This window comes from Corylus avellana, chromosome ca3 (assembly GCF_901000735.1).
Source record: "Corylus avellana chromosome ca3, CavTom2PMs-1.0".
In the NCBI taxonomy this organism is placed as follows: domain Eukaryota; kingdom Viridiplantae; phylum Streptophyta; class Magnoliopsida; order Fagales; family Betulaceae; genus Corylus; species Corylus avellana.
The window spans coordinates 26,638,833-26,710,921 of record NC_081543.1 but is presented as its reverse complement, the minus strand read 5'-3'; the positions used below and the strand labels follow the sequence as shown (position 1 = coordinate 26,710,921).

Sequence of the window (72,089 nt, the reverse complement as noted above, 5' to 3'; positions counted from 1 at the left end):
ATCTTTTTCCAGTTCTACACGTGCGAAGCACCGCACAAATACCACTCGCTCTTAGCAAAGCTTTTCGTTCTTTTCTCTCTTCAATCAGAGACATTTTGCTCACTGAGTTGGGGCATCCGAGTTGACTCAGAGAATCTTCAACCAAAGGTAAAGCTTCCACTTAGGTTGCTTGATTTTGTTCCTTTGATGAATAAAGTCCGATTTTTTTTTTCAATCCGATATGAGTTCGTGCAAATCCCAAAAGCAAAAGATTAGGTATTTTGGTGTAATTTCGAATTACATTAGGTGTATGTGTTTCTATTGGTTTTTTTTTTTTTTTTGGAATTTTTGGGTTTTTCTCTGCTTGGTTGCTGAGAAAATGCAGGAAATTTGAAGAGAAAAGGGGGCTTTTTGGAATTGTAAGTTTTGGATTGTGTGGAATCTTAATCGGTTGAGCTTAGCTCCTCCATATACCTAAGTTGGTTATGCTCGTGCATGTGCGCGTGTCTCGTCGTCTCTGTCAAGTTGTGTGTGTGCTCTGGAAGTACAAAATTTTAACTTACTGAAATTTTTAGCTTTAATATATACATACATGCATACCCATATGCGTATATAAGTACAAACGTACATAAATAGTATGTATATGATAGTCATAGTTCAAATTCAGTGATATTAAGGGGTGTCTGATATCTTCTTGTTTTTGTGTACTAATAGATGCCATACTCAAGGGAAGGAAGGTGAGTTTCATTTCAATGGTTTTGTTTTGTTTTTTTGTTTTTGAGTTTCCTTTTTAAGTACAATTTTCAATTTTGTTCATATGGGTCTGGTTATGAGTTAATAGCTCTTTTTTGGTGTTTGAACTCCTAGGTCTGTTTCGCCAAGGGACTCTGTTTCACCTGGCAGACGTCATCGGCCAAGGTCAAGATCATTGTCGAGGTCGAGGAGAAGTCGGTCAAGGTATGCAATTTGTTCTCAGTTAACTAAGTTTAAGCTTTAGGGGTATATTGAAGTAGAAGCGTGTTTACCCAGATGGTGTATGTGTGTTATGCTGTGATAAAAAATGTGTTGCTTTGGAGACGCTTGCTTTATGAAATGTGTTAGTTTATATGATAAGTCAAGTGCTCTTGCTACAGGAGTCGTGACTCTGATGGTGCAGCCAATCCGGGGAATAACTTGTACGTAACAGGATTGTCCACAAGGGTTTCTACCACTGATCTTGAGAAGTTTTTTAGCAAAGAAGGGAAGGTGTGGTTCTTGTTATATAAGTTATTTTATTCAGTGTTGCGGGCATAACTTGTCTTTGTATAACATGGTTTAATTACTAGTAACATACAGTGAGTTCCAAATATTGATTAAAATTTATCTGCATCCAATTTGATTGCTGTGGCTACAGTTTGGGGTTTCTGCCACTGTGTGGTTGAACGTAGATGTTTATATTTGAAACAACCCATTAAAATGCTTTAAAAATAAAAATTAAAAAAAAAAAAAAAAAAAAAAACTTTGAAACTGAGGTGGTGTGGCTTTTGGAAAAGAGAAATGCTACACATCTCAAATTTGTTTCCCAAAATTTGGTTCTCAAATGATGTATCACTATCTCATGAGTTGGTGATACACTTCCCAAAATAATAAATCTCATGAGATGGTGACACATCATTTGAGAACCAACATTTGGGATGTGTAGTACTCTTCTTTGGAAAAATAACACCTCCTGTTAGTAGCCTTGTTTTGCCAAATGCCTAGGTATTCATAAGTCCATTAAATGCTTTTAGAATTGGTTTTGCTGAACATGTAGAAAATGGATATTGATTATTTGATCTGCTATAAATGTGGATGGAATTAAACTGGAAGAGGAGATTAACATGTAGAGGTTATAACAGTGTTCTAAATGCAAGTAGCGGTGGTTGCAGCTAATCAGCCATCATTGGATATATACATGAGCAGGGGTGGAACTAGGATTTGAGGTATGGGGGGACAGAATTTTTTTTTTTTTTTTGGGTTGGGGAAATGGACGGACTTGTATAAATACAAAAGCTTATAGATACACATAATCTCTTTATATGTATGTTTGTATAAAATAAATGCATAGAAGTGTTACATCTAATCTCATGGCATCACAAATACATAATAATATAAAAAACTAGCAAAATAGCGTAGAATAAAAAAAATTAAAAAAAAAAAAAACTAGCAAAATAAATTAGACACGATTTATAGGGTCTAAGAAAAAAAGTACCTTTGAGTGTTAACTATTTTTCGTAACAATCCCCACAAGCCCCAAATAACAAGAAGAGAAATGCTAAAAGTCGAGTCAAACAATGGTGCAATCATAAATGATTAAACCATTTAATTTGTGATGTCAAAACAAATATTATAAACCTAAATGATGTCAAAATAACTATTCAAAAAATTGATTGTTGGTTTTTTTTTTTTTTTTTTTTGTGATTGTTGGTTAGAAGCTACTCAAAGATCCCAAACCATTTAACTTTTTTTATTCACATATTCAATCAAAGTCCTAAATCCAATTGAGTTTTTAATTAGAAGCCAACTAGAATATAGAGGGAAACTAAATGAATTGGGTATTTTAGGTTTTTTGTATTGAAGGAGGGGGCAAAGTTTTTTTAAAAATAAAATAAAAAGAAAAAAGAAATAAAGGGAAAACAAATATTATTATTTTGGGGGAGCAAAACTATAAAAAATAATTAAAATGGACACATATATTATTTTGGGGGAGCAAAACTAAGAAAAAAAATTAAAAGGGGATACAAATATTATTTTGGGGGGACAAAATATCATTTTGGAGGGACAAATTTATAAAATGAGTAAATTTTTAAGGCAATTTAAGAAAATTTGGAAAGATTTTGGGGGGACATTCGTCCCCCCAACACAAGCTGTAGGTCCGCCCCTGTACATGAATCAACCTACTTTTTTTTCTTCCTAAAGTAAGAGACCTAATATTCTAGCTTGGAACTATGTCATTTCTTATACCCCTTTATCTCACAAAGTTAGAGTCCTGCCTTGGTTTCAAATTGAACCATAAAGTTTCAATTGCATCAATGTCAACGCACCAGATTTAAAATCATTGCAATTCAGACCTTTTAGTGAGCTGTTTTGACAAAAAAACAATGGAAACTCACATGAACTGCACTTAGGACATATCTAGATACTAAAATCCTTCATGCGTATGGCACATGGTATTTGGACATTACAGAAGCTCAGAAAACTACTTATTCATATTTAGAAACCCTAAAAAGTAAGGAGAGATTAATGAACTTATCATCATTTAGTGAGTTTTCTCTTTTTGCACTAAAATACCCCATGGTGTTCATGTGAAGGGTCTGTTTGTGACATAGGTTTTAAGTGCAGTTTAAAGTAAGATACTGTTTCCTTTTCATGTGATGGGTCTCAATGTTTCATATAGGTCGCTCGTACACTTTACTAGAGTTACGATTACTTTTAGGTAATAGAAACTCGCTAAGAGCCCAGATTGTGATGATTTTGAAACCATAGGATGGGCATTGATGCCATTGGAATTTTACAATTTCATTTGAAACCAGTGTCAAACTCTAGGTTTATTATGTAATAATCACTAATAATGGAGATTAAAACCTTGAGCACATATGTCTTTATCTCCAAGTAAAGAAGAAATCAATTATATTTAGGATTACTTTTCCAGAGACAAGTTGCAAAAGATTACATCGTCATCTTGGTGTCAGGTTTTGGAGTGCCAGCTGGTTACAGATCCTCGCACCAGAGAATCCCGTGGATTTGGCTTTGTCACTATGGAAAGACCTGAGGATGCAGAGCGTTGTATCAAGTATTTAAATCGTTCGGTCTTTGAAGGTCGATTGATTACTGTGGAAAAGGTATCAGTTTCTACCAAAGGATCTAAATCGTTAGTGTTGTGAGTATGAATCATTTGTACATAGTTTTCCTTAGTATGCTCCTTTTCTTCAGAATTGTTGCCTGATAAGTTGTGGCAGCAGGTCTGGTCTGTGTAGCTCCATCGAATTCACAATCTAAGCTCTTAACAGTTGAACCTATCCCTTCACGACATGAGTTCTGCATCGACATTCAAAAATGATCGAATGAAATTCGACTATTTTGGAGAGGGTTGTATGCCCGTTATTCCTTTCTTCATCAGTAACAGTAGCTGACCTGGTTGTTTATATTTCTTTTTCCTTAATGTTCTGAGATACACTAAAGACATGATGAACGACTTAGAGTGCACCAAATTGTTAATCTTATCCTGCTTAGTCCTTTGGAGGTGGATGTCCGATCTTACTATAAAGGTAATAAAAAAAATTCTGTCAGCCTTCAGTACGTAGCTGACTCATGCCATGGTGGCAAGGGTAGCAGGGTGACCCTCAGAAATGAGCGTGAGAATATTCCTTGCAGCTTTCCAATGTTTGTGCGGATCATTATCATTATCATTATTTTAAGGGAAAAATTCTTGTTATCTTCTTGAAATGTCATATAATTTCATACAACAACGTCGCAAAAGCATTGTAATCTTTTTCAGTAAATTGTTGACTTGTTTATCTGCCATGATGTTATCTTGCTATTTGTGTACTAATGCAGGCAAAAAGGAAGCGTGGCAGGACACCAACACCGGGAAAGTATTATGGTTTAAGAGATACTAGACGAGGTAAATTCTGGAATAACTCTTGTGGTTTACTTATGGAAAACTTGTTATTCTTTTATGTTGCACTATAATTCTTTATGAAATGAGCTTGCGTCCTCTACCCTATTAAGTGAGAAAACTTGTATCAGAAACAAATGCACATTAAAGACCTTCAATTCTTTCTTTGTGACGTCCATTAGATCTTTACCCGTTACCCTTGACCTAGAACAAGCTATAGGATTTACTTGTCAGCTTTTGGTGCTTTGCCCTCTATTCTGAATAGAAATGATGCATACCACACCACTATCCTAAATACCAAAGTGGCATTGCCAATTCACCATTTGAATTTTTTTTTTTTTTTTTTTTTTTTCTTTTCTTTTAACAAGGGCAAATCTAAGGGTGAACTAGCAGTGTCATATCAGCATAGTGGGATAATTGTATGGTATATAACATTACTCTTAGGCTGAAACCCTAATTTTTGGTGGAGCATAAAATTGAGTGTGATGAAGCCCATCTATGTTAAAACCAAGCAGTGGCCAGTCACACTAGGACTTTTTTGGCTACCTCTGATTTTTCTTTCTTAGGTCTGCCAATCAAATGAATTTCGGAAACTTTCAGTTACCATGATTATTGAAAGTTGAGGGTAGTTTATTATGATCCAGTCCGCCTAGATCAGTTGGTTTTTGCAGAGGATGAACTATTCAAACCTGGCCCAGTTCCCACAGCGTTCAGTTGTGCTTTCAGTTATATACTTTATTCTGATTAAGTCTTTAAGATTAGATTTAATAGCGATGTCACTTGTCCCCACCTTCACTTGATTATGTAAATCTTCTTCTGCGTTGTTATTCCTTTTTTAAGTTGGGATGTCAGTACCGGGCCCCATATATCAAGCAAGTTAGTTCGAATCTTGTCTTGCCCCCCTTTTCCCCTCTCTTTTTCAGGAAAGAAGTTGGACTTAAAAGAGAAAACAAGATATCCCAATGATGTTACCTGTAATTTATGGATTAATCTTGTCTGTTATTCTAATTTATTGGGGTAAAAAATATGCAGGATCTGGTCGTAGACGGTCTCGAAGCTACTCACCTCGCCGTTGGCAAGACAGGGATCCTTATTCAAGGGACCGGCGAGGAAGATCACGCTCTCCATACAGTAGGAGGACGGATGATTATGACTCACATAGGAGGCGCAAGGAGCGCTCCTTGTCTGCCAGTGGTAGTGGCTATGCTAGATAGACCATATAAATACAATAGCAAGTATCTATCGTCTCTGAAGTTACTTGTTGATTGACCTGATGTGGGCTTTTCTTGTATGGGATTATAACTGTCGTTTTTTTCTTGGATGTTTGTATTGTCACGGTCTACTGTAACAATTTACTCTTTGACTTTCAAGCTCCCTGGTTTTATACCAGGCTTAGAAAGAGTTCCATCTGGCTGTCAATTGGCAATATCTTGGTCCAGCAACGATGTGATTTAGTTCAGTTTCGTTTGATTGCCGGTGGGATCGCTCTTTTTCTGTTGTGGGATTGAGACTTTATGGTTGAATACATGGATGATATCCAGAATGAGGTTGCTATCTTTCTAAAAAGGGTACTATTTTAGCCAAGGCTTTTCAAATGCAATATTTTTTATATTTTTTATATTTTTTATATAGTAGTCTTTCTTTAGAGTGAGTTACAGTTTTACCACTGTAGTTCAATGTTAGGGAAAGTTTTTGGTGGATTTTATCTAAATTTTAGATAAAAAATGGAGAATATAGAAGACAATGCAGTGCCCTAGGTAGCAATGACTTTCTTTGCCCAAAACTAGCCACGGGTATGGAAGTCTAGGATACACTTTGTAGCCCATATCCTACATGACTATGGCTGTTTTAAAAGTTTGAAATTTGAAATCATCCTTGTTACTACTATTTTAGGTTGCCCTTTGAATTTGTTTCCCAAAACAGTATATTTTAGGCGGCAATAAGATTTTGTTTTGTTTTGTTATACTTGATAATATTTTGTCATATAAAATTTTAAATAACATGATAACGTATACTTTATGTGTCAATGTATTATTTAATGTCTTATTTAAAATAAAAAGGATCTTAAATATGGTCACAATCATGACGGTGATGACAACAACAACAAAATAAATAATAAATCTAAGTAGAAGATGGCCTTTGGCCTTTGGAGCTTAAACTTGGTTGTGAATCATTATTTGTTTTGACTAGGGTTATTTATTTCAAGCTTAAAAGACCTAAAAATTGACAATATAAATAAATAAATAAATAAATAATAAGTTGACCACCCCAAAAGGCGGTGGACCACCTCAAGAGGCAGTCCGACCACCATTTTACTGTTTTTAATTGATTTTATTTTTTTAATTAACAGCCTCGATTTTTGAAATTATAAAGAACTTCAATCCAAGGAAATTAATTGCATGAAATCTCATAAATAAAAGAAATTAGGGGCAGAAAATACAAAAGTGGGGACAGCCAGAGAAAGTCGTTTGTGTAAAACCAGAGCACGTGAGAGGAGGGAGGGAGAGAGGGGCCCACCCTTTGAAATCCCTAAAAATCTGAAAGGAAAAGGGGGTGGGGGGAGGGGAGGGAGTGCGCTCCAGCTGCAAGGGCGGACTTGAAATCCAAATTCAAACTTACGCAATATTCCTTCCCTTTTCATACGTATAATAACACTGCGAAGAAACAGCAACACTTGCTAGGATAAGATCCGACAGCTGTGCCTCTGACACGTGTACGTCACTCTCTGCTTCCTTCTTTGTAACCGGTCACTTGCAGGTCGTCGGCTTGGCTTTCGCTAACCTTACCTTAGGCGGCTGCTCTCTTGGCTCCTAATAGGCTGAAGCTGAAGTTCAGAGGGCAGGGACAGGCCGGATAAAAAATGTTTCTATAGGATGAAATTGCAACCTTGGATCAATCAACCCCTACCATTTTTCTTTTTTCATTTTTTTTTTTTTTTAATCTCCTTGTGAAATTCATGAGAAGTTAGTGTTTAATAGGTTATGATGGGAATGTGTATTTGATGTTTTTCTAATGATTGTTGCAAACCTTAGTCTACATCTATTATTTGTTATAGTCAATGAAAAATTAAGTGATACGGTGTTCATACCGTATGTGCACTGACGTGAACAGAGTTAGAAAGACTTTTTTTAAGTTCTATCTTTGTCAGAGTTGGAACTAAAAGAACTGTTTGACATACTTTCAGTCGGAATATGACTTACGACATGAGTTTTCGACTTCGAATCCAATTTTAGCCAGAAATTCAAAATGCTATTTGACATCCGGCTTGCTTTTGTATGAAGTCATTCCACATGGGTTGAGAGCGGGTCGATGTCAGGCTTTTGGCCACCTTGAATCTTAGATATAGTCTTCGAATAGGAATTACACTTATAAAAGTTAATGAATTCGTGTGACCTAAGCACATACTACATCTTGTGAATGGAGTCATTGGTGATGATATGTTTCATGAATAAATTGTGGAATTGAGACATGCAAACCCCCATGGGCCTAACTCGAGTCTCCTCATTAGAAATCAACTTGATATTGATGGATTGGATCTTTTAACAAATCGGATTGATCCCAATGGGCAATGAGAATGAGACTTTTGAAAGTTAGGGGCTTAAAAGGAGGTGGTGTTTGACAATAGTTTGGATGGTAACTTTTCATTGGGCAAGTGGTTGAAGCCTGAAGGAATAGAGATGTAATATGATTATGATGTGTGTTTGGGATAAGACTTGTTGATCAATAGATAAAACATTCCAATTTTATTGCATGGAGTGATGAGGTTGAATATTATCGAGGTGAAATCAGATTTTATTTTATTTTATTTTATTTTTATTTTATTTTTATTTATTTTTTGTAATTGAGAAACTAAAATATAAATGAAGGGTCAAACCTTTTTTATGAATAAAATTTTTAGGGACAAACATTTTTTTTTTTAATAGACTAAATTTTCAGGGTCAAACCTTCTTTCTTTCTTTTTTTTTTTTCTTTTTATGAATAAAATTTTCATTTCAACACAAACAAAACACCCAAACACATGGTCTCCTACACACAAAAAGAAAAAAAATCACAAGCTAAAAAAAAAATACTACCACCCATCAAAGAAAAAAAGAGCTTTGTCACCGATTTTGAATCAAGATACTCAAATGAATGCTCAAATTTTCACAAATCTTAACATTTTCAACAGTATGCTTGAATTTTCCTTTATCATTTCCCATAATTCTTATACTAATCTCCCAACAAATAAAGTGTAATATTTGCTCCTCGAAATTCACCCTATTGCAAAATTTAATGCTATTCAATAAGGTGAATTATATATATATATATATATATATATATATATATATATATATATATATATATATAATTTTTATATTTTCAAAATTAAATTATCATCAAACCACTCAAACACAAAACGCTACTTTTTTTTTTTTTTTTTTTTTTGAATTGGTACTTAATTCTTATAAACTCAGACATTGCTAGATTTAGCAAGAACAATATCTAGGATACACGGAGGACATTCAAGTTTTCATTGTTCCTCATCCCTAATATTGAGAGCTAGTTTGGCTTATATATGAGCAGCCTCATTCCCTGACCTCCTAACATGTTGTACTTCCCAATGACCACAAAGATTGCGAAGGTGTTTTGCATCATCAACAAGATGGTCATACCTCCCCCAACAAGTTGTGTCCTTACTTAATGCATGAACTATCTCTAGTGAATCCCCTTCAACCAATAAGCGCTGTGCACCCAAAGAATCACAAAATCCCGCCATTCTCCACGCCCCATAAGCTTCTACAAAAGCTGGAACAAGAAGAAAAGGTTTCGAAGAGCACATAGCAGCAATCACCTGCCCCTCATGGTCACGAGCAATGATACCCATACCAGTCCTCAGCTTTTTGTCAAGGGAAGCATCCCAGTTCATCTTGATCATTTCCCTGCCAGGTTTTCTCCAGACACTCTCCATCCTAGCCCATGGTTGAATCAACTGCTCCCTTCGACTCTGATCTGCGTTATTGTAAACCTCTAATTGATCCTTGGCTAGTCGCACAACCATTAATGGAGACAAGAAAACACCTTCAAAAACCAGTTTATTACGACATAACCAAATATGCATAAATTATGAATATGATAGCTATCAACTGCATGTCCTCCTCCTCAAACCTGTCTTGCAACTTAAGAAAAATGCTCATAAAATTATCAACATCACTCGTGCATTTGTGAATTCTAGCAGTACTTCCAATCCAGAGATCTCTTGCAGCCGTATAGCTCCACAACACATGCCCTGTTGGAAATAATTTTGGATGGTGCACAAATTCTCATTGATATAAAATAATTATAATATGAATATTAACAATAAAATAAATAAAATACAATAGATGAAAATAGAGTATGGAAAGATCTCACAATGCTATAGAATCACGCAAGAGCGTTGTCCTTAAAGGTTGATTCGTGCCTCCCGGAGTGAATAACTCGGTGCGATCGGATCATTTGACACGCAACCTCCCAGGATTAGACTATAGCGTCTACCTTCGTTAAGGACGCACTTCCAATAACGAAGAGTAATAGAACAACCCAAATCTTTTCTTGTAGAACAACAAATACATAATTGAAAACATAGAAATAATATATATATATATATATATATATATATATATATATATATATATATATATCTCAAATGCTCTTTTGTGTATGTTATATTGACAAGAAGGTTGGCTTAATATATAGAAATGAAGCTCACGTTTTCCTTCTTAAAGAGAATCTTTTAATATCCAAAGCCTTGAATGACTTCATGACCAAACGGTAAAAAATGCTTGGAAACCATAAAAAATCATTAGACCTTGTTAATGTCAAAGGTCAAAACTGTTGAACAATTAAAACCATGGAATTGTTAATGGCCAACGGCTAGAAACAATAAAAGTGAAAATCAATAGAAACAATAAAAGTGAATCAACGTATGGAGAAACTCAATGCCCTTAATGACCAAACGGTCACAAAAAATTATTTCTCAAAGAAGCCACTAGCAAATATCAAACAAAGAATAAAAGGGCTTATGGAAAAAGAAAACAAGAAAACAATTTGTTTGTAACAGACATATATTACAACAATCCCCCACATGTTACAAACAATAAAATAAAGGAGATTGAAAGCATGCATCGATGTGGTACCCGAAGGTTTTAACCGCACCTAGGATAAATAAGTAGGAACTTAATGAATCATGGTAGAGTTAAACTCTTTTAACCAAATCCACAAGTTAAACAAACTTATCATCCACATAACTTTCTCCAAAAACAAAAAATTAAATCAAATCAAATAAACAAAAGTCAAATCAAATCAAATCAAGAAAATTGGGTTGTTCTATAGCGGGTTGGCGCCTTATACAGGCCATGCGCCTCTGGGCTTCATGAGTGCTCTAGAGACTTGCCAAAGTCTCATAGGAGGCGGCACCACCTCCACACTCACATAGGTGGCGTCCATCAAGAATGTGTGCAGAGAACATCCCATCCCAAGAAGTAGGGACTATGGACCCATTAAGAGTTTTAAACTCATCCTTACTCACTCTGCATCTTTTGTTATTACACCATAAAATGGCTTTCATGAGCGCTCTAGAGACCTACCCAAGTCTCATAGGAGATAGCAACTCCACACTCATATAGGTGGTATCCATCAAGAGTGTGTGCAGGGAACACCCCATCCCAACAGGTAGGGACTATGGATCCATTAAGAGCTTTAAGCTCATCCTTAATCACTCTGCATCTTGTACTGTCTTACACCATAGGGATGGACTCATAACTAATCTTTTCAACAAGATAGTTAATAAACATAAATTGACAGTACCATATCTCATTTCACTTGTGACTTCGTTTCCCATTAAACCTCATTCATGGGATCTCCAATCGCAGAGGTTGGGTATCAATCACAGTGTCATGATTTGGGTATCAGTCCTATCCCCCTCGATGCTTCTCTCACTAGCCTTCTTGCTAGTGGCTTGGTCAAAGAATCTGTAGAATTCTTTTATGACCTCACAAAGTCCATGGACATATACCGGTCTCAATAAGCTGCCTCACAATATTGTGCACTTTCTTATTATAAATTATTTGCTCGAGCTTTGGCAGCCTGAAAATCACAATAAACACATAGGTGGAACTGTGTTAGCTTATAAAGACAAATAAATTAACCAATAGGTTCTTAGCCATTCATCTTCAGTTTCTGCCTTCTCCAAGGCAATTAACTCTGACTCCATAGTAAACCTTGCTATGCAATTCTTTTTTAAGGACTTCCAAGAGATAACTCTTTTAGCCAAAGTAAACACATAGCCACTAGTAGGCTTTGCTTATCTGAATCAAAAATCCAGTTAGCATCACAATATCCTTTCAAAATAACAAGATAATCACAACATGACAAACCAAAATTAATTGTGCCTTTAAAGTATCTCAACAATTTAGAGATAGCATCTCAATGCTCAATACCATGATTATGAGTATATCTACTCAATCTACTAACAATATATGTAATATATATCAAGGCATATACAGTTTGTCAAAACATCAAGCTATTAATGATTTGTGCATATTTTTCTTGCAAAACACAATCACCGTGATTCTTAACCAAATATATTTTTGAATCATATGGTGTAAACATAGGCGGATAATCAAAGTGCTCATATCTTTTAAGCATCTTTCGAGCATAATATATCTGAGATAAAATAATGTAATAATTATCTCTAATAACCTTAATGTCCAACATGACATTCGCTTTACCTATGTCTTACCTATCAAAATTAGATGCAAGAAATCTTTTAACTTCATGCACAACATCAATGTTAGTTCACAAAATAAGTAAGTCATAAATATAAACAAATAATGACACGTTCATTATTGTAAAACTTGCTATGCATTTACTTGCATTATTAATCAAATATAAATTAAACAATATCACCTTGTCAAACTTTTCATGCCATTGTTTAGGAGCTTGTTTTAATCCATACCGGGGATTACTAGTCCCTTGGGCAGCTCCATATAAATCTCTTCATTGTTTAGAAAAATAACTTTGACATCCATTTGATGTCCAACAAGTTTATAAATATAAGCAATGGCAAATAACATTCTAATACATGCAATTTTAGTAACCGGAAAATAAGTATCAAATAATCAACATATGCATTTACTTGTAGCTTTTAGCTACCAAGTCTACCATATGCTTATCTATTGTATCATCCGGTTTAAGCTTATTCTTAACCACCTATTTATAACCAATTGATTTGGTCTTAGAAGGTAACTCAACGAGTTCCCAAACATGGTTAGACATAATTTATTCCAATTTATTATTTATAGCTTCTAACCAAAAAATGCATCAACTAGAGATTTAATTGTTTCATCATAACATGTCAGATCATCATCAATAATATAAACAATAAAATCATTACCGAGATTCCTTCCGTTCTAGCTCCTTTGCTTCTTCTCAATTCTTATACATCATCAACAATTTATTAGAAGCAACAGAAAATTTATGAAATAATTTTTCCTTATTTTTCAAAGGAAACACATGCTCAAGAAAAATAGCATTTTTAGATTCAATAATAGTATTTTAATCTAAAACATCACTTTTGATAATAAGGAATCTATAGCATGAACTATTACATCCAAAACCAATAAAATCACAATCATAGGTTTTTAAAACCAAGTTTCTACATTTTAAGTTTGAGTAACATAACATTTGCCAAACACCCCCACACTTCGAGGTACTCCAAACAATGCTTATAAATGTGACAAACAAAATAATGGCTTCCCCCCACACTTTGGTGAATAGCCCAAAAATGACAATCATAGCATTCATCATTTATTCCAATATTCTAATTTCTTTTCATTCCCTTAATGTAGCCAAGATTTACATGTATTAATCTATCATGCTAAATATTAATGGAATAAACCAAATAGTCATAATAAAATAGATTTTCATTAATAGCACACAAATGCTTTAAGAAATGACTTCCATGAGCTCATTTTTCTCTAAGTGTGATATGTCATTTACTCTTATTTCTTTTCTATCAATTGACAGTTTTTTAAAGCTATTTAAAAAATAGTAATCACCACTTGTGATTTTTAGACATGAGTCTTATAAATAGAAGTTGCATATTACAAGCTCTATCAAGATATTAAAAGAAAATCTTTTTAACTAAAGCTCCAATAAATATGCAAAGTATCATGCCCAACCAAATAATAATCAACTATTATTGGCTCATTGTCATAAATATGTTATTGGTATCATTCTTATGACATGATAAATTTCTCAAATACCAAATGAACCTTAATAAGAACATCAATAATCACATATATTTTATTTTGAATCATCATATCAGAGAAATTTGAAAGCTAAATGATATATATGAGGAATTACCAAATAACTTATAGTGTTTTTGCTAATATAGCATGTCATAGCTAACATAAATGCTAGATACTATTTCTTTTTTGAAATAGATGAATCAATAGAAGCCACCGCTTATCATATACAAATTCATGTAATTATAAAATTTTGCACCAGCTTTAATTCAATCAAGGAGGACCATCATAACTTCAAAAAAAAAAATTTTATTTAATAAATGAAATTGTATATTATGTCTTGAAAAAAATAAATCAAGATCTATGAATCATAATTTAAGAACTCACAGCGGAGCCAACTATTTTACCAATATCCTTCAAAATAGATTGTCGCCACTACACACCAATTAGGTGTCGTGAGAACCGATCAACTCAATACAAGCACCATATCTCATTTTCCTATCATATGCTTTCCTGCAAGAATCTTTAGCAATGTAGTATTCTCTGCACACAATTAGCAACGTTTATGTATTTTCTCCATCACAAAAATGAATAATCACTCACAGTTATTATTATTAATTTACATTGATGTTTTCTAGCCAAGCTTAGCACAACATAACAAAAAATGCTAAGTTTTAAAAAATCCATAAAAGGCTTAACTCTTTTTATTGTAAGAATAGTAACCCAACAACAAAAGATTATTTGACAATCAATGAATTGAGTTCAAATAATTGAAAACTCTTACAATCAAAATATTTTCATTTTCAACAACTACACAAGAAATTAAATTCTTTTTTTTTTGATAAATGAATACAAAATCTTTCCACTCAAATATTTGATTTCATCTTTCTCATATGCGAATTGCATACTACAAACTCTTATAGTATTTGCCTTCTTATAAGTTTAAATACTATTGTTATGATACTAATCAAAATATTTGTGCAACCATCATGATCAACCTTTAAGATTGTTGGAAATAATTTTGGATGGTGCACAAATTCTCATTGATATAAAATAATTATAATATGAATATTAACAATAAAATAAATAAAATACAATAGATGAAAATAGAGTATGGAAAGATCTCACAATGCTATAGAATCACGCAAGAGCGTTGTCCTTAAAGGTTGATTCGTGCCTCCCGGAGTGAATAACTCGATGCGATCGGATCATTTGACACGCAACCTCCCAGGATTAGACTATAGCGTCTACCTTCGTTAAGGACGCACTTCCAATAACGAAGAGTAATAGAACAACCCAAATCTTTTCTTGTAGAACAACAAATACATAATTGAAAACATAGAAATAATATATATATATATATATATATATATATATATATCAAATGCTCTTTTGTGTATGTTATATTGACAAGAAGGTTGGCTTAATATATAGAAATGAAGCTCACGTTTTCCTTCTTAAAGAGAATCTTTTAATATCCAAAGCCTTGAATGACTTCTGACCAAACGGTAAAAAATGCTTGGAAACCATAAAAAATCATTAGACCTTGTTAATGTCAAAGGTCAAAACTGTTGAACAATTAAAACCATGGAATTGTTAATGGCCAACGGCTAGAAACAATAAAAGTGAAAATCAATAGAAACAATAAAAGTGAAAATCAACGTATGGAGAAACTCAATGCCCTTAATCACCAAACGGTCACAAAAAATTATTTCTCAAAGAAGCCACTAGCAAATATCAAACAAAGAATAAAAGGGCTTATGGAAAAAGAAAACAAGAAAACAATTTGTTTGTAACACACATATATTACAACATGCCCCACCGTTTTCACCTCCAGACCACAAATAGGGCAAAGAGCATCTTCAATAACCCCATGCCTCTGCTGATTACCATGAGTAGGCAGAATGTCGTTACAGGCTTTCCACAAAAAGGCTTTCACTACTCCAAGACTCTTTATTTTCCGGATCTTCCTCCGGTCCTTTGCTACAAGCTCCATGTTAGAACAACTGCCTTTATCCCCCTCTTCAGTAATTTTTGCTAGGTGATAAGCACTTTTCACTGAGAACTCACCATTCATATACCTACCCACACCAACCAGTCACACTACTTGTTAGGGATAGACACACCCTTGACTCAATGGTTGTGCAAACTCCACAGAATAATAATGGAATGATAAATGCAATAGATCAACACACAGTATTTACGTGGTTCGGCAGTGGGCCTACATCTACGGAACTAACTCCGATCAATCCACTATAAACAACTTGTTACAGTGGTGTTTACTCAAGTTATGCAAAACTTGAGTTAATACAGGAGTAAAATAATACAGAGAGAAACAACCTCTGTTGAAACTAATATACACTCTCAGTGGTATATTAAAAACACTCTTTCTTAACTCTCTCTCTGGAGTATAACTGAAGCTCTCCTCTCTTGGCTTCTCTTCTTGTGTGTTGTTGTTGATCTTCCTCAATCATCAATCATCATTTGAGGCATAAGGCACCTTGGCTATTTATAGCCAAAGTTAGAACCATCTAGATGATAATCTTAGCCCCCAAGTTAGAACCTTCTAGATGAATGAACTTGGCCTCCAAGGTAGAACCATCTAGATGATGAAGACAAATTGAGAACCTTCTAGATGAATAGAGAATCATCTAGATACATCTTGAAGAAAACCTTCTAGATGGATGAAGAACCATCTAGATAAATCTTTGAAGAGAACCTTCTAGATGGATGGAGAACCATCTAAAATAATCTTTGTAAAGAATCTTCTAGATGGATGGAGAACCATCTAGATAAATCTTTGTAGGACTTGCTCCATTTTGTTTAATCAAAATCTTATCTTAAGTAGGGAAAAACCTTGTCGGCAACCAACACTACTGACGTGGACAAATAGCCATTGCACAAATGAGATCCGCCTCTTCTTTACCGAAAATTTCATAGACTAAGGTTTTATTCCACCACTTTGTATCAACATCTATTAGATTACTAACTTGATCTTCAGCTTGAAGCACTCTAATAGGAGACTGGATAGAGTATGTCAAGGGCAAAGGAATCCACCTATATATCCTTCAAGATTTTAATATCCTTACCATCCTCAACCCTCCAAATTAACCCATCTTGAAGAAGCTTCTTTGTAGCCCACACACTCCTCCAGGCATATGACGGCCTCCTACCCAGATTTGATGTAAGGAAAGTCTCATTCTAGAAATACTTCTCTTTGAAGATCTTTGCCACCAGAGAATCAGGATTTTGAATTAAACGCCATCCATGCTTTGCCAATAACGCCAAATTAAAGCATTATAAATCCCTGAAACTCATACCACCTTTCTCCTTTTCCCTCCCCATCTTTTCCCAACTCATCCACGCCATTTTTGCCTAATTTGAGTATTCCCAGCAGCTTCCTCGTCATTTTTTCTACATTTAAATATTCAAACTACTTTTTGCTTCCCTATGTTAAAATACACACCACTAGCTTCCTTTAATCATTCCCTATATCATTAAAAAATATATATATTTTTTAATTATATTGTATATATGAGAGGAGAGAGAATCGTAAGAGGAGAGAGGAAAGAGTAGAGACGAGAGAGAAACTTTTTTTTTTTTTTTTTTAAATAATCATAATGATTGCAATAGTGGAACCCTATACTTTGGGTTCCACTGTAGCGATCCTCATGGTTAAGGTTCGTTTAGGGAGTTTGTTGTGGGATTTTTTTTTCGATTTTTTGGTCATATTCCTTACACATAAGGAACAGACTCCCTTATAGAGAATCTGCTGGGAATGCTTTAACCCAATCAAAATTTAGACATCATGGAATTAATGTCCTTACTTAGTATTTTAGGCAAAAGAAATACACTCATAGTGTAAGTTGGAATAGCCTGAACCACCGCCTTTAGCATAACCTCTTTCCTAGCTTGAGATAAAAATCTCTCCTTTCATCCATTTATTTTTTCCCAAATTCTCTCTTTTATGCTAGTGAACACACTCACCTTTGACTTACCAATCAGAACAGGTAACCCTAAATACTTCTCATATCTTATAGTTGAAGTATTTAGGACTTACCAACACACAACAACAACAAAATTCACATTTATGTCATATACTTTTTCAAATCATAGACAAAAAAAAAACCTTCTAAAATATATTAACAAACAAAAATCCATAATTTTCTTAAAATTTTAAATCACATGGTTCAACAATGAGTACAGTTTCTAGATGATAAATTTGTTTATTTTAATTTTAATTTTAATTTATTTTTTAAGATTATAAGCTCATTCATGTGGATTAATAATTTCCCGTACCCATCACATGGATGGCAGCACACATTTTAGTGTTTATTTTTTAGGTTTTTAAATACATAACGAAAATATTGAAATTAATAATTTGTCTAAAATAGTGTTCCCTACAAGATCAACTTACCAGTTCCCATGGGGCCCACGAGATCTGCCCACCTGCAGCCGCTCCCCCACAAACGACAAACCACAAAAAACACAGCTCAAGCTCACCCCAGCCAGCCGAGCCAAAACAAACCTAACAAAACAAAACCCCCAACAAAAAAAAAAAAAAAAATTGTAAAATCCATTTCTATACTTGCCCCCATTTAGAAGGACAAAAATTTACTATAAAATTGGTTTATAGTTAATTCATACACATCAATCTAATAAAGTGACATGTGTCTCTTAGCATGTGAGAAACACATGTTATTACATATATATATTTTTTTTAATGGGAAATGGTAGTGATCTCTTAGTGTTTTTCGGGTCCTAGGTAGATATTATTTTCTAAAAACTAAGTGAAATAAATAAGGGACATTTTAAATAATAATAATAATAATAATAATAATATCCATGTAGGACCAGGAAAACATCAGGAGAATATCGAAATAGGATCCTCTCCAGTTCAAATGAACTGGATAATATCCAGTTACTTATAGTGGATATGTATTTTTATCTTTTCACTTTTTGAAGAGACAAAAATATCCATCCACTATAACTAACTGGATATTATTCAGTTCAAATGAAATGAAAATGATCATAATTCGAGAACATTAAGATATAGCACCTAGTATGTATAAAATTGATGTCATTTAGAATTACTAAACAAAAACAAAGGTCTCTATACCGAACTTTCATCCAAAGTTTGTATAAAATCATCAAATACCATATCAACACCAATCATATATATTCATACTATAATACGTGTTACTCACAATAAATTTCGGAGGAGGTGGCTTTGGCCTTGGAGGTGGTTCAGCCACCCCCCTTGAAGCATATCTGGGTCATGGTCATTGGGGGTGGTCAACCAGTCCAAAATGGCCAAAAAAAACAAAAACAAAAACAACAATTTGAGGTGGTGGTCAAGACACTCCAATTGGCCAAATGAGGGGTGGCTCCTCTAGCTAGCCTAGGGCAATTCAACCACTTCCTATTTTACTATTTTGGGTAGTTCAACTAGCTTTTTCGATACATATATTAATATAGGTAACATGTGTTATAATATGATTGGTATTGAGGTAACTTATGACAATTTTCATAAAAAAGATTGGACGGAGGTTTAGTGCAATAACCTATTCTTTTTTTCTTACTAAAGTGAGTTCTAAGCAAATTTTTATGCCATAAAAAAACATAATGTATAATTATAAGGATTGATTTTACATTAATTTTTTTTATATAAATTATAATATATTAGATAAAAATTAAAAAAAAATAAAAAAATAAAAAACAAACAAAAGAAGGTAATTGTCTTGTAATGAGATAGGGTGCAATACTTAAAGAAATTGCATGTGCTATATAGCATTGGCCATTGGGGTTGCATTTTGGCAGTTCATTAAAAAGGAATGATTCATATTAAAGTTATTACACCTTATACAATACCCTATACATTGTGCCATATATATTTTAGTGGTTTCATAACAAAGCAATAAATATACAACATAACAAGTGACATGCTAGTAATAATCAAAAGTATCTTTACTTAGAAACACAAAAAGTTGGAATAAGATCCTCTCAATTTCATTTGAAATAAAGAATATTCATTTAGTACAAAATAAGGGGTAATGATTTGAACACAAAAGTGTTCGCCATTCAAACTTCTAGGCAAAAAGTGCGATTTTTCAAATTACATGCAATGTATTACGTTTTTCTTTTTTTAAAATGTATGATTTTAAAGTTAATTTATTATTTTATTAAACGCTAAATTACATATTTTGAAACTGCAAAAAACAAACAAGCTCTAGAACAATAAAATTAACCAAAGCTCAAAATACTATCAAATATGTTCCAAAAATTGATAAGCCATTTTAATTAAAAAAATTTATCTTATTAGCGAGATAATAATAATTGTAAAATTAATAAAAATGATGTATTAAATTCATAATAATTTTAATTAGAAATGATGCAAGAAATTACTATAACCGGTTGCGCCGGTTACAAAGGTATGACCGTACGGCACATGGCAGTACGTTTCCCCATGGCAGTTGGTAAGCATTTAATGTGCTGCTTCTTCTCTCCTCAAAAGCTGTGCATTTTTTTTCACTACCCGCATTCAAACCGGAGCGCGCATACAAAAAAAAAAAAACCTTCCGATATTCTTCCTCCATCCCCGAAATCCGATTTCTCGCCACCGAAAACCTCTGGTCCTGTGGCTTCAGCGGCTCTAATCGGTTGCATTTCGGATCAACTGCTAATTCCAAGCGAAGCTCCTACTGCGCTGTCGGAGTAATTCACGGTTTTCTTTTGATTTCGATGGTATTGTGAACTCAGTGAGTGGTAATTGTCAATCTGATTTTTTCGATTGTTCAATGTTGAATTTTTGTGTGATTTCCTGTGCTTATTGGTTTCGATTAGTTGTGGATTTCAGGTATTGATGTTCTTTTGCATTGAGAGTGTGTTTGGTTTTACTTTTCAATTTTTTTTTTTTTTTTTTTGGGATTGATTTAGTAGAATAATTAGTGTTTTTTTGAACAATTTTTTTTAGAGTGATTGGGTAAAGTACTTTGAAGGAATGAGAGCAAAAAAATTTGTGCATTAATTCTTTTCGTTTTCCGAAGCTCACTATGAATGAACAATTTTGGAACCTAAAAAAATGAAAAATTTTGATTTCTTTGGTTTTCCTTCACTTTCTCAGGAATCAAACGGTGTCTAAGAGTGTCTTGAGCTTTGATTAATTAAATTGGAATCTTTGATTTTATTTTTGCAGGTGTGGTGGTGGTGGTGGTGGTGGTGGTGATGTCACTCTGAATTTAAAAGAAGCATAAGAAAATAGTGAGATGAATGAACTGTGGGTTCATTCATTGATTGTGATCAATCTGAGTCCGTGAAAGGATATATTGGATACTTTCTTCGTGGCTTATCCGCATTTAACACGTCCCTCAAGAATACGTGTCAGACTTTATGAACTCAGTTTCTCAGGTCCCCTTCTCTCTCTCTCTCATAATATTTCTCGAATTTTAATGACATGCACTTTAATTTTTCGGTTTTGTTTATGCTTCAGGGATGGCTATTGGAGCTGGGAAATTTTTGGTTTTGTTCTGCAAATTAGTTTGAGAAGTTAGATTTTTGTACTAGTAGCAAAACCCAGAGAGAAGGAAGATCTTAATTTGAAAGCAGTGGGGTTTTTTTTGTTGCAATCCGACCTGTTTTGGGTCCTTGCAATTTTGGGTATTGGGTAGTGGGATTGAAGTTTTATGTGTAGCTTTTTTGTCTGGTAATTGGGTTCGTCTGGGTTCTGCTTTTTGATAAAGAAAAAAGAGTGGTCTATTGCGTCAAGATGCTGGAGCCAGAGCTTTGTTCTTCTCGGGTTCTTTCACCTTTTCGAGAGGAAAGTGGGGATGAGGAACTTTCCGTGCTTCCCAGGCACACCAAAGTCATTGTTACTGGAAACAACAGAACGAAGTCTGTATTGGTGGGCTTGCAAGGCGTGGTCAAGAAGGCTGTCGGCCTCGGAGGTTGGCATTGGCTGGTATTTGCCTTATTCCTTTTGTTTCAATTCATTGTTTAATCACTCATCACATGAATCTTCTTGGCTTATTCTCTCTGTATAATTTGTTTATTGCAATTAAATTATCTCTTAGTGTCCAAGAATCACACGGCATGGATGAGAATTTTATTCTGGTCACTTAATCGTTAATGTGTTTGTGATTCAATGTGTGTCATTTTAATATGGGAATTAGTTGCCTAATATAGCCCCCCTTATACTTTAATATGATTGGTTGTTTTTAATTGCCGTATTAAGGTAGGGCTTCACATGCCGAACATATTTAAAGGGGTTTTAAATTTTAATTTATAAATATACGAGAAAATAACCAATTTTTGAAAAAAGATTTGTCTTTTCTTTAGCCGCAATGGTTGGAAAAAGTTCTTCCCTGACGGAGTCCACCATGCCTGACAAAGTAAGTTACTTTTCATAGTTTATAGGTATAAATTATAAAGTTTGGATATTGTAACAAAGAGTTTCACTTTTACCAAAAGAAAAGAAAATATTCGAAAGGTTTACTCATGCGTATGGGCGTGTTATATCTTGAGGGTTGGTGCTTGTTAATAATTGAGAAGAAAAAAAATTAGAAGAATTTAATTTGTAGTATTTTTATTTGATGGGCATCTATCTTTATGACTATAATTGATTTTTGGTTTGCTCTTATTTGTTGATTTGCTCCCTATTTATACTCTTTATTGTTTTATTGGGTTTTTATTCTCTTCTGTACTCCGTGAACAAAGTAATTTCAAGGTTGCATATTTTAACTGGCAATCTTTTGACATTCAAGGTTCTGAAAAATGGGGTTGAAGTAAAGTTGCAAAGGAATGCATTGAGTGTGCTGGAACATCCTACAGGGCATGAAGAAGATGATGATCATGATTATGATATTTCTAGCAGTAGCTCTGACGTTGGTGAAAAGGATAATGATTTCTGTAAGTTACGCCATGTCTGATTTGCTGATGCTCTGTTATAGTTCCTGCATATCATTCTTACTAGGAAAGACAGCTTTATTGAAGTTGTTTTGACCCAAAGGGGTAACTCAATTGGTTGGGGACTACGCCTCATCCAGCAGAGGTTTTGATATCTCCTTCCCCTCCCCTTTGGGGTCAGAAATTACTTATAAAAAAAATAGGGAAGGCAAAGAAAGAATTGTTGCATATCATATTCAATTTAGGGTTGGGTTGAAATCTCCCTTTTAATATCGTTATTGTTCCCTTGAGCAGCTACCAGTATTGAGTTCCACAAACTTAGCAAGCCAAGAGTTCGGACAAAGCCATGGGTTCCGTCTGCATCGACAAAGTCAACAAATCGTGGCATTTACAGAGAAGTTCAATCCATCCATGCACCTCAATCGGTAATAATTTTTCAAAATTAAGAGATTCATGAAGCTTGGTTCCGTGTTGGTGTGTGGCTGGCATCTAAGTTTCAAATCTGAAATGCGGATAAAAACAATATTATGCTGATTGTTTAACTCGCTTGAATTCATCCTTAGTGATCTTAGATGCAGAATTACTTGATAATACTTTGTCCTCTCTCAGGCAGTAGAGCAAAATATATCTTCTGATGTTGCAATTCTTTATAGCACTTAGCAGGGGTGTGTACGTGTGTGTGGGTATAAGGAGTTCGATATTTATTATTATATATTTTCTGCATATGACATGCAGAACATGTGCACACAATTCATGAATCAGCAGATAATATAAATATTTTTGCTATACTAATGTCTTTCTTAATCTCTTGTGCGCTAAATCAGAGGTTGAACTTAGCCAAATTAGGTTCAGACTCATTGTGGAGATATTGCAGACACTTCAACCTTGTAAGTCATGCCTCCTTATGGACTCAGATGTGTTTTCCTGCAGATTTTGTTAATTTTTACTTAATTTAGAATTTATACTGTAGATGAGCAGCAATTTTAATCCATCAAGGGAACATTTGCTTAACGCGGTGCAGCGGCACTTTACGTTGCAGGTCTCTCTCTCTTTCTCCCTTATAAATGAAACGCATGCACGCATATGCATAAACCTGATGTCATTTTCCGATGCAGCTTGAAGTGGACGAGGCACAAGTGATCAATGAATTTGTCCAGGCTGCCAAGAGACGGAGGTCAGCCGACAAACCTATAGGACGGCGACTCTGAAACTTCAGTGTTTGTATGATAATATACATATTAAGTTTTTAACCCTAACCTTTAGATCAGATCTAATTAGTAAACTGATATGGGAGTGGTGGTTGGCCAACCATATTCAATCTCTCCTGGATTCTAACCCTGTAATATTGGTATTATTATATCCTTAATCTCTCATATTAGATGTCTCATTATCAGATGTTATATTTGAAGAGCCAGTGATTGACATGAGACATGATGGTATTGGTGAAAGGCATAGAGTTGAAATCAGGGTGGTCTAATGTCAATTATTTGATTATTTAAAGTTCGGAATAGGATCCTCTATTCCAAGAGGATCATGTAGAGGACTAGATTGGATGGGACTAAACCATTCTTGACAAAAGCCAACAAGTAAGTTCTAGGGAATAGAGATCTCCAATTTTATGTCCAAATTGTTAGTAAATTAGACAGCAAATATGAGAAAGCTAACATGGGGCCTATCTATCCAATCTAATTCTGGGTTGCCCGGTCACCTGCATAGATAAGTGGGCTTTATAAAGATTTTCATATATTTGTTTAAATTGTTAGCGAAATTGTTGGGAATCTGAATCCGGTTTTAGCAGTAGATTTGCTAATCTTAAAACTTTTTGGTGATAGTTTGGTAACCCACCTATCTATGCAGAAGCTAAAAACAAACTTATGGGTCCGATGCAAATCAATTCATGAATTGACACAAGTAAACTGTGGTTCATTCTTATCCAAGAAAGACTAGGGCTCATTGAATGTGGGGTTTTGGGGGGATATTATTTTTAGGTAACCACCCCCCTCAATTATATATATGATAATGTTGGTAGATGGGTCAGGCTGAGGCTGGCATTTGGTGTGATTGGGATATGTGCATCGATTGTGAAGTGGACGTGTGGAGGTGATCTGAGTGGTTTAAGGTAATTCCCCACCCCAATATCCATACCTTTTCTTTCTGCATTGCTTGCTCCTATGGGTGTCTCCAATTTCAGGGAAAAGGGCATGAACAGGCCAATGGATGCCTAGCCCTTTTTAGCTCAGAATTATGGTGGTGCTGTGTTACTTAGCCATTGTTGTCCACGGCAAAGATTTTGTGCGACTCTGTCGTTGTCCTCTTTTAGATTTCGTGAACTAGTTGTTTGTCTTGTTGCATGATTAGACGTAGGCCGAAAGCATCCTCGTACCGTGCAATTGTGCTCTATTTGATCATCGAAACAAACAAGAGAACAATACAAAGGAATCAATACAGAAAATAATAGAGAAAAGTTTGTATAGTTGGTATCGAAGTCCGGGATCAAATGGGTTGTGGTTTATGTTCGTGAAATGGCGATGTATAAGCTAAATTAAAATGTTTTAATATTATGTATGGTATAGTGTTAAGTTTTTTAATACTAATAGATAAGTAGAGCCGTCAAAAAGAAAAATTGCAACTATTGAGTCAGTGTTAATAGAGTGGGTCATCATGAACATTAACTGCAATGCATAGTAGTATGTTATGATTTTAAGTGTTTCACATGGGTTAATTGCAATCTTTAATATGTGTAAATAAACTTTTGAATGCCATTCCCTTTCAAGGGTGAGTTGTACTTGAGGTTTGTATTAAATTCTATGACTTTTTTTTTTTTGTGGATTTGGTCGTTCTAGAATCTAGGAGTCTAAGAGATGCACTGCGACTTATAAGGATCAATTGCTGATAGGGGTACTACAACTTTTACTATAACTTATTTATAAACGTGACAGTTCATTAACAAGTCGATTATTTTACTTGATCATTTCACCAATTATAATTTGTCACATCTAGTTGTAAAAAAACATAAAAAAAATAAATAATAAATAAAATTATAGTAAAAATTGTATTACCCGAACAATTTGACTCTTAAGGCCTCATGAGCTAATGCAACCAAAATGGGTACGGTTCACTTCTGGGGCCCAGTTGACTCAATATGATTCTCAGTCCACAGCAGTTGGTGAAGGTTTCGGCCCATTACCCGCTTTGTTAAGCCCATCTTGGTGCTGGGTCGGACCCTCCCACTTAAATTGGTGTCAATAAATGAAAATGGGTCAAAATCATCTTTGTTGTTTTACTATTTTTCTTACGTCAACATTTTATGCTATAACATTTGTTATATTCTTATATTTGTTAAAAATAAATGCTAAATTAATAAATTTTTAATTAATTGATCTTAAAAATGCCAATTAAAATTTACAAAACTGTAATGATAAACTATCCTATGTAGTGCTATAAATGAATTGAGTTGTTCATAAATAATTCGAGCTTGACTTTTATAAACTTGACTCGAGTTCGGCTCTATTATTAAATAGCTTGAGCATGAACAAAAATCTAGACTCATTTAATAAATTATTTGTAATCGTATGAACTTAGCTTGATTTGTATAAACTCGTATAATTTTTATTTTTATTATTTTAAACTTTATAATGAGAACATATTAGGTATTTTAAAAAATACAATAAAAGGGATGCTATTCCTAATGTGAAAGATATAGTTTAAATCTTTTGTGATTGTGAGTCTTGACATATGTATGTATGGGAGGCTTGCCAAATTCTTGGCCGATCAACGACAACAACGAAGGCTTCCTCAAAATAATAATAATCGTTGAAATGACAATCGGAGGAATGAACACAAACCTAACCGAGACAAAGATCGACATCACCAACACCGTGAGAGTTTATGAAACTAAAATCTTTAATTTTTCATCCTAGCAAATGGAGGCCAAAAAGCCGTAGTGCCCATTAAAACAAGCAAGAGATTGAGCTGCGCAAAAGTCGTTGTTTGTTCGTCGGTGCAATGGGTTTTGCGCTAGTGCACTCGCTTATTCTTTACACAAGTTTCCATCTAACGATTTTTGCTGGACAAGTTTCAATGAAGTGGTGTTGACCTTGCAATAGCTCTCTACCTATATTGCTATCGGTCTTTATCAGATTCTGAGCACAGAACATAATTGGAGAAATCCGAACTATCGCAGATGGATTTGAAAAAAATATAAAAATAAAATTAGTTAATTGAACAATTTTTAGATAATGTCAAATTTATTAAAATAAATAATTAAATTACTCAAAAGTCAAATCGGTATTGGAAATAAAATTAAACAAAACAAATTAAAACATTTAATAATGGACTTAACTAAGTCCAATCCTACGAGACCAAAATATTATAATCCCTATTTATTTTACTATTTTCCTTGTCCTTTTTTCCGGTGCGCACGAAACCTCCTCTCTCTCTCGTTCGCTCTCTCTCTAAAAGAAGAGCCAAAAGTCTCTTTTTTCGGCACCATCTTCCACCGCTTCCAACATTGCTCAACAAGCTGCCTCCCACCGATTCCTTGAATCCCAATTCCAATTCCCTTTCGCAAAGGTAAAGATTTTCCACTCTCACTTTTTCCGCCGAATGGGTCTCTCAAAGGAACCGAATTCATGACTCTATTCAATCGCCTTTTTGCTGGAATCTATCCCGCGTTTGTTGAGATTCTGTAGTCGAAGCTTTGGATTTTGATTGTGATTTTTGGGGTTTTTATTTTATCTTGTTTTGTTTTGTTTTGCTTTGCTTTTCCAGTCGGTTGCCTTGCTGTTTGTATTCGTGTTCAGTAGCTATATTTGAATTTCTTCATTATTTGTTTAGGGTTTATCACTTTGGATCATTGTTCGTATACCGAAAGTCTGTTTTTTTTCCATGTGTTTTTATGTATGTATGTGTGAGTTTGAGCGTGGTGATGGTTTAGGAATTGTTGAAAAGATTATTGGATCATGTAGTTGTTTGGGATTCTTGTGATTGAATTCATAGGATTGGTAAGGCTGAGAAAGTTCGTAATTTTGTTTCGACAAACTCGGATGACGGTGTTGGAAGAGGCAGTAATATTGGACTGCAGCAGTTGAGCTGAATGAGGGGGTGGTAATATAGATGATGGATAGGGTTAATAAATACTTGATCTTTTTTAATGTTCTATGCTAAATAATGTGTTTGTTGGTGTTTTTTTGTTCTCCTTCTTAGTAAATTGAAGTAGGAGAGAAGCGGAACCATTAAGCATGGTGGTCTATCAAATACGTAAGCTATTCTGGTAGTTAGAGTAATGCTTTTGAGGTTGACTTTTAAGCTATGAAGTACTTGTTAGTAGGAATAGATTATAGGTGTAGGGTTTTGGTGCTGATGGTGGCATTGCTATATATATATATTTATATTTTTTTTTTTCAGAAATAGGGCCCTGATCATTCTTCATTTCGCTTTCTGATTCATTTAGCTGGGATTGTCCTTATGTTGTGTATCCCTTTTCTATGGTATGAAACTGGCTGTTTTTATGCCTTTTAATCTTTACTTAGTCTCCAATAATAAATGCCTCCTTACTGATGCTTTTTCATTTTTGTTTCCCCATGAGCTTGTGTTACACGCAATTTTTAAGTTTGTCTTCTACAAGTGCATGCGTTATATTGAAGATTCTATAGCTGTATAAATTTAGCAGTTATAATTGGTTGTCTCTTACCTAATAGAGTTTGTCATTTTTCAGTGCTAAAGAAGGGGGATATGCTGCAACAAATGGAAAATACTGATGGTTTTTGGTTGGAGTCAAGATAAATTAAAAGAAATGGGAGGCTGCTGCTGTTGTTCCTCCAAAAGTGCTGAACTGAACGCTACACCTGCATATTATTATGTCAGTATAATCTTTTCTTAGGAATTCTCTTCCTCTCTCCACTTTGCTCATGTTTTCGAGTCTAGAACAAAATGTTGTCTTTATGTTACATACGTGATTCTATGGAATATGGTTTATTGTGGCACTGCTGTAGGACAGTATCTGTCTTTTCTTCCCAAGTTTGACATTAGCAATATATATTAATCTTGTTTTACTTGTGGATATTTCTTTTCTGAGATATATGAATTAACTCAAATCTTCAGCTACAAGCTACCAGTGAAGAAAATAAAAACCCCTTAAATCCTCAGTTACAATCTCATTGACTTTGGTTGCAGTGGAAGATTACAAAAGTATATTTTATAAAAGCCCAACCTTGAAGCTTTGTGTAGGACTCGATACAGTCGATTCCTTGGAGAACTAGTCTTTTCCTAATCACTAAAAGTCACACTAAAATATTTTATCACATCACCTATAAAGTACATATCAAATTTGTTGGAGGGACACCTGGTGGTAACATCAGTTAACGTAACACTGTAATAATCTCCATGAAACTTTGTGGATGGCCCCTGAGAACAGATAGTTTGTCATGGGAGAATTAGCTCTTCTATGCAGTACTTGACATTGCTGCTTGATTATTAAGAAATGTTTGCATGCTCATATATTGCTGCTGTTTGCTGCATCATGACCCTCATGGCCTATATTTTTGGTCTCTCTAAGTTAACTTTTTCTGCAGTTCCCAAGAGCTTCAGAAGAGCATGTACCCCTATCATCTGACCATGGAGGTGCCCCTGTTCTCTCTGCAGGGCTCCTGGTTGATACAAATCTGGATACGTCAATTCCTGACACTTATAGACCACCTCCGGCACCTATGCCATATGATGTGGTTTTAGGGCGTCCTCAAACACCTCCTGTGGCTCAAGAAATTTGCAGCAACAAGAGTGACGCGGCAGCACAAACAACAAATTCTGATTCTGTTCAAGAAACAATAGGTGGCAACTCTCAAGAAAATTTGGTTAAGTGTGAAGATCTCAAGGAATCGGAAAGCAAAGCGGAAACCAATTTTGAGCTTGACTTAGAAAAAGAGTCAGAAGTTGAACTTTCAAAGTCAGTGAAACCCGTAATTTCTGCAACAGAGGAAGATGATGGTTGTCCCATTTGTTTGGAAGGTGATATCCTTGTTGTGCACGTAGCTGCGACTTTGGCTATTTTGTTTGTGCTCTTTTGTTCTGCTAGTGATGGTGTGATGTTCAGATCATTGTGTTTGGAATAGAAAATTTACGTATAATTATTTTTCTCTTCTTCCCTACAGAGTACGACACAGAAAATCCAAAAATGACCACAAAGTGCGATCATCATTTTCACCTTGCATGTATTCTTGAGTGGATGGAAAGAAGCGACACTTGTCCTGTGTGTGATAAGGTCTGCCAAAATCAAAATTTTCATTTATTTTGTGATTGGATGGAATGAGATATCCGTTACCATGTTCGATACTGAGAGGGCTTTGTTTTTCTTATGATGCAGGAGATGATTTTCAATCCTCCTATTGATTAGCAGCAATCAGAAACTCAGCTTAACTCCTCCTCTGCAAAGGTTACATAGCCATAAGAGTTTTTGGTTTTTCCCCATCTCTCTCTCTCTCTCTCTCTCTCTCTCTCTCTCTCTCGCTCTCTCTCTCTCTCCATTGTTAAGTGGCAGCCACAGATTGGCTGTGGTTTGGTTGTTTTGGTTCTGAATGAGTCGTGCCCATTTCAAAAGCATAGCGTCTTTGTGCATTCATTTACTTTTAAAATGTAGAAAAAAAGAATGAAAAGAGAAGGAAAGTAAATATAGTTTGGCATGATTGAATCACCGAGTCCATTATCCCTTCTTTCTTTTTTATTTTATTATTATTATTTTTTTTTTATGAATTTTTATAAGCAACATATTTGCCTGAGTTGCGTAGTAAATGAAGGGATTACCATACTGGTTACTTTAATTGTCTAAAGAGAGATTCGGAATAGAGCTTGCTTAGGTGAACTACTCTCTGTCCGTCTCCCCGTGATATAGCTTTTCTGCGGGTCCTGCATTATTTGATCCTGTTACTGGGTTGTTTCTAGTGTAAATTAATCTATGTAATGGAAGTAGAGAAATATAAAACGCATAGACATGCTTGATGTCAGATTATTCATGTATATATATAGTTTGATTTTGACATTCGAAGTTTGAACGAATTGGTCAATTAACGGATTTGCACAAAACATTTTGAAAGGTTCTCTTTTGTTAGACTTTTCACGTGGAGCATCTGAGAGAGGTGCTTTCACAATTGAATTGGAAATGCTGCTATGTTTCATAAGCTGGCTTATGTTTGGGACTCTTCCCTGACAGGTTACTGATTGTATTTGGCATGTAACTCAAAATGCATACTTTGCATTCATAGTCTGCATGCATACTCTTTTGAAGCAAGAACGACTCCTTCAGTTAATATTATCCTGGAACCGTGTGGCCTTTCAATCCTTCAACTCAACGGAGTAAGATCTTCTCCATTTCAAGTGCAACGGAGATGATCTATTTCAAGGTTCAGATTTTGTTTTATTGCCTCTAATGTTGTAGGTTGTGTAGTGCCATGTGATCAAACTATGTGGTACCATATACACCATTACATTAGCAAAATTTAGTCTGAGCCATAAAATGGATCCGTACATTTGCATTTGGTTTGTGTTAAGGATACTACATAATGTCATGAGCTAACTTGAGTTAACATTACTTTTCCCAAAAAAATAACCTGGTGAGTATATTGCAAATAGGGAAAGAGTCGGTGCAAAGTCTTGAGGATTTCTTGTGCTGGTCTAATACTTTCTTTCATCGTGGAGGGCATGTTCCAAGTGGGGCTACCACAGCTTTGATTTTTTGGTGCCTCGGGTAGGCTTACCCCAACTAGACATGAACCAACTCATAAATTTATGGGTTTCTAGGCCACTTGGAAGGGAAGTCAAAAAAGTGGGTGCAAGCTACTTGATCTTCGAAGTAGCTGGCAACTGGCAAGACAATCCTCACATGGGTTTCTTTTGTTTCGATTCAGGAAACTACTGGTCACATTTGTTATGTACTTTTAAAATAAATAATTGAAGGAGAAATGTTAGGGGTCAAGATATTTTTGTTAATATTTGGTCTATCTCATCTTATAAATCAATTATTAGATTTGTGGACTTGTATAGATTTCACATAAGTCAATGATGGACTCCACAAATTTAATGGTTGATCTATTGAATTTGTATGAGAATATGAGTTAAATATGAGGAACTTATTGACCTCTAGCATTTCTCTAATTTAAGTTATGATCGGAGCTCTCTATAGTTAATTAGCTATAATTTAGTTTTCCAAACGAGATTTGTCACGTACATGGTTATATAACAGAGAAATTATAGAAATTATATTTTTATCATGCTTTGCTGATATGACACTACAATTGGTCTTTGGATCAGCACTTCTTGAAAAAAGAATTAAGAATTGATTGATCCAATTCTTAAAAAAAGAATTAAGGATTGATTGGCAATGTTACATCGGCCATGTGGGATAGAAATATGGTTTACATCTTTTTTTTCTTGTCCATTTTTTTTTTTTTTTTTTAAAAAAAAATAAAAGTCAAATAAGAGAAAGCGGGTTATATGGGATTGAATAACAACAAAGGGGTGGGCACCACTATAACAAACCGAAATGATAAAATACAGTACATAATCGGTAATAGTAACAAAGTATAGGCAATGGTTTCATTCATGATCTAAATGAACTATAAACAAACTACGCTTTTCCAAGGGCCGCACAAGGCAGTTGACAAACGGCAAAAGAACTCAGTTAAGAGTCCCAAGTGGTGAATACAACTACCTCCATTAAGAGGTAGTTGTAGGAGATGTACTGTAGAAAATCAGATACGAGTCGTTGAAGGACAAACGTCGACAACAAAAGTTTCACCCACAAGATTAAAGAAACAAATAACCCACAAGAAACAGAAAATAAAGCTAAACACAACATAAACATAAAATACAGGAAAACATCCAAAAAACCACAACAATGATCTGAACTGTTGCCCAGGCGATCGTAGGAGCATGAGTGGCAAGGGGTATCCACTCGCCGGCGCGTGGGAACCACACGTCATTGCATGGGTGGTAGATCTGAGCGCAGATGGTGGCGTTGCTACATTAGGGAGCCGAGGAAGGTGGTGGGCGGGCACGTTGGTCAGTAGGGATAACTAAGGAAAGTAGATCTAGTTTTGAAATTAGATCTAAAAACCAAGCAAAACCTGTGAGCGGCGGAAGCTGAGAAACAGGGATGACGAGGCGCAGCAGATTTGGAGAGGTGGTGAGGGTGGGCGGTGGAAGGCGAGGAGGCTACCGGTTGGCAGTGTTGTGGACAGCAGGGAGAGGAGAAAAACGACCGAAAAAGGACACCAAAAGAAGAAGAAAAGGAACTCCCCAAAAAACACTCACAAGGAGGCGGCTAAACACCACTTAGGGTGTGGAAGAAATCCACTAAGGGTTTTGGAGAAAGCTTCTCTCGGGAGAGAAATATGGTTTATATCATTACTCTTTATAACATACTTAGATAAATGTTATAAACACTTTTATTCTATTTTTATTTCACTTTGTTGATGTGGCATTGTTAATGATAAGTTTTTGATGTCACACACACACACACACAAATATATATATATATATATACCATTGAATTTGTAGGACTTACATGTGGGTCTATTAGGGGTGCAAAAGCGGTTACGGTTAGCGGTTAGTGGCAATAACTGCTAACCGTAACCGCCCTAGCGGTTAGTAAATTTCACTAACCGCAACCGCTAACCGCCTAGCGGTTAACGGTTAGCGGTTAGTGGCCGGTTAGCGGTTAGTGAAATAGATAACCGCCCGCTAACCGCTTTTTTAAAATTGAGCTTCTTTTTTTTTGGCTTTTTTTTAACTTATTTTTTTTTCTTGTATTTTTAATATCTTCTTGGGCCCAATTGCTATAAATATTTGAATTGTCATTGGATCATATGATTAAGTGTTGATCTTATAAACTTACAAACAAACAAAAATACTTCAATTGTAGTTATAAGTAACACATTGTTTAATCCAATATCAATTACTTAATTTGATATTATATGAATCACATTGTCATTGTCATTGTACATGAATAATTGATTAAGTATTGGAATTGTAATTGGATCATATAGTTAAATATTTATCTTATACATTTATATTATTCAATATGCATATAATATAACTATAAGCAATTATATATATAATTCAAAATTGTTCAAAATTGTTAATTTTCTTTTTTTTTTTTCTTTCAAAAAATGGTTAAATTTCTTTTTCTAAAAAATGTTCAAAAAATACATTAATACTTCAATTGTGATTATAAGTAACACATTGTTGAATCTAATGTCAATTACTTAATTTGATATTATATAATCATATGGTCTCATTAAATTATATCATATGATTCATATGATTAATTATTTAAATTCTTATCATATTTACTTATAATCTTTTTTCTTTGAATTGAACTTAATATCTAATGGTAAATGGTAATGTTCAAACTCCTAAATCCCAAATTCCTAAAGTATCTAATAATGCTTTAATTAAATTGTAGACTTGTAGTTATAAGTAACATATTGTTTAATTCAATTGAATCAATTGTGATTATCATTGTACATGAATCATATGATTAACTTGTAGACTTATGACTTATGAGTTATGTCATATTATATATGTATTATTTATTATTATATAATCATATGATTTAATGATCAAGTCATCATGTGATATAATCATATCAATTATAGTTGTTAGTTCTTGTGTTGGCTTAATTCAGTTCCAAAATGCAGATGCTACTATTCACGGCTCAAACACTGATATAGAATGCTCTGATACCAATTGAAAAACGCTATGCCGACTCCAAAAACTTGTTTATCACAATTTATGCGGAATTAATATTATGAAGCAATAAACAATTCAATCACCCAAAATATATAAAGCAATAAAAAGGCAGACACAGATATTTTGGCTAATTTTTCTAAGACTCCTTCAGTTAAACAAACTCAAGGTAAGTTTTTTCCTACATGCCATCATTGTGGGATTGTTGGTCACATTAGACCAAACTGTTGGAAATTCAAAGCTGCTCCAAAGAAAGAAAATCATGCAGCTGCTCCGACTCTCCATAGTAAGAAAGGTAAGAAAATTTATGTTAAGCATCATGCATCTTACCCTAAGCTTAGAGTCATGCATCCTCATAGAAAATTACCTTCTAAAAGGTTTGTGCTCACTTGTCATCATTGTGGAAAGGTTGGTCATATTCGACCAAAGTGTTTTGATTTGAAATCCCATAAGCATAAAAGTGAAAATTCCTATTCTAGGAAAGAAAGTGAGGGTTTGGTCATAATGATTAGAGAAGTGTTATCTAGGCTAGATAAGTTTGAGCAAAGTCATAAGTCTAGACCTAAGATTTCTCAAGTGTGGGTTAGGAAGAATGATACCATTCACCCATTGAGGGGGAGTGGTAGTGATCTCACCTAAAGTTAGGTGAGTCAATAACATGCCTAGGATTGATTGTTTTGCTTATTTTGTAATATCCTAGAGCATGTTGTTTTTTTTTTCATTGCATTTTTTTTTTCCTTTTCGTTTTTGGTTTATTGTTTATGCACTGCATTGTTTTTGTTGTTACACTTTCTGTATGAAGAGTATATACATGATTGTTTTGAGATTCATGTTTTGAGGCATATTCATAAAGGATTTTTCAAGAAATTCATATATCATGATCTTTGAAAAGCTTATAGATGAGATGTTGTGTGTGGACCACCAAGATTTTTGTCTACTTGCTAATCAAATGTTCAGGAATGTGTAATGTCTTGTGAAGACCTAGAAGTAGTTATTAAACCAAATCATTATTTTGTAGTGGGACCTATAAGATGTGATGAAAGTTTAATGCTAAAGGACATTCATGTCTTGCCTGTTGTAATCTCAATTCAAGCATGTTGTTTTGTTTTGCATTGCATTTTTCTTTGTTTTGCATTTGTTTTTTCTTTTGTGTGCATTTCTTTTGTGAAAAATTTCAAAAAGACAAAAATATGTTACTTTGATTGTTTCCTTTTCTTTCTTTTGTCTTATGCACCTAGATAGTCCATTAATTTCTCATGTTGCTTTTTATGGATTTAATTCCTTACATCTTGGAATGTTCTTAATATGCATGAGATAAAAATTTGTGTCAATGGACTTGTTTTTGTGGTTACCTAAAGCCTGAGCTTATGTGATACATTTTGCCTATGCTTTATCTCTTGTGCACATTTAAGCTTAAATTGAGGTTTTGTTTCACTTTATTTGTGAGGTCTGTTAGGTAACCATATGAGGTTTTTAACTAGTCATATTTTTCAAATTGACCATATGCTAGTTGAACCTAGGGCTTAAAAATTCATGCTTTCTCTTTTGTGATAAGCACCAAAAGTTTAAGGACACTTTCTCAAAGAGAAAAATAAACAAAATAGTGAAACAAATAAAATCAAAAGATCATATTCCAAAAAGAATTTATTTCACTGTGTCAAACTTGTGCAAAATATTTTACAAAGAGAATTGTATAGGATGAGAGTGGCTAGGCCCTAGTATGATAAGGTTTGACTTTTGATTTGATATACTTGTCAAAACCTCATGGTGGTGAAACTTTCTCCTCATTTTGTAAGTGAAAAATTTTTCTCTTTGGATGGCTTACCCACACACCACACAAGCATGGGATGAATGGAACATTTTTCTTTGCTTGGGTTAAGCAATATGAGTTTCTTGCCATTTTTAGTCTCATGTATATTTTGCATATTTGGAGCATGTTTGGATATTCATTGTGCAATACATGAGTCATTGATGTGTTATCATGTGTGTTCATTTAACTTTTAAGGGGGAGAAACATGCTTTGCATTTCCAGTTTCCTGTTGTTAATTGAGTCATACATTGAGGGGGAGTTTTGCTGATGTTTCTTTATAATCACGCATTCTACGTCATTTTTTTATCATGAGTTTTATTTATATCTTCTTGTTCCACATATGCCTTGATGTATTTTGTGAAGTGTTTCAGGAAACATGAAGACCTTTTGTCATTCTGTGACAAAAAGGGGGAGTAAATATAGGGACATGATGGGATTGGCTCGACATTTTGGTTTTGTCACTGAATTGCCAAAGGGGGAGTTTGTTAGTTCTTGTGTTGGCTTAATTCAGTTCCAAAATGCAGAGGCTACTGTTCACGAGCTCAAACACTGATATAGAATGCTCAGAATCCAATCTCCACCGTTCATAATGTAGATTCATGTGTTATGAACGTCCCTGCAAAATTTCAGCTCAATCGGACCACAAACGCCCATCGATCGGAGCTGTTGATCAAGACTGGACAGGCCAGGGTCCGGACCGGCAATTCCCCGGGTCCGGACCTCATTTCCAGAAACTAAAATCTTGCTCCGCAAAGCCGTGTCCGGACCGCCCATTAACATGTCCGGACACCCCGTAAGTTTTAGGCCCAAAAACGTGATTTTAAGTGGGTTAGGTCTAGGGTTTTGTCGGGGGTATATATACATCATTATAGAAGAGAGAAGTACGAATTTTCACCCCCAGAGAGTTCGTCGGAGGCTGTGCTAAGAGAGATCATATGTGGTGAGCGTTAAAGTGAATCTCTTAGAGTTTTAATTATTCCTTTGATAAATCTACGGTTGAGAAGTCTATCGGAAGGGTCCGGTAAAGGAGAATCACGTTGAAGAAGATTGTGAGCGCGGAGACGAGTTGTAGGCTTGTCGATCTTACAGAGTCAAGGTCTTGCAAAGGGTTGTAAGTGTTCCTAGTGTCTGTAATCTCTAGATAATCTTTTGATAGTGATTTCTTGGGTTTGGCTGCCCCGGAGAGGTTTTACTTTTAGAACGTTTTCTAAAAGGTTTCCTCTTCGTAACCAAAATATCTGTGTCTGTCTTTTTATTGCTTTATATATTTTGGGTGATTGAATTGTTTATTGCTTCATAATATTAATTCCGCATAAATTGTGATAAACAAGTTTTTGGAGTCGGCATAGCGTTTTTCAATAGTGATAATATATAAATTACTAAAATTATAATGATAATACATTAATACTTAAATTATGTTTATAAGTAACATATTGGTCATTGTTTAATCCAATGTCAATTACTTAATTTGATATTATACGAATCATATCATCATTGTACATTAATAATATGATTCACTTGAAGTCTTGAATAAAGTATTTGAATTGTCATTGAATCATATGATTAACTATTGATATTATACATTTATATTATTCATATACATATGTAGACTTATATAGACTTATAGGTTTATAACATACATTGGAAATAAGTCTCTAGATATTTAATTGTTGTATTAGTATGAATTAGTATGAATTAGTATACTTATGAGTTATGTCATATTATATATGCATAATTTGTTATTATATAATCAAATGATTTAATAATCAATCTCATGTGATATAATCATATAAATTATAGTGATAATATATTAATACTCAAATTGTGATTTAATTATTTTAAAAAAAATTGTGATTTAATGATCAAGTGATTATATGATATAATCATATAAATTATAGTGATAATATATTAATACTCAAATTGTGATTTAATTATTTTTTAAAAAAATTGTGATTTAATGATCAAGTGATTATGTTATATGTATAATTATAAAAATATATTATATAAAAAGGCGGTTAGCGGTTAGCGGTTACGGTTAGTAGACCCAATAACCGCTAACCGCTAACCGCTAGGCGGTTATGGCGATTAGGCGGTTAGCGGTTAATGCGGTTAAACGGTTAGGCGGTTAGGCGGTTGGCGGTTATAGCGGTTAGCGGTTAGCGGGCGGTTAAAAACCGCCCGCCTTTGCACCCCTAGGGTCTATAGATATAATATTGAATTTGAAAAAGAGATGGAAGAGTAACATTTTTTTAATAAAAAAAAAAAACGATCTAAGGGTTGATTGGCAGTATTACATTAACAAAATATGATAAAAGTAGAATAAAAATGTAGGGTATAGCATTGCTTGTCTAATTATTCAATGCATGACCTTTGGAATATCACATCCTTATGAAAATGAGATAATTTACATATACAATTCTTGTCAAGAAGCTCATCAACACACCTCAATGGAAGGAGGCTTGGAGAGCTTTTCCAACAGCAAAACTCCAAGATCCCCCTCCTCAAGCAATTCATAAACCCTAGTACAATATAATCTCTACAGTTGAGCCAATTCCAAGAGTGGATCCAATTATTCCATCGACTTTGGCCACAACATACGATACCACCAAGCCCTACCTCACTAGCATTTCCTTTGCAATCTCCGTCGGTGTACTCTTGTGAGCTTTGCACACTTGTAAGTACAATCACATGTTGAGGGACTTGGTCAAATGTAGTGGGTGCATCGATATATGTTGAGCCTCTTCCTGTTTATAGCATGTGATAGGTTTCTTTCTGGGTTCTATCTCTTCAAGCAAGTGTTTAGTTAGAACTTAGTAGAGTGTGAGCTGTCTAAATACTTGTTCAAGCCAGTGGTTCTGTGCAATTAAGTTGTCCTATTGCAATGTAATTAGGCATTTCGAATAAGTAAAGTATGAGCTGTCTAAATACTTATTCAAGCAAGTGGGTTTCATGCAATGAAGTTGTACTATTGCAATGAAAATCTGCCTCTGAACTATCCCTACAAACTGTCATTTCATGCGACTCTTTTCTTGGCCAGTGGGCCATGTCATTAATTTGGCTCATTCACAGTAGAATTTAGTTATTTCCTATTTTGTTTTGATTGTAATGGAGTTTTTGTTGGGTTGTCCTTCTCATCTTTTGTGTTTTACTTGGTGTACTCTTTTTTTTTTCTTTTTTTCTTCCTTTTTTTTTTTTTTTTTTTTTTTTTTTGTTTTGTTTTGCTTAGAAGAAAGTGAAAAGAAAAATTATTTATCTTGGGGTTCAAGACATTTTAAGAAGTGTTGGTCCAAATTCAGAAAATTATATATTCCAATAAATGCCCAAATTACGTGGAACATATGATTATTATTAATTTATTAATATGTTTTTGAAATTAGTTGGATAGCTTATATAATTTCAAGTACTTAACTTAAAAGGGTGGAAAAGTGTATTTAAAGTGTGTACGTGTTTGAGTGAGAGAAAGAGACAAGGCTTGTGCTAATGCGGTCCATGTGCTAGGAGCCTAGGATGGAAATAATCAATTTAGTATAGGAAGGAGGAAATTACCTAAAAAAACCAAAAACTTTTTATAAAATTACATTAATAATTTTAGAGAAAAATAAAATTTAGTCGGAAGACTTTCATGCTATTTCAATTTAGTTTCTAGGTGTTTAATTTTGACAATTAGTTTTTTTTTTTTTTTTCTGATTTTAAATAGGTCTTTTCGTTTATCATCTATTATTCAATTAATTAATGACCTATTACGCTAGACCAAATGGTAAAGTTCACATACTCCCTCAAGCTATAATCAAATTGATAATGTTTCTCTAAACTTTTAATTGTGACAGTGTTTCCTAAAACTACCAAAATATTGTTAATGCCCCCCTAAGACTAGCAAAAAGATAAAAATGTCCTATATATTTCTCAATAAGACAAAAATACCCTTATAAATTCAAAAAACAATTTTAAAAAATATTTATTAAAAAAAAAAAACGAAAATGTTAATTTAAAAAGAACGTTTTTTTTTTCTAAAATTTTATTTTTTAAACTAAAAATTTATTTTTATTTTTCTAAAAACGATTTTTAAAACGAATATTTTATTTAAAACGATTTTTTAAACGGAAAATTATATTTTTTTTTAAAAAAAAAACTTTTTTTTTTTTTAAAAAAAAAATTGTTTTATAAAACGAAAATTGACAATTTTTTTTTTTAATTTTTAAATTTCGATTTTTTTTTTTGTTTTTAAAGTTTTAGGTTATTTCTATAAGTTTTAGTATTTTTTATTTATTTATTTTACTAAGGGTAGTTTCGTTATTGGAAGGAACATTGATAATTTTTGGTAGTTTAAAGCGGATATTGTCACAATTGAAAGCTTGGAGAGGACATTGTCAATTGAGTGGTAGTTTGAGGGGGTATGTAGATTTTCCCCTAAATAAAAACTTAAAAACTAAAACATAAATGGGGTGGCTGACTAGGCAACCGCCCCTCTCTTAGGGCACAATACCCTTACAAGAGAGGGGTGCCACCTCCTTTCATATAGGGGTAGCCACCTACAAGAGAGGGGCAACCACCCTCAATTAGGGGACGTTGCCCCTCAAAAGAGAGGGGCCACCACCTTTCTTTCTCTTTCTTTATCTTTATCTTTTTTTTTTATCTATTTATTTATTTTTTTAAATTTTTTATAAGTGAATATTTGTAATTTAAAATAAATATGGTAAATGGTGCATACAATTGGTGTATAACGTGTGAAACGAGAGCAAAGTTACATCGATTAATTCTTATATCAAGGTAGGCTCCTTTCAAGGCTTCAATTGTTATTTCAATGAATCAAAATTGGTTATATGCCCTTGGACGGCATAGGTACACCTAAATCTACTTGCATTTACTCTTAATTTCTTTACTGCTTTTGGTTAAATCTTCTACTTTTGTGTCACACTTATTCCAATCTTGACATTTCATATCCTTCCCTTTTAGAAGCCAAAAAAATCAAAGAAAAAAAAAAAAAAAAAGGAAAAAAGAAAAAGAAAGGCTTAGAATTTCTTACTCCTAATCAGCTTCATTTTTATCACTCTATCGAGATCGGGGGCAATGAGCTTTAATACGGCCAACTCAAGAGAGAGATTGGGTAGATTCCATGTGTTCGATTGTTTGCTTAGATTATCCAAACGCCTGTCTACCCAAACAAGGCGAAACTCATTCTCCCTCTTACATTAATTGGCCAAACTATCCGAAAATTTATCCGAATAGATATCCAAACACAGCAAGGCCCATTGTAAGGCCCCTAATCATAGACTATTTTGCTTTATTTCTCTCTCAACCAAGATTGGGTGCAATATTAATACGGGTAGTTCATGTGAGAAGGTGGGTGGGTTCCAAATGTCCGAGCACTTGCTCACATTATTCATATACCTATCTAATTAAGTGTCCAAACAAGGTGAGACCCGCTCGTCCTCTAACACTAATTGCTCAAATTATCCGAACACCTACCCAAATAGGCGTCCAGATTTGGCAAGGCCCATACGGATAGCTATTTACACCCTATGTAAATCCCTTAATCTTAATCTTGGTTCTAGTCTTATGGTTTTGTTCCTCCCTTGTGCTGTCCCCCACTAGTCATTTCCTTAATTTGTCAAGCCTACAACTATCAGTTTTGGCTGTCCTATAACTCACCCCATTGATTCCCTGTGGCCTCGGGCACCCAAATGGCTTTTGTGAAGCATTTAGAAGCAAGATTGTCCAAGACCCAGAAATGAGGTAAATCTTCTTAGAGACCAGGGCAAAGGGTCTCTCACCCTGGCATGCCCCAATACAATTCATGCTCTTTGTTGTTGTTTGAATTTAGTTTTTTATCATCGTTTTCTGTAAAACCACAAACCAGAACTTGTTCCTGGTTTGGGTTGATATATTAGAAAAAAGATAAAAAAGAAAAAAAAAGAAAAGAAAGAAAGCTAAGTTCATGGCAGGATGCTCGATTTTAACAAATGGGTCTGCCTTAGATTGCGTTGATATTGCTAGTGCTTACCAAAATAATGGTTGTAGCGTTGCTAGTGATAATTCCGTAGAAGATGTTGCCGTTGTGGGTGTTCACGATTCTCATGATGATTACAAGGTTAAACTTCGAGGCCTTTTCGACCAGGTTCTTTCAGTTTTCCTGAAAGAGATTACTAGTAAAGGTGTTATTAGGCCTGTTCCGGCAGTGCTCGGTGATGGGCGGTCCCTGGATTTGTTTAGACTTTTCTGGGTAGTGCGGAAGAGAGGAGGGTTTGATATGGTGTCGAAGAAGGGCCTGTGGGCTTTTGTGGCGGACGATATGGGTTTGGATCTTAGAGCGACGCCTTCGGTGAAATTGATATGTTTTAAATACTTGAACGAGTTGGAGAAATGGTTCAAGGAGAGGTGTAGAGATAGGAAGCTGGGGAATGGGCAGTTTGGATGTGATGGGGGTTTCGGTTTGTTGTCTTTGGAGGTGGAGACAGAGTTTAGAGGTTTGTTGTCTCATGGGCTGTCGAAAAAGAAGAATGATGATGGATTTGTTCGACTGGAATCTTGTAAAAGTGGAGAGTACACTGATATGGATGTTGGAAAGAGGGGATTTCATTTTTCAGACACCAAGATCGCAAGTAGAATCCGGGACGATGTTGGTAAAGTCTGTCGTGATGATGACAAACACATTTTTAAGGATGTTGGTGCTGATCATATAATCCTGGATTCTAAAATTGCTAAGGAAGAATTTAACTTTCGTAAGAGAAAGCTAGAGTCTGTAGCAGGAGTACTGAAGTGGGTGATCCAGATCGCAAAGAATCCTGCTGATCCTTCAGTTGGGGTAATACCAGAGCCATCTAAGTGGAACGAGCATGAAGGCAAGGAGTTCTGGGCCCAGGTAATTAGGGCAAGGGAAGCACTGTTGCTAAGAAGGCATGTCATTCATAAGACTGAAGGATCTCCCTTGGAGGTAAGCTCATGGATCTTTGGTGTTTCTTCTTAAGTTTTTGCTTTTATCTCAGCATTATTAATGCCTTGAGTAGAATCAATGTACATGATATGTGTAAGGACCCGGAGAAAGTTTTAGTCACATTTGCATTATCACTCAAAACATGATTAGCCAAATTGCAGTTAAAGCTTCTTATAATCACTTATAAAACCTAGTCTCACCTACTAAGAAATCAACGTGGGACTTAATTTTTGGGTGTTACAATCTCTCCCACCCCGACGACCTCGTCAGGGCCCTTGTCATGCAATGTTTAAAATGTTACATGGTGTTACTAGGTTGCTAATATCATTTGTAATGACCCACGAAGAGTGCTATTTCATATTAGCGCCATCACTCTAAAATGACTAATCAAGTTATAGTTGGAGCTCCCTATAATCAATTATATAGCTCAATTTTACATAGTAAGAAATCAATGTAGGACTTAATTAATGAGGAATCACAATATAATGGCTTAATTCCTTGCTGAATACCAATGAAATTAAATCCAATATATTGTGATCAAACTGGTTCAAATTGAACACCGTGTCTATCTCATACCAAGCTAATCACTTAAAGAGGGCATTTAAAGGGGATAATATTTGCAAATTATTTGGACTCTAATTTTTTTTTTTTTTGGCCAATATATATTTTCATTTTCGAAGTTTCAAGGTAGTCAAATGAGTCGGGTCTCAATATATATATATATATATATATATATATATATATATATATATAAGATACTCGATAGCTATATATCAAGAGAATAATAAAAGATGTCTGTTCGAAAGAGAATCCCTAGAGTGGAGTCATTATGAAGCATTTAACCCTCATGAGAAATGATGGTTTAACATTTTAATTGGCATCGATCATATATGTTCTATTCAAATATTCTCATTTTAAATGCTATGAGTAATCACTAAGTTTGTGCAATGCTATGTCTCAACTCAATTCTTGCGGGTTTTCCTTGTCCCTTTTTTTTTTCCTGGGTTTGTACAATGTGGTGATGCTTTGATGTTGAATGCGCCTTTTTTATTTTTTATTTTTTATTTTTGGTCATGTCTATCAACAATGTTTTAATTTGCCTGATTTCATATAGCACTATTGGATACTATTGGATTTCACCTCTTCATCCTCTCCATTAGTTATTATTAATTTCATGGCATTCAATTATATGTGGTGTAAAACTTTGAGAATGGGATTTATATTGATATATCAGAACCATGTAAGACTTTGGAAGCACAATTACTTAGTATTTCACTCTTATCTCAAGATGGGTGTTTTTGTAATCACTTTCTAATGTCCTTTTGATTGATAACTTTTCATTACTTTTACCCATTTGGTGACAAACATAACTTGCAATGTTTGATTGAATTATAGGTATAAAATGTATTAACCTATATAATATTAATTTCTACTCCGAGTCTTATCCCTATTATTTAGGATGAACTCATCAATATTTTATGGTGAAGAAAATATATTTTACTCTCCTGTGGTTACCCCGCAAAACGAAGAATCCCCCCTTCAAGATGTGATATGTAACCTCCTTGTGGTAGGGTCAAAATGCAAGTATGATTGTGTAAATATTTTAAACAATCACATAATGCCACTCACCAGTAGTTGTTGCACATATAGTATTCTTTTCTCCATCTCCTGATGGAATTAAGAGTAACAAAGAGATGAAACTGGTTTGGCCACTTTACAATTGCCGGTGAAGATGCCTGGCCAACTCGTCCACCATCTTTAAGCATACATATCCACAAGAGCATTTCTCATAATTAATTCAAGCTTAATACCTTATAAAGCTGCACACATCTTCCCAAATCCAAACCACAACTTTGTGAACAAATAGAAAGCTAATAAACCAAGGCAAACTCTTCAAACTTCACCCTTAATCCTTTCCTCTCCCGAAACAAGAAAAGAGGTTCCTTACAACTACCTGTTCTAGAAGACCCTCTGGTCATAGAATTTCATGATACCAGAATTCTATTCGAAATATCATCTAAAACTTTCCTGTCACATGAAACAAATCCACAAGCATTAAGGACATAATGCAGGCATACCTCGGATCCATACCCTGCTTATGCAAGTGTTTGGCTCCACAAATCTCAAGCCTCATCTCTCTCCCTCTCTCTCTCTCTACAATTAGGGGAATGTCTGCTAACCCTGATACATGCTGGCTCGAACTCCTGACCTATATTATAAGGTCTCTGCATAGGCTCCAAATAGTGACATTTTCTTGATCACCCAATGTTCTTTACTACAAACTGTGCACATTACATTCCAGTAAGGTCTCTGCATAGTTACATTCCACTAAGGTCTCTGCATAGCTTCTTCTTTTTTTTCTTTTTCTTTTTTTCTTGGTCAGCTGCGTTTTTAGCTCATTTGGTGATTAGTTTTAATGATTTTTTTGTTCTTTATTCTCCTAGATTGACATTTCTCTTGTATACTTCTTGTGTATCTGGGTTCAGCCCAAAGCACCATGTTTTCTCCAAAAATTTTGCCTTCAAATTTCTTTTAAAATTAGAATTTTACCTCTCAAATTTTTTAATTTTGCCCCCTCCAAATTCCAAATGCTAGTTCCGCCCTGTCTGGGTTGCGCTTTGTGCTTTTAATTATATTTCAATTACTAATAAAAAAAAGGGGTTCATCTCGTGTTTGGTGTCATATAGTCTTGAGTTGGTTTGTTTATGTTTCATTTTCCTTGTGAAAGGAGATATGAAGGGATTTTTCCCCCCCTCAATTTCTGAAGCAACCAATACCTCACCATCCCTAACATCTAGTGTGGAAAAATAAAGCCAGAAAAGTGCAAGTACCAAGTTGTTACATCACAGCATTTCACCATCCCTAATATTATTGTTGTTGTTCTTGTTTCTTGACCACTAGAACTTTAACAAACACTGGTAATAGGAGATATAAACACTGAAACTTGAAGTAAATGGATTCTCCACACGTGTAGCTTTTAGCCATCAAGAAAAGGGTTTGCAATGAAGACTTTGTAGTGGGGGGCTCTACTTGTTGAGTAGGAAATTACATTACTTTGTCGATTTTACAAAATGATGATGGTTTGAACTTGCAGAAGAAGCTGAAGATGCATCCCTCTATGTATGAGGATAGTAGTGCCCCTTGTCACCACCAGTCCACAGCAAGGGTAAGATGCAGTCAAAGGCTTCCTACTTTGGGGAAATGTCCTGCTTGTTCTTGTTGCAATTCACGTTCAGCCAATCAGCTTAAATTGAGCCCTCATCAGATGGAGTTGGATAATGGCCCCAAGGAGCAAGAACTTGTTACTGTTGATATATCAGCCACAGATGCAAAAGTTAACCCACCTGAGGATGATTACCTTCCAAGGCAAGTTTATGGGGATTGTCTTGCTGAGGTCCCTGAATGGACTGGTGTGGTTTCACAGAGTGACTCGAAGTGGCTAGGGACATGTATATGGCCTTTGGAACACAAAAGGCATATTGAACTAATTGAAACAGATCCCATTGGGAGGGGAAGACCGGATTTATGTGGCTGTCGACTCCCAGGTTCTGTTGAATGTGTTAGATTTCATATAGCTGAGAAGAGGATGAAATTGAAACTTGAACTGGGCTCAGTGTTTTATCGTTGGAGATTTGATCGTATGGGTGAGGAAGTTTCACTTCAATGGACATCTGATGAAGAAACGAGAGTTAAGGATATGGTAAGGTCAAATCTTTGGAAAAATGCATTCAAGTGCTTTCCAAGGAAGACGAGGGAAAACTTGGTGAGTTATTACTTCAATGTATTCCTTGTCCTGCGAAGAAGATATCAGAATCGCGTGACCCCTAATAATATTGACAGCGATGATGATGAGTCGGACTTCGGATCTTTAGGCAACAGTTTTGGGCATGAAGCAGTCAACGTCCCAGGCTTCAATTTTCTAGCATGTTCTGAGAATAAGCAATGCACTGATTTTGAATAAGACAAAATGTGGAGCTGGATTGGATTTCATCACTTTCATCAGATGTTTGGTTTGACCCTTAAGAGTGAACAACATGACTTTGCCTTTGCCCCTGTTCAATTTTTGTAAGATAGTTTCCCTTATATACACAGAAACAACTCTCTCCCTTGAAATTTTGGTGAGATAAAGAGTATCACATTAAAGTGTGGTGCAATTTTGATGAGAAGTTATGTTCATGGTTGTGGAATCCAATTTGGTGGGTTTCTTGATCGAGTTTCTTTGGCTGCTGCAGTATCAGTTCACAAAGCTGTATTATAGATCTTGAGAGAGATGCTGCATTGTGAATACTTGTATCTCATACCAGCTACTATTACTACTACTACTACTACTACTTAGGGTATACCTATTTCATTAGATAGGAGAAGAGAAAGGAAGAGAGATAGTGGTTCGGATTCAACTTGTACTTTTGGTTTTTCTTACTTAGATGTGCATGTGGATTCTTTGCATCATGTTCCAAACTAGTGCTGCTGGTTTTCTTGGCCTCTATTCTTGCATGGTTTCAAATTTCATTAAAAGGAGTGAAGGACAATTGAATTGAATTGTATTTTTCTGCCCTAGGCTAACCCGTTGGGGTGCTGCCTAGTGGTGAAAGGGCGGGTTTGGGATGAGCCGTAAACTCGGACATCTTGGGGTTCGATTCTGCACCAGGTGTTGCCTTGGATTACTTGATACATGGCGTGTGGAGTGGTGTACTCGAGGTTTACTCCCTAAGGGTCGGTCCGAAGGGCCGACTTGGTGAAGTTTCAAAAATCTGCCCTAAACTATGAGGTCAATTGCAATTTTCCTCAAAATTTTGGATTTGAAAAATCAATTCCATAAGAGGCCCCCTAACAATAAGTTTTCCCCAATTTATGTTATATTTAACTTTAAAATTCACATGCTTATCATAGTGTCACATGATCACATGTTTATTTTCTTTTGTTTTCTTTATGATCACATGATAAGTATGTGACAATTATGGGTTAATATATGAGAAAATTTAAAAACTTTTATCAATGGGGATATTACAAATTATGACATAGTTTGGGGATTGATCATTCAAACTTGAAATTTAGGGAGAATATTGAAAATAATCTATAATTTAGGATAATAAAGTATAAATTATTCTTTTTTTTAAAAAAAATCATGTTGAGGTGATGCAGTAGAAATAACTGTAAAATCTAATCCTAATACTATACATTACTCCCTGCCTCTCCTACGTCCCCAAAGTCTATGTGGCGTAACGTTCAACCAAAAAATCAATTATAATGCACCAAATTTTATGAGGGACCATGCTACATAAATTTTGGAGGAATGAGAGGGAATGTGCATGAATAGCATTTACTCCTTTATCGTGATCATCAAGGCATGTAATATATGCTGACCAGTTGGATGTGTGGGTCTAATGAAAGTGTTGGTTTTCATTTACTCCCCAGAAGGATATGATGGCTGACACCACCTAAAATACATCACGGTGATAGCAAGAAAAGGCAGGTGGGCTTATAACTCTTGAAAATTCTTCCCTTACAAGTTAGCTTTTAAGGGTAAATTCTGCTTAATTTGTATCATTTGGTATCAGAACCAATCACCACGTCAAGTATGTAATCAAAAATTGGTTACAGCTTTATGTTCAAGTCACTGAGAGGACGGTGTATAGGACCACCAAAAATGACATCATGGTGATAGCAAGAAAAGGCAGGTGGGTTTATAAACTCTTGGACACCCTCCCCTTACAAGCCAGCATTTAAGGGTGAATTTTACCTAAGATTTGTATCATTTGGTATCAGAACTAGTAACTACGTCGAGTATGTGATCAAAAATTGGTTGCGGCTTTATGTTCGAGTCACTGAAAGGACGGCGTATAGGTTCTATTAAAATGTTTTAGTACTCTATATGAGCATAGTATTAATTCATTGAATACTAATAAATAAGTGAAGCTACTAAAAGAGAAATGACTGCCATCAGGTCGGTATCAATAAAGTTGGTCATTGTGGACATTGGTTGTAGAGTGTGGTGGTGTGTTACAATCTTAAGTGTCTCACATGGCTTAAGTACATTCTTAAACATATGTATATAAGCAATTGAACATCTTCCCCTTACAAGCCAATTTTTAATGGCGAGAGTTTATACCATCTGGCATCTACTTAAGAGAAAAATTTATGAAGAAAATGATAAAAAAAATTTCTCCAAGCTAGGTTAGATGGTTGGAAGAATTTTCTCTAATTCAATCTATTAAACTGATATGCATATAAAATGTAATTAAAAAAAAAATGTGACTTTTCTTGTCCTCACGGATCGAAAGTCAAAGACTAGAACATACTTTTTTGGGTTGACACTTCTTGGGAGTAATCTGGAGGGAATCCTTTTTGCCATTGTGCATTGGATATTCTTAGGTTTGAATTATTCTCAAACCTAATCCTACTCTTAACAATAACCAAGAATAGATCAACTGCACTTGTACCTTTTTCCAGCAAATGCTATGGTACAGACCTTATATAATGTGGGCTCCTATGTCCGAGGCACTGCAAGATTCTATAACTATTTATTCAAAAAATTTAACTCTTAACGTTCTTGCTTTTGATATTACATTAATTACTTTATTATTATTATTCAAATAAAAAAATTACAACAAAATAATTTTTTTTTTTTTTTTTCACTTTTTCATATCCAACATCTTACCTTTTTCTCACACTAATCAATTTAAGCTACAATTCTTGTTCACTAAATAGTAACTATCCAATACCAATTGGAGCCCTTTGTTAAAGGATTTTGGTAGCAAAAATTGATAGATTTTTTTTGAAAAAGTGAAAAGGTGAAAAAATAATAATGTTTTGTATGTAAAATTAAAAAAAAAAAAAAATTGTTTTATAATGATTTTTTATTTATTTAAATAATAATACAAAATAATTAATATGATGTAAAAAATTAAAAAAATAAATAGTATTAAATAATTTAAATCAAAATCGTTTAGCAAACATTCATAATGCTCTCCACCTTAGAAAGCCGGATCAAGAAAATATTCATAAAAAAAGAAACGAAAAAAGACAGATCAAGAAAACCAATAAAGAAGGCCATTAGGCATGAAAAGACACCCTGTCACCTCCTACCAAACGACCCTGGATTCTCTCTTCAAAACATTTCTTGAATCTCAATTCTGACGTACCTATCAGGAGGAACTTTTCTACGCTTTCTGCTGTTTTTTATTTAAAAAATTTTTAAAAAAATTGTAAATACAACTACCATATGGATAATAATTACAAAATCCCTTTAAGGAAGAATACAAATCCCAAAATATTAGGGACTCCGATGTTTTAATGAGATTCTATTTCTCCAACCATAAGGTCGTACAAGGAATTAGCTATAAAACCCCAAGTAATATTAGGAGTCTTTTTTGTGCTATTTTAGGAATGATGTAACTTCTAAAATTATCATTTGATTTTTGATTGATTATTATTAAATTTTGATCAAATAGTAATTTTAGAAGCCACCCCACTCTTAGAGTAATACAAGAGTGACTTTTATAATTATTGATAAAAATTCCTATAAAAAGAAAGAAATGTATTAGGTAAAGGAGATTGAGAGTTTTCCAAAAACTCTAGCTCATTACCTTATTTTCACTCCATATACTATGTTAATTTAGGCATTATAGTGTCCCTGGTCCCCCGAGGACCAGTGGATTTAATGACTCTTTCTTTATTTTGCACATAACCCATCACCATTTAGATCGTAAGAAAAACTGCTTCAACGATATCAATAAGGAAAAATTTTACAACTTTTCTACACTTAGGTTGCAACAATATTGATTAAATGATTAAATTTATTCATTTCTATCAGTTTAAATGTTTTAGACAAGTAGTGATTTGACATGATATTAAAGCAAAGGCATCCATCATTCTCCTCCTATTTTAATTAAATATTTCACGTGTTGAATCCCATTTATTAAATAGAAGTTTCAGCCTACATGTGACGTGAATGGGAGTGTTAAATATTGATTAAATGATTAAATTTATCTATTCCTATCAACTTTAAGGTTTTTTTTGGGACAAATGATGGTTTAATGAGCATGTCTACAGAAACTTAAAAGGCACCCGTCTCCAAACATAGACAAAGTTATGCAAAACTACTAATCCTAACATTGGTGCATCGATGATCAAGGATGAAAGTTTTGGGGACACATGTGAGAGAGAGCGTTAAATATTAATTAAATAATTAAATTTATCATTCTTATTGGCTTAAGCTTTTGGGAATAGATAATAGTTTAACATGCATATTTATAGAAACTTAAAAGGCACCCCTCTCTGGCATAGACAAAGTTATGCAAACCTACTGATCCTAACACCGGTGTACCGGTGATTAGGGATGAAAGTTTTGAAATTTTTTATTTTATATATATATATATATATTTGGACCTAAAAATTAGGTCTAGCGCTATTAAAACTTAAAGTTATGAGCTAGCCCGAGCCACGCCAAGGTTCCGTCTCTGTTGGTAAAGTTAAAGGTGCTTTCCTTGTAGTTTTCAAAACCTACTAGTCGCGGCTTAGAGGTTTGGACCATTTTATTGAGGGTAGTTCTTTGGCAATTATTCTGACTTTTCGAATTCAAGATCTCATTATGACTAATAGCTCTCACCATTTTTTGTGCGCATGATCTAACAAAAAATAAGCCACTTCCACTTTTGTTTCGAGAAACATTTCCATAGACTTTTCCTCCTTTTTAGATATGCAGTGAAAATTGTTCGTACTCCATTAAGTTTGACTAAGCTTAACTTTATCCATTAGATTATCAGTGGGACTTAAGACGGCTAATACTAATATGATTGAGAATTCTCATTTCGAGAATCGAACTTTTACTTTAGTACATGCCCAACCACTTTAGAGTTTTTCTTGAGGCCACTGAATCATCACCACTTATGGTAAAGTGTTTTTGGATACTTAGATTCATGATTCATCATATTTGCTCGAGAAGATGAGCTATTTTATACTCAGGATTTAATATTGTTTTATCTAACAAGGTAGCATGTGATAAATATATTGACATACTATTCAAAAAACTTAAACGATGTCGCATCATTTACACCGTTAAATACAATAACATTAATTTTAGGGTAAATATATTATAAGTTCCTAAGTTAATCGTCAAAAATTAAAAAATCCTTAAGAAGTTTTTTTTTTTTTTTCAAATATTTACTCCTTGGGTCAATCGAAATGCCAATAAAATCTGTACCGTCAAAATTTTTTAAATGCCATTAGATTGGTTGAAACACACCGTTTTAAGGAAGGCCATATCAGTCGAATTTTTTGAATCTACGTGTCCACAATGGACACATTGATTAGTGCTAAAAATCCATATTTTTAGCCCCTTAATTTATATTTGTCAATCCCTTCATTTTGTTAGTTTGTGCAATTTTACTTCATTTTTGTGTTTTATGTCTTTTTATAGGTTTTTGAAGAAAATGAAGCAATTCTGGAAATTTGAGCATAAAAGGAAAAAAGTGGGACAAGCATGGAGATGCGATAGATCATAGGGGACCTAGGATCGAGCGCAGCCTTGCGCTCAAGCGCACAAGAAGAAGACTCAATCGCAGGAATGCAATCAAGCGCACATGGGCCGCGATCGAGCGCACTCAAATGCTTGAAGAAAACCCAAAGGCGGGTAGGACTCCTTTTTCTTTCCAAACTAGGTTTTCCAAGTGCTAGTGGTAATGAGACCTAGACTTCTGAATTTCCTAGAGTTTTTAGGGTTTCTAGAGTTTTCCTAAGCCTATAAATAGACCTGTAAGCCTCACAATTGATGACACAACTTCAATGAGGAGAATTAGGAGGCTATTTCCAAGAGTCATTTTCCAGTTTCTTCTTTCCCTTTTCTTTTAGTTTTATTTAACTTATGTGTAACTAACTCTTAGTTAGGGGCTAGATTGAAGCCCTAATCATGTCTTTTTAGGATTTCAATATTGGTGCATTTGTTACAATCATATTTTGGGATATTTAACTTGATTATTTTCTGTTTAATTGAATTCCTCATACGAATGTGATTGATCAACATATACATGTGGTATGGATTAGTTATTTAAGTCAATTTGGATGATCGAATCATTGGCTTAATAAAGTGACAAAAAAATCTCCTCACGGGTTCTTGAAGTAATCAACATGGGGAACTAGGAGTAGACACCCATGCCCTAGGCCTCATATGTTTGTCGATTTTCATAGATTTATGTTTTCTTAAAGAAAAACTTAGTAGACACCCTTGCTAAATCATTTGAGAAATAAAAAGAATTAGAGTAGACACCCATGCCTAATTCGTTGCTTAGGGAGATCAATACTTTAAGGAGTAAACACCCATATCATTAGGTTGGCAAACATTAAATATACCGGTATGATTGGCGCATTGGCATATTGTTATCTTAATTAGTCTAATTAATAATGGATATCGAATCCCTAATGCTTTTCATTTATCTTTATTTATTTTTTTTTTTCATAATATCAATTCCGTGACAAAGTTGATATTTTAATTTAGAAAATAAATTCTAAGCAAAATCGAAAATCCCCGTGGGAATGATCTCGTACTTGCACTCTATACTATTGTTTTCATTTTGTGCACTTGCGAGTTAAAACGTATCAATTATTATCTATTAAATTAGGTAGTATTTGGCACAACACACGTAGGATCAAAACTCACCGTTTTGGTCCTATCCAAAATGGTGAGTTTTGGCTGACTTGGGTTTTTTTTGTTTAAACCCCCAAATCGTTCTTCTCCACATCCTTCCCAATCAAACCCACGTAGCCACCAACGCACCCACGGAGACCCACCGATGCACCACCACAACTGCCCCTCCCACCCACCACCACAACCGGCCACCACCATCCAGCACCACTGTAACCCACCACGAATGCCCGTCGCCAATCATCCATTCGATCTCTCTCAACCTCAAGCGGTTTAGTCACCTCCGCCCACCGAACGATGGCCACACCATCCACCTTCGCCCACCACCGGCGACGTTCACCGAGCGCATAGGATCTTTGAGTCTGAAAGCACCGAATTGGCACCCACCCATAGGTCATTTTTCATTTTGATTCTTTAGGTTTTTGGGGGTTCTCTCATCTAGGTTTTGCATAGTGATTTTTGCATCATTGGATCTTTGTGGGTTGTTCTGTTTCGTGCTCAACTAGGGTTAAGGGTTGTTATTGATGATATTTGTGTTTTAGTGAGTTAACCGAATGGGTATGTTGTTGGATATCTCTAGTTGTGTAACGACCTAGATTTTAAAACTCTTATTTAAATAATATTAAATAGATTAAAAATATAATCGATAAATTAGAACAATGATATGTGGATTAATGATATTAAATAACTATTTACTGTTAAAGGTATATTACATTGATTTTTGACCTCTTATGTATATTACTTCAATTCTAAAAATTTAGCTTCACTAATATGTTTATGGGCATAATCAAACCCAATCTAGTGAATAAATTATTTATATTGGTGTTTAGTGAAGTCATAAATTAATTTGAAGCTTTTCAGTTTTTTAGCCTAAAAAGCAGTGTCTTAATTTTCATACTGTCTAAATGACATTAAAACTACTAAAGAAAGATACCAAGGCTAGCCACCTTTGTTGAAAGCTTAAAGTCTTCTAGTAATGATGGTTATAGTAAATATCATGATTATAATGATTTAATAAGACAAGTGGCCAAGTGGGAATGCAAATAGTTAAAGCCTAAGTTGAATTGGAAACTTTGTATAGGCCAAAAATAGACTTAAACGAACTTGGATGAAGTCGAACCAAAAATATAAAATATCTGTCTCGGAGTCCTCTATCTACTCTCAAAATTTCATGTCAATCGGAGTAGGTTTGGACATTGAAAAATGGATCGGAATACACTGCCCTCATTTTGGACGAAAATACTATTTGGTATAGAGCATGAAATATGGACTAGGTTCATTCTTTTGGTTAAATCCATCTCAACCCTTAGATCAAAGGTTTAAAAATAAATCCTAACCATTCATTCTCTTATAAATAGAGCCTAAGCTATAGTCACTTTCACTTTCACTTAAGTTTTTACAATCTTAGAACAAGTAAAATTGTTTGCTCCTCCTTTCATTTTATTTCTTAGTTCTAGTCAAATACCATATAGCCTAGATCTTTCTTGTAGTGTTCAAGCGTTTTTCTAAAACTAGCTACCTAGAGAAGATTTGGTAGAGTTTTACTTCTAAAGGATTATTGGGTAAGTGTTTCTTGTATAAATATCATGATTTATTGCTTTTATTCCTTGTCCTCATTTAATTGTTTAAAGACCCAATAAGCGTATAATGTAAAATAAAGTAATGGATACAAGTGAATTAATAATAAAGAGTTAGTGGACAAAATCAATTAAGGACTTATAATATTATCTATATATTATTTACTTTACAGTATTTACATTCAGTCATTTCTTTTATGTCATTTAAATTTCTGTTCATATTTCTAGCAGTAAGGACCATTTGATCTCATCCCCGAAATATGCATTATTTACATTCAGTTATTTCTTTTATGTCATCTAAATTTCTGTTCATATTTCTGGCGGTAAGGACCATTTGATCTCATCCCCGAAATATGCATTATTTACATTCAGTTATTTCTTTTATGTCATTTAAATTTTAATTCATATTATTGGCGGTCATCCCTAGAATATGAATTCAGTATTTACATTCAGTCATTTCTTTTATTGTCATTTAAATTTTGATTCATACTTTGGTAGGTACGGACCATTGGTCTCATCTCCAAAATATGAGTTATGTTTTATATATATTATTTATAATACTTGTTTGTATTTAGTGATACTGGCCATTAGCCTCGTCACCAAAAATGAATTCAGGCATAAAGCTAGTTATAAGTAACTATCTTAGATTAATATAATAAAATGAGTAAGTAAAGATGAAGTGACGGATAATAAATAAATATAAAAGATGAGGGTCTTTAAACAATGATATTATTGGAGAATGAACTAAGTATTGTTTGTATGTATGTATTATATGCAGAAGTGGAGCAGAATACTACACTAAGGAGAGTAAGTATGGATATACTTACTGAGTACTAGCTTTGTTTTATTGTTATAGGAATTCTTATTTTGTCTTATTGATCTAATTTTGCAATACAACTGCTGCATAATGTGTCTAATAAAATAGGCTGATAAGATAGCCACATTAAGAACAAGTTGGGTGGATTGCCGCGATGAACTGTCGGTATCTCAGTGGATGGGGGTATATAACCGTCCAACATGCCTAATATATAACTAAGCTGGGGCGGTGTAGTTGCCAGCACCAAACAGGTAAACTTCTAAAGTGTGAGGGACAAAACGGACGTAAGCGGGCTGAGAGCTCATGAGAAGAGGTCTGAAGAAAGATTATCATAAAACACAAACTAATCTGTCATGACGCTGCATTCACAACTCATTCATTATTATATATTTTAGTCTTTAATCTTATTTGTTCAAACTAGTCTTTTTAATCTTTATATGTAGGAAAAGAGATTACTCACTTGTTTGCCTATGTAAATATGATAACGTCATCTTTACATAGATCTTGATGCAGGGCTAGAAAGTGAGGACGATGGTCCTTTTACTGGTTTTGATGGTTGATAGACCATCTGCTGCAGGATTTATGCTTACTCTATGGAGTAAGTCTCATTTATGTTAATCGATTTTATTATGTATGGTGATGTGTGTAAACTTAATAGATATTACTATGTTAATTTAGGTGGCGTCTGTGGCATATATTTGGTACACCTAGTGTGTACATATGTTGTAATGAAAACCATGTTTCTATTTTATTTAATAATATATCACCTCGAGGTATTTCAGTCAGCTCAACTGTGTTGTGTAAGTTATTCCTAGGTCAGAGAAAAAGAAAAAAATATACATACTCTGCTGTAAGATTGTATTTTCTAAAATTGCAGTGTCACGACTTCGATATTTGCTAGTTCAAATATCGGGGCGTTACATTATGGTATCAGAGCGGTTTGCTCTATGGGAAAGTTAGTATCACACTAGAACTAGGGTATAGAACATAAGTGCTTCACTAAATAAAATACTCATAACCTTTTATAAAAAAAAAACTTTTGTTTGAGAATAAAGTATTAGCTATAGAAGCACAACTATGTTATTTACATGTTTGAGTGATTTTGTTGTTTGCTTTAATATAGATAAGTCGTAAATTAATTTGTACAGAATTATGGTACGAAGACGTGATCTCCCTGTCGTTGAGGAAGGCGAAGCACCTCATAATGAAAACAATGAAATACCACCTCCACCTTCGCCTCCAGCATTCCATGATGGTGTACACCCAACATTAGTCCAATTTATAGGAGATATTACTAGGCAATTCACGGAAGCAATTTCACGGATGTCTCAACCTGCTGCACTAGTCGAACGTATCGGTTGCTCGATGCATGACTTTACTGATCAGCAGTTTCGTACTTTCAATGGAACTCAAGGACATACAGTAGCTGAAGCTTGGATTTCAGATATCCAACTGCTGCACGACACACTCAAGTGTACAAATTAGGAAAAGTTGACATACACCGAATTAAGGCTAACTGGTGAAGCCCTTAAGTGGTGGAAGTCCCAGGTAGAGCTAATAGGACTTGGTGTTGTTGTCACGTGGGAAAGGTTTGTTGAGGAATTCAACAGGCAATATTTCCCATGGTCACAAAAGCAGTTAAGAGCTATTGAATTTCAGAACTTGGTGCAAGGTACTATGTCAGTGGAACAATATTCAATTAAATTCACTGAGTTAGCCAGGTTTGGTATTAATCTTATTCCTAGCGAAGTATCAAAGACAGAACGTTTTGAAAATGGTCTTAACTCTCGTATCAAGGAAAGAGTTGTCTGCCATGAGATCAAGAACTATGCTCGATTAGTAAACGTAGCATCCCTTGCTGAGAGGGCAATTCGTGAGACATCTACAACTTACGAACATAGGAAACGGTCAATGCCTCAGGCATCCTATCCGTCTAAACGATTTGTCGTAGGGACTGGCTCCAAACCAGTGGATCACCAGAATTTTTCTCCTTCAGTAGGAAGTCAGAAGGTTGCTTGTCCCAAATGTGGAAGAATGCATTTTGGAGATTGTAGGAGCGAAAGTACCGGCTGTTTTCGATGTGGTCAAAAGGGCCATTTTAAGAAGGATTGTCCGATGAATACTACGGGGGAAGCTGGAGCACAAAGGAATGACTTCCAACAAAGAAGGCCTGCTCCAGCGAGAGTATATACGTTGACCCCCGTAGATGACGATGAGAATGATGAAGCGAACAATGATATAGTGACAGGTACCATTTCTCTATTTGATACTCTTGCGTGTACTCTCTTTGATTCTAGAGCTACACATTCATTCATTTCTGCATTATACACTAAGATTTGTCATATAAGTACACGACCATTTGGGCAAGATTGGTCGGTACAAACACCAGGACGAGAAAGGATAAATGAATTATTATCATCATTGAGGGATGAGCATAAGCATAGTCATGTAGAATTAAAATAAGTATATGATTGTTTTGTTATCTTTAAAGAATTATAGCAGTTGTACCTAAGCAAATAACTAATCATGGTACCATATAAGGATTGATATCTAGCTATATTTTGAGGAAAATGATAATCATATTAGTGGTACATGATCATGAATATTAAGAGATAGAGATGTTGAAAAATATTATTGTCTTACAGCCACTTTGACAAGGCTGATTAAATAAAATCGAAGAAACGTAGTGAGCTTGAGAAGAAGGCTACGACATTTTGAGGTATGAACTAGCGATCGAATAATTGTTTGAAATTGATGTTGTTAGGACTTGATAAGAAAAAAATAGTGAATGCGATCTAAAAAGGGAAATAATGATGCTTAGCTCATCATAAAGAGATTGAGAAAATGCTATGAAGTATTAGGTGGTGACTAATTAAGGGAAGAAAATGATTATAGAATTACCTACAATTAATGATATGATAAATTGCACATAGCACAAATTGCGAGCTTGATGAATACTCAAGTATAGGATTGGAATTGGTCTGTCCAAAATAAAGTGCAGGGTAAGTGGATTCATCAAGGAAAGTACTAAGTGGATCCAATATTTACCTGTTGTCGAGTTTGCTTATAACAAAAGTTTCCAGGCAACTATTGGTATGGCACCATACGAAGTACTCTATGGACGCAAATGCAGGTCGCCACTTTATTGGGATGAAGTTGGTGAAAGGCAATTGGTGGGACCGAAGATAAATCCAAGACACCAAGGACAAGGTCGTACTAAATCGAAAAAGGATGCTAACAGCTCAAAGCCATCAAAAGAGTTATGCTGACAAGGGACGTCACCTAGTGAATTTTGAAGTTGGCGATCAAGTATTCCTTAAAGTATCACCAATGAAAGGCGTGATGCACTTCGGTAAAAAGGGAAAGTTAAGTCCAAGGTATGTTGGCCCCTTCTTAATAACCGAAATTGTAGGTCCGGTAGCATACAGAGTTAAGTTACCACCTGAGCTAGCAGAGGTACATGACGTGTTCCATGTATCGACATTAAGAAGATATGTACATGATCCCTTGCACGCTATTGATTTCGAACCACTTCAAATTCAAGCAAATTTAAGGTATGAGGAACTACCAGTACAAATTCTAGATCGAAAGGAATAGAAACTCAGAACGAAAACCATTGCCCTAGTTAAGGTTCTCTAGCGTAATCACGACGTAGAAGAAGTTTCTTGGGAACTAGAACGAGAAATGCAAGACAAATATCCACATTTATTCTAACCGGATATATCACTTGGTAAGTGCATATATATATATATATATATATATATATATTATTACGTGGTAAATGGTATTCTATGATTGCTTATATGGGTATTGTTCAAAACTACAAAAGTTGAGGGATACCTTAGGGATAAGAAATGATATTATTAAAATGCTTTGGTCGATGTTTTGAGATGGTAGATAAATCATGGTACTGTATAAAAGTGTAGTACCTAAGTGAAAACATTGAAACTTAAGACGTAGTACGTCGGAGCTATAGAGTATATGAATAGAAAATTTGAGGAACATTATTTTCTTACACCCTTTTTCTTAGAATATTACTGTACGATAAAAGCTTAGGGATTAAGTGTAAAATAAGACTAAGGATTAGACGTTAAGATACAAATCTGAGTCACTCATATTGAGGTTATGTGATAATTTGAATGCCTTAATTTCGGGGACGAAATTCCAATAAGGTGGGTAGAATGTAACGACCTAGATTTTAAAAATCTTATTTAAATAATATTAAATAGATTAAAAATATAATCGATAAATTAGAACAATGATATGTGGATTAATGATATTAAATAACTATTTAGTGTTAAAGGTATATTACATTGATTTTTGACCTCTTATGTATATTACTTCAATTCTAAAAATTATCTTCACTAATATGTTTATGGGCATAATCAAACCCAATCTAGTAAATAAATTATTTATATTGGTGTTTAGCGAAGTCATAAATTAATTTGAAGCTTTTCAATTTTTTAGCCTAAAAAGCAGTGTCTTAATTTTCATACTGTCTAAATGAGATTAAAACTGCTAAAGAAAGATACCAAGGCTAGCCACCTTTGTTGAAAGCTTAAAGTCTTCTAGTAATGATGGTTATAGTAAATATCATGATTATAATGATTTAATAAGACAAGTGGCCAAGTGGGAGTGCAAATAGTTAAAGCCTAAGTTGAATTGGAAACTTTGTATAGGCCAAAAATAGACTTAAACGAACTCGGATGAAGTCGAACCAAAAATATAAAATATCTGTCTCGGAGTCCTCTATCTACTCTCAAAATTTCATGTCAATCGGAGTAGGTTTGGACATTGAAAAATGGATCGGAATACACTGCCCTCATTTTGGACGAAAATACTATTTGGTATAGAGCATGAAATATGGACTAGGTTCATTCTTTTGGTTAAATCCATCTCAACCCTTAGATCAAAGGTTTAAAAATAAATCCTCACCATTCATTCTCTTATAAATAGAGCCTAAGCTATAGTCACTTTCACTTTCACATAAGTTTTTACAATCTTAGAACAAGTAAAATTGTTTGCTCCTCCTTTTATTTTATTTCTTAGTTCTAGTCAAATACCATATAGCCTAGATCTTTCTTGTAGTGTTCAAGCGTTTTTCTAAAACTAGCTACCTAGAGAAGATTTAGTGGAGTTTTACTTCTAAAGGATCATTGGGTAAGTGTTTCTTGTATAAATATCATGATTTATTGCTTTTATTACTTGTCCTCATTTAATTGTTTAAAGACCCAATAAGCGTATAATGTAAAATAAAGTAATGGATACAAGTGAATTAATAATAAAGAGGTAGTGGACAAAATCAATTAAGGACTTATAATATTATCTATATATTATTTACTTTACAGTATTTACATTCAGTCATTTCTTTTATGTCATTTAAATTTCTGTTCATATTTCTGGCTGTAAGGACCATTTGATCTCATCCCCGAAATATGCATTATTTACATTCAGTTATTTCTTTTATGTCATTTAAATTTCTGTTCATATTTCTGGCGGTAAGGACCATTTGATCTCATCCCCTAAATATGCATTATTTACATTCAGTTATTTCTTTTATGTCATTTAAATTTTAATTCATATTTTTGGCGGTCATCCCCAGAATATGAATTCAGTATTTACATTCAGTCATTTCTTTTATTGTCATTTAAATTTTGATTCATACTTTGGTAGGTACGGACCATTGGTCTCATCTCCAAAATATGAGTTATGTTTTATATATATTATTTATAATACTTGTTTGTATTTAGTGATACTGGCCATTAGCCTCGTCACCAAAAATGAATTCAGGCATAAAGCTAGTTATAAGTAACTATCTTAGATTAATATAATAAAATGAGTAAGTAAAGATGAAGTGACGGATAATAAATAAATATAAAAGATGAGGGTCTTTAAACAATGATATTATTGGAGAATGAACTAATTATTGTTTGTATGTATGTATTATATGCAGAAGTGGAGCAGAATACTACACTAAGGAGAGTAAGTATGGATATACTTACTGAGTACTAGCTTTGTTTTATTGTTATAGGAATTCTTATTGTAACGCCCCGATATTTGAACTAGCAAATATCGAAGTCGTGACGCTGCAACTCTAGAAAATACAATCTTATAGCGGAGTATGTATATTTTTTTCTTTTTCTATGACCTAAGAATAACTTACACAACACAGTTGAGCTGATGGAAATACCTCGAGGTGATATATTATTAAATAAAATAGAAACATGGTTTTCATTACAACATATGTACACACTAGGTGTACCAAATATATGTCACAGGCGGCACCTAAATTAACATAGTAATATCTATTAAGTTTACACACATCACCATACATAATAAAAGCGATTAACATAAATGAGACTTGCTCCATAGAGTAAGCATAAATCCTGCAGCAGATGGTCTATCAACCATCAAAACCAGTAAAAAGACCATCGTCCTCACTTTCTATCCCTGCATCAAGATCTATGTAAAGATGACGTTATCATATTTACATAGGCAAACAAGTGAGTAATCTATTTTCCTAGATATAATGACTAAAAAGACTAGTTTGAACAAATAAGATTAAAGACTAAAATATATAATAATGAATGAGTTGTGAATGCAGCGTAATGACAGATTAGTTTGTGTTTTATGATAATCTTTCTTCAGACTTCTTGTCATGAGCTCTCAACCCACTTACGTCTGTTATGTCCCTCACACTTTAGAGGTTTACCTGTTTGGTGCTGGCAACTACACCGCCCCAGTTTAGTTACATATTAGGCCTGTTGGACAGTTATATACCCCCATCCACTGAGATACCGACAGTTTCTCGCGGCAATCCACCCAGCTTGTTCTTAAGGTGGCTATCTTATCAACCCATTTTATTAGACACATTATGCAGCAGTTGTATTGCAAAATTATATCAATAAGACAAAATAAGAATTCCTATAACAATAAAACAAAGCTAGTACTCAGTAAGTATATCCATACTTACTCTCCTTAGTGTAGTATTCTGCTCCACTTCTGCATATAATACATACATACAAACAATACTTAGTTCATTCTCCAATAATATCATTGTTTAAAGACCCTCATCTTTTATATTTATTTATTATCCGTCACTTCATCTTTACTTACTCATTTTATTATATTAATCTAAGATAGTTACTTATAACTAGCTTTATGCCTGAATTCATTTTTGGTGACGAGGCTAATGGCCAGTATCACTAAATACAAACAAGTATTATAAATAATATATATAAAACATAACTCATATTTTGGAGATGAGACCAATGGTCCGTACCTACCAAAGTATGAATCAAAATTTAAATGACAATAAAAGAAATGACTGAATGTAAATACTGAATTCATATTGTAGCGCCCCGGAATTTTTCAAAATATTTAATAGATTATTTTGATGATGATATTATATTAATATTCATATTAGGCAATGATGTTAATTCTTGGGAAATTTATGATATTACCAAGAATGATAATTAGATAATGGTAATTGGTGAAATAATATGATAGTAAAATGGAAGGTAGAATAATCAATGGTAGGTATAATAGTAGATGGAGATTTATAGATGGATACTAGTAGATGGAGATTTATAGATAAGTGCTAGTAGATGGAGATTTATAGATAAGTACTAGTAGATGGAGAATTATAGATGGAGATTAGTGGATGAAGGTTTATAGATGAAGATTGGTAGATGGAGGTGGTTTCCTATAAATAGAGTCCTCACCCTTCACAAATTTCACCACTCCACTCCCTTCTCTTCCACATATTCTTCATTCTTCCGTTTTCTACTCGGTCTTTCTTCTTTCTGAAAGTGTTTACACGAAACAGAGAGAGAAAGGGCGAGACAAAGCGTTGCAAGAAAGAAAGAACACGAGAGAGAACGGACTTGAGTAATTAGTTTCAAAAGATATACTAGTGGTGTTAATCAGATTGGAGCAACTAGATCATTTGACCACTTTTAGCTTCAGTCTAGAGGTAAGTAAATTTACTACCCCTTCTAAAATTGTTTCATGTCATGCTATTTATTTATTTTTGTATCAAACTGTAAATGATTATTTTATTTACCTGTCATGGAGATATGTTGCATGCATGAAGGATTTCTAAAAGAATTATTTAGAAAGTTTATATTTGTTTAAATGCTTTCTAAGTACACAAGTTTATATTTGAAAAAGTTTCCATTTTTGAGAAAAGAAAGTTGAGAAATGATGATGATTATAAGAAAGAAGAATGATGATAAACCCTCCTACATGTTGTCCTAAGATGCATCAAAAGAAGTACAAAGAAAAGTACAAGAAATGAGTTAAATGTTTATGAAATGAGGACACATGTATGGAGGAGAATATTTTTGGCCCCAAGATAAGATGAGATGAGTTCGGTACCGATACTCGGATGGAGGCGAAACCACTGAAGGAGGCTATGCCAGAAGGTGGTATTCCATCAACAGACCGTTGAGTGCACCAAGAAAAGAGTTAATTAACGGTCGGGCATGGCTGAGGCCACAGTTCAGTGCCATGGTCACAAGGACCCGCAACCCTCGTACACAGGGGTAATAGTGTACATGGGCCCTAATATGAGAAAATGATGATTTTCAACGATGATATACTATGATGATTTTCAATGATGATATACTATGATGATTTTCAATGATGATATACTATGATGATTTACAATGATGATTTATAGCGATGCATTATGATGATGATTTATAAAGATGATTTATGACGATGATCTAATATTAGATGTAATAGTACGTATATGCTACGGAAGATGCAATCGTACATACATGTATTATTATGGCTGGATGTATATTTAATTATGAAAACAATTTTCAAAAACTGAGAACAAGGAGCAAAACTATTTATGGTTGTGGATTTTACTTGCTGGGCCCTTTGGGCTCATTCAGTTTTATTTCTTGTTTTCAGGTAGAAAGGACGCTGGAATAGAAGGCCGGAATGGGGGCGGGAATAATTATTAACTTTCAAAGTCTTTTCATATCAATTATTGTAATAATATGATATTCCGCAACTAAAGTTTAATGTTTTCTAATCTCGCTTGTAATAAAATCTCTTGAATAATGTTTTATACAATTATCGTATCCTTTAAAATTAAGTACTCTGATAGACCTTATAGATCTTTGCAAGAACTTTTGTTGTAAAAGAAGAAAAGTGGCAAACTCAGCCTTAACGGGCTGGGGATGTTACACATATTCTGGGGATGACCGCCAAGAATATGAATTAAAATTTAAATGACATAAAAGAAATAACTGAATGTAAATAATGCATATTTCGGGGATGAGATCAAATGGTCCTTACCGCCAGAAATATGAACATAAATTTAGATGACATAAAAGAAATAACTGAATGTAAATAATGCATATTTCGGGGATGAGATCAAATGGTCCTTACCGCCAGAAATATGAACAGAAATTTAAATGACATAAAAGAAATGACTAAATGTAAATACTGTAAAGTAAATAATATATAGATAATATTATAAGTCCTTAATTGATTTTGTCCACTAACTCTTTATTATTAATTCACTTGTATCCATTACTTTATTTTACATTATACGCTTATTGGGTCTTTAAACAATTAAATGAGGACAAGCAATAAAAGCAATAAATCATGATATTTATACAAGAAACACTTACCCAATAATCCTTTAGAAGTAAAACTCCACCAAATCTTCTCTAGGTAGCTAGTTTCAGAAAAACGCTTGAACACTACAAGAAAGATCTAGGCTATATGGTATTTGACTAAAACTAAGAAATAAAATGAAAGGAGGAGCAAACAATTTTACTTGTTCTAAGATTGTGAAAACTTAAGTGAAAGTGAAAGTGACTATAGCTTAGGCTCTATTTATAAGAGAATGAATGGTGAGGATTTATTTTTAAACCTTTGATCTAAGGGTTGAGATGGATTTAACCAAAAGAATGAACCTAGTCCATATTTCATGCTCTATACCAAATAGTATTTTCGTCCAAAATGAGGGTAGTGTATCCCGATCCATTTTTCAATGTCCAAACGTACTCCGATTGACATGAAATTTTGAGAGTAGATAGAGGACTCCGAGACAAACATTTTATATTTTTGGTTCGACTTCATCCGAGTTCGTTTGAGTCTATTTTTGGCCTATACAAAGTTTCCAATTCAACTTAGGCTTTAACTATTTGCATTCCCACTTGGCCACTTGTCTTATTAAATCATTATAATCATGATATTTACTATAACCATCATTACTAGAAGACTTTAAGCTTTCAACAAAGGTGGCTAGCCTTGGTATCTTTCTTTAGCAGTTTTAATCTCATTTAGACAGTATGAAAATTAAGACATTGCTTTTTAGGCTAAAAAACTGAAAAGCTTCAAATTAATTTATGACTTTGCTAAACACCAATATAAATAATTTATTCACTAGATTGGGTTTGATTATGCCCATAAACATATTAGTGAAGCTAAACTTTTAGAATTGAAGTAATATACATAAGAGGTCAAAAATCAATGTAATATACCTTTAACACTAAATAGTTATTTAATATCATTAATCCACATACAATTGTTCTAATTTATCGATTATATTTTTAATCTATTTAATATTATTTAAATAAGAGTTTTAAAATCTAGGTCGTTACACTTATTTTGTCTTATTGATATAATTTTGCAATACAACTGCTGCATAATGTGTCTAATAAAATGGGCTGATAAGATAGCCACATTAAGAACAAGCTGGGTGGATTGCCGCAAGGAACTGTCGGTATCTCAGTGGATGGGGGTTTATAACCGTCCAACAGGCCTAATATATAACTAAGCTGGGACGGTGTAGTTGCCAGCACCAAACATGTAAACCTCTAAAGTGTGAGGGACATAACGGACGTAAGCGGGCTGAGAGCTCATGAGAATAGGTCTGAAGAAAGATTATCATAAAACACAAACTAATCTGTCACTACGCTGCATTCACAACTCATTCATTATTATATATTTTAGTCTTTAATCTTATTTGTTCAAATTAGTCTTTTTAATCTTTATATCTAGGAAAATAGATTACTCACTTGTTTGCCTATGTAAATATGATAACGTCATCTTTACATAGATCTTGATGCAGGGATAGAAAGTGAGGACGATGGTCCTTTTACTGGTTTTGATGGTTGATAGAACATCTGCTACAGGATTTATGCTTACTCTCTGGAGCAAGTCTCATTTATGTTAATCGCTTTTATTATGTATGGTGATGTGTGTAAACTTAATAGATATTACTATGTTAATTTAGGTGCCGTCTGTGGCATATATTTGGTACACCTAATGTGTACATATGTTGTAATGAAAACTATGTTTCTATTTTATTTAATAATATATCACCTCGAGGTATTTCAGTCAGCTCAACTGTGTTGTGTAAGTTATTCCTAGGTCATAGAAAAAGAAAAAAATATACATACTCCGCTGTAAGATTGTATTTTCTAAAGTTGCAGCGTCATGACTTCGATATTTGCTAGTTCAAATATCGGGGCGTTACAGGTTGTTTTGGATTTGTAAAGCTGGGTTGATGTTAGCTAAATTTGTTAATTGTTACGTAACAAGAATAACTTAGTCATCGAAGTTTAGTCTCTTGGTTGCATACCATATTCCTGTTTGTTATTATGTGAGAAGAATGGTATCTCTCTCTGTTACACACATCTAGCATAAAAACATATTTTTAAGGATATTGATAATCACTTAACTGAGAAATTGTATCAATAATTGTATCTTCAAAACATGCCAGGATGGCCTAAAAAAACAACATGATTTCATGCCCTAGCCATTTGTGATCGTACAACGTTTTGATAGGCATGAGTTGTTCTAATTGCACTAGAGTTCTGAGCAATTGTATCAACAACTCTCTTACATGGAGTTTGTGCACAACTTTCTTATTGTAGTTCTTGGTTGGTTGGGATAATTGCAAAGGCATGGTTTGGTGATAATTGCAAAGCAATGAAATAACAAGGCCTCTACCACTTGGGCCAACCCCTTGGGGTTTCCTTTTGGATTCTTGTTGCTTCAAAGTTTAGTTAATGCTGATAATATTGTTTTAAGTTGATGTTATTGGTGATTGATTAGTTTCATCTCCTTTTCTAGTGGCATTAAGATAGCAGGGCAAACGATGTTTTCATGTGCAATTTACTATAATTTTGCATTGTCATTTGCAACCCAAGGATCCTGAAGATACGATGCCGCTACCTAAGGATCAAATCACATCCAAATTAAATCTGCCTTGCAAGAAAAGATCCAATACTAAGAAAGAAACAATTGCAGCAAAGGACCTTGACCCAAACAAGGAAAACATCTCACACCCTGCAAGGAAATTAGACTAGAATTATATCTGTAAAATCTGTAGTTGACAAAACATTACTTGTGGATAGTTAATGTCTTTTTCGTGTATAAATATCATATACTCTTTTATGAATAAGATACAGTAATCCTGTACCCCAATAGGCTCTTCTTATTTGTTTTGTATTTGATTTCTGTTTGTAATCAATGAGTCATTTACAAGTAGAAGAAAGAAATTTCATACACATTTGAAGAGTTGATATCTGAGAATCTCATTTACATATGCAATATTTGTTACAAGCATAAAAGCCAATGAAATGCTACCAACATTATGTATTTCTTCAACAATGGCATTACAAACAAATGTCAAATTGCTTGCACTACAAAAAAATTGTCTCCCACCAACATCTAACTAAACCAATAATAATAAAAAAACAAAAAAACTTTGTTTGTTTAGCTATATCCTTTTGCTTCTTGATGCATGTGGCTGTGAAGAGCCTATGAGCTGGGATGCAGCTACCTTTGGTATAATAGATTTGGACTAAGAGACATAGGTTGAAATCTGCGAAATCAAATCATGACTTGTGATATAACAAAATATGGCTTTTTGAAATCTGCAGCAAATATACAATGACTGAAGCTCATCAATTGTCATATATGTTGATATCACTGGAATTGAAAATAATTCTCCATTACTTTGTTCAACCGTAGCCCCTACATTTGGAAATGCTTACAACAAACAAAAAGCCAGCACCTACTTACAAACCAAATGCTTTTGAAAGAAGAGCTGAACAAATTATATACTGCATCAAAAACTCAGCTAACAGTTAACGTCCCCTGCACAAGGAATTTACATCCAACAAGTGCAGTTTTGAAGTGCAGCAAAATTACTTCTCTTCACAAACCCACTTCATTTCTGCAGGAAATTGAACTCATATCTGCAGGAAATTCTATGAATCAATTTAGGAATTTCATTCATGTAAATTCCTAAATTGATTCATAGAATTTGTGTATAAATGTTGAGGGTGCATCAATAATCAAATCATCATCAAGTACAGTTGATATTTTTAAATTAAGCAATTTAAATTAACACTTTCAAGTATGAACTATATTCAAACTCCCATGCATATATAATGAAATTATCATAAACCCAAAATCTGGGTGGCTCGTGTGAAGAGCGGCAGTGAGAGAAAGAAAAAAACATGTGCGTGTGGTTGGCTTGGTGTCACTGGCTCTCAGTAGTGGGCGGCCATCAGTGGGGGAGAGGGAAAAAGGAAAGAGGAGATGTGGGTCGCTCACCATAGTTTGCCGACGACACTGTCTGCCGTCAATAGGTGCGTCAGTGGGTCTTGGTTTTTCGTTGGAATAAGTTCTAGGGTGTAAGGGACCTAAATCATGGATCACTCTTTTTAGTGGCCTGTGAACTGCAAATCGTTTGTCAGTGAACTGCGTCGGTGGGTGCGTCAGTTTCTGGGTGGGTTTGAGTTGGAATGGTTCTGTCGTTTAAGATGACTGAATTGTGCGAATTTTTTACGATTTGGGGGTTTCAAAATAAAACCCCAAAGTTAGCAAAAATTCACTGTTTTGGATGGTGCCAAAATGGTGAGTTTTAATCATCCGTGTCCACTGTAGGATCTAAAAATTTCGGCTGATATGATATATCGTGAAACGAACTGTTTCATTTAGACTAATGGCAGTTACAAAATTTTGACGGTAGAGATTTTATTGGCATTTCGATATACCTATGGAGTAAAAATTTAAAGAAAAAAAAAAAAAAAAAAACCTTAGGGATTTTTTAATTTTGGCGGGTTAACTCAGAGACTTATAATATATTTACCCTAAATTTTAACCATGAAATGACTCATCCTTATTTCACTTATGCACCGTTTTTTTTCGCCGTAAAATGTTTTACGTATTTTTGGGTGTTTAGTGCAACGTAAAATAATAGTCAGCGAAAAATATTTTCCCTTTGACCGAAAATTCTTCTTTAATTTTCAGAAAATGGTTTACGTTTTTGAAATTCATAAACCATTTTTTGAGTTTCAGCATCTCATTCTCAAATTGATGAACGCTGCCAAGACCCGCCCAAGACCCCACCAGGACTTGACCGAGACTCGCTCGAGACCCGATCGGACATGCCCAAGACCCCGTCGAGACACACCCGAACCTGCCGGGAGTTGACTTGGACCTCGGGGCTCGAGCAGACCTGCCCGAGACTTAATCGAAACCCGCCCGAAACCTGAACGGACCTGTTCGAGACCTCGTTGGGACTTACCCAGAACCTACCCGAGACCCCGCCGTGACCCACTTGGAACATGAACGGGACGCGTCCAGTGTAGTGACCCAAATAATTAATTAAGCTAAGATAGCTTGGTTAGGGGTTTAATTGAACTTTTGGGGCACTAGGGATAGATGGAGGGTTATTTTGGACTCTCTAGCCGAACACTCATGTGGGGACCACACAAGCACTCGCCGTCCAACAGTACCTGTGTGCTTGTGTGGGGACTAGCCTAGCGTATGTTGACTTTTGGTTGACCACTTGTGTAGGGATCAACCAAGCGTACGTGGACTTTTGGTTGACCATTGGATATTGCATGAGTGTATGACTACAACCCTAAAACCACTAGTAAACTGTCAATTGTACTGAATACCTCTCATTATGAGGGTTTCTCATATTATATAGAAATTGTCCTGCTAATTACAAGGTTGAATCTCAGCAATTAAAACAATCAAGGAGAGACTAAATAAGGAAACTATAATCGTCCTACTAATTACAAGATATCAACAGCTATAATACAAAATCATGCCATAACTAGAGAGACTAATTCTGGCTAAATATATATGTTGTATCTAACTGACATCCTCCTCAAATTGATGTTGGTCGATCAAGAAGCATCAATTTGCCCACAAGGAATTGATAGCGCTGTCGTGTCATGGCCTCCGTAAAAACGTTAGCTATCTAGGGATCAGTGGAAACATAAGGTAGAGATATAACACGAATGTCCAAGGCTTCCCGAATAGAATGACAGTCTACCTCAATATGCTTCATACGCTCATAGTAAACGAGATTAGCAGCTATTTGAATGGCATTAGTGTTATTAGCATGAAGAGGAGTTAAATCAGATTGAGAAAAACCAAGCTCAGTTAGAAGCCCACGAAGCCAGACAATCTCAAAACAAGTAGCAGACATTTCACGCCATTCGGATTCAGTAAAGGATTTAGAAATGCGAGCTTGTTTCTTACTCTTCCAAGAGATCAAAGAATATCATCATGAAACATGCACCAACTTGTGATAGACTGCCGAGTATTAGGACATCCGGCCCAATCCGCACCACTATAAGCAACAAGGCGAAGAGGAGAGCCAGTTGGGAAGAACAACCCACGGCCAGGTGACCCCTGAAGATATCAAATGATACGGCGAACAATAGCTAAATGGAGATGGCGTGGAGTTTGCATAATCTAGCTAACTTGCTGGACAGCGAAGGAACTATCAGGTCGAG

At 34.5% G+C, this 72,089-nt stretch overlaps 4 protein-coding genes across 7 annotated transcripts; all 4 read left to right on the top strand.

Moving 5' to 3' along the window:
* The first annotated feature begins 44 nt into the window (after positions 1-44).
* Positions 45-6,109, top strand: LOC132176001 (serine/arginine-rich splicing factor SR45a-like). Its single transcript, XM_059588101.1, has 7 exons — positions 45-147; positions 694-716; positions 847-936; positions 1,113-1,224; positions 3,690-3,839; positions 4,555-4,621; positions 5,648-6,109. Exons 2-7 carry the CDS (start codon positions 694-696, stop codon positions 5,827-5,829), a joined length of 624 nt encoding a protein of 207 aa, XP_059444084.1. The 5' UTR covers positions 45-147; the 3' UTR covers positions 5,830-6,109.
* Positions 6,110-20,421: 14,312 nt separating this feature from the next.
* On the top strand, positions 20,422-24,166 carry LOC132176468 (uncharacterized). Of its 3 annotated transcripts, none has more exons than XM_059588692.1 (8): positions 20,422-20,622; positions 21,074-21,285; positions 21,368-21,835; positions 22,638-22,782; positions 23,074-23,204; positions 23,604-23,666; positions 23,750-23,818; positions 23,895-24,166. In XM_059588692.1, the coding sequence occupies exons 3-8, from the start codon at positions 21,644-21,646 to the stop codon at positions 23,985-23,987; spliced, it is 693 nt and encodes a 230-aa protein (XP_059444675.1). In that variant the 5' UTR covers positions 20,422-20,622; positions 21,074-21,285; positions 21,368-21,643; the 3' UTR covers positions 23,988-24,166. The 3 variants fall into 3 exon arrangements, with proteins under 3 accessions (XP_059444675.1, XP_059444672.1, XP_059444674.1); XM_059588689.1 differs by having other exon boundaries at positions 20,422-20,636; XM_059588691.1 differs by having other exon boundaries at positions 20,422-20,643.
* Positions 24,167-27,204: 3,038 nt separating this feature from the next.
* Positions 27,205-30,811, top strand: LOC132176676 (probable E3 ubiquitin-protein ligase RHB1A). 2 transcript variants are annotated; one of them, XM_059588948.1, is made up of 5 exons: positions 27,205-27,351; positions 28,496-28,639; positions 29,352-29,784; positions 29,928-30,037; positions 30,140-30,811. In XM_059588948.1, exons 2-5 carry the CDS (start codon positions 28,538-28,540, stop codon positions 30,167-30,169), a joined length of 675 nt encoding a protein of 224 aa, XP_059444931.1. In that variant the 5' UTR covers positions 27,205-27,351; positions 28,496-28,537; the 3' UTR covers positions 30,170-30,811. The 2 variants fall into 2 exon arrangements, with proteins under 2 accessions (XP_059444931.1, XP_059444932.1); XM_059588949.1 differs by lacking the exon at positions 27,205-27,351 and adding an exon at positions 27,981-28,038.
* A 10,942-nt stretch (positions 30,812-41,753) lies between these two features.
* On the top strand, positions 41,754-47,720 carry LOC132175504 (AT-rich interactive domain-containing protein 2). The gene is made up of 2 exons (XM_059587477.1): positions 41,754-43,259; positions 46,354-47,720. Exons 1-2 carry the CDS (start codon positions 42,264-42,266, stop codon positions 47,218-47,220), a joined length of 1,863 nt encoding a protein of 620 aa, XP_059443460.1. The 5' UTR covers positions 41,754-42,263; the 3' UTR covers positions 47,221-47,720.
* Positions 47,721-72,089: the final 24,369 nt, after the last annotated feature.

Excerpts from the sequence above, each read along its gene's own strand:
- LOC132176468 (XM_059588692.1), top strand. The coding sequence starts at position 21,644 with ATGCTGGAGCCAGAGCTTTGTTCTTCTCGGGTTCTTTCACCTTTTCGA. Across the intron at positions 22,783-23,073 it reads TGAAAAGGATAATGATTTCT|CTACCAGTATTGAGTTCCAC; the intron begins GTAAGTTACGCC and ends TCCCTTGAGCAG. Across the intron at positions 23,205-23,603 it reads CCATCCATGCACCTCAATCG|AGGTTGAACTTAGCCAAATT; the intron begins GTAATAATTTTT and ends GCGCTAAATCAG.
- LOC132175504 (XM_059587477.1), top strand. The coding sequence starts at position 42,264 with ATGGCAGGATGCTCGATTTTAACAAATGGGTCTGCCTTAGATTGCGTT. Across the intron at positions 43,260-46,353 it reads CTGAAGGATCTCCCTTGGAG|AAGAAGCTGAAGATGCATCC; the intron begins GTAAGCTCATGG and ends TTGAACTTGCAG.
- LOC132176001 (XM_059588101.1), top strand. The coding sequence starts at position 694 with ATGCCATACTCAAGGGAAGGAAG. Across the intron at positions 717-846 it reads CCATACTCAAGGGAAGGAAG|GTCTGTTTCGCCAAGGGACT; the intron begins GTGAGTTTCATT and ends TTGAACTCCTAG. Across the intron at positions 1,225-3,689 it reads TTTTTAGCAAAGAAGGGAAG|GTTTTGGAGTGCCAGCTGGT; the intron begins GTGTGGTTCTTG and ends TCTTGGTGTCAG.
- LOC132176676 (XM_059588948.1), top strand. The coding sequence starts at position 28,538 with ATGGTTTTTGGTTGGAGTCAAGATAAATTAAAAGAAATGGGAGGCTGC. Across the intron at positions 28,640-29,351 it reads CTACACCTGCATATTATTAT|TTCCCAAGAGCTTCAGAAGA; the intron begins GTCAGTATAATC and ends CTTTTTCTGCAG. Across the intron at positions 29,785-29,927 it reads TTGTCCCATTTGTTTGGAAG|AGTACGACACAGAAAATCCA; the intron begins GTGATATCCTTG and ends TCTTCCCTACAG.